The 72089-nt window shown below is 37.3% G+C and overlaps 2 protein-coding genes and 1 pseudogene across 4 annotated transcripts; all 3 read right to left on the bottom strand.

Moving 5' to 3' along the window:
* Positions 1 to 24324: 24324 nt before the first annotated feature.
* On the bottom strand, positions 24325 to 27285 carry LOC149004931 (uncharacterized). Of its 3 annotated transcripts, XM_089168876.1 has the most exons (3): positions 27049 to 27285; positions 26389 to 26501; positions 24325 to 26289 (listed from the first exon to the last, which is right to left on the bottom strand). In XM_089168876.1, exon 3 carries the CDS (start codon positions 26271 to 26273, stop codon positions 24399 to 24401), a length of 1875 nt encoding a protein of 624 aa, XP_089025002.1. In that variant the 5' UTR covers positions 26274 to 26289; positions 26389 to 26501; positions 27049 to 27285; the 3' UTR covers positions 24325 to 24398. The 3 variants fall into 3 exon arrangements, with proteins under 3 accessions (XP_089025002.1, XP_089025004.1, XP_089025003.1); XM_089168878.1 differs by lacking the exon at positions 26389 to 26501; XM_089168877.1 differs by lacking the exon at positions 27049 to 27285 and having other exon boundaries at positions 26389 to 26737.
* A 671-nt stretch (positions 27286 to 27956) lies between these two features.
* Positions 27957 to 28573, bottom strand: LOC149004930 (nuclear transcription factor Y subunit C-1 pseudogene; annotated as a pseudogene).
* An 18464-nt stretch (positions 28574 to 47037) lies between these two features.
* Positions 47038 to 48702, bottom strand: LOC149004929 (serine/threonine-protein kinase-like protein ACR4). The gene has a single exon (XM_089169570.1). It carries the CDS (start codon positions 48675 to 48677, stop codon positions 47676 to 47678), a length of 1002 nt encoding a protein of 333 aa, XP_089025696.1. The 5' UTR covers positions 48678 to 48702; the 3' UTR covers positions 47038 to 47675.
* Positions 48703 to 72089: the final 23387 nt, after the last annotated feature.

The following is a 72089-nucleotide window of genomic DNA, read 5'->3' as shown; positions in this document are numbered from 1 at the left end:
ATTCTTCTCTAAGGAAGAGAGACGAGAAAACTCTAGATTATTATCTCTGTTGAAACTAGGTGATGATTGATTTGTGCAATGTGAGGCATATGAGGCACAACAGGTGGATTGACAGGCCTAGTTAAATTGGCATTCTGGAAATTTGGGGCTTGAGGGAACTGGACATTTGGATTATGAGAAAATTGGGCACTTTGTTCTTAAGGGGCACCAAAGTGATTTTGTGTGGAATAATTGCTTAATCCATTTTGGTTTTGCCTTTGAGACCATGAAAAGTTAGGATGATTCTTCCACCCAGGATTGTACGTGTTATTGTACGGGTTTGAAAACATCGCACTGACATTTTCATGTTGGCCTCCAAATAGCTAGGGCATTCCTCAATTACATGTGTAGGAGACTGACACCATACACACATAGCAATAGATTTGTCAATAAAATGTGCTTGACTTGGTGGTGGTGGTGGTGCAGGTTTAACTACCAAAGTCTAACTTTTTCAAAAAATTATCTATTTGTGCTTCCTTATGAACTTGGCTATCAACAAAATATCCCCTACTAGTCCTTTCAGATTCTTCAGCTGACTCCCATTCTCTAGTTCTATTTGCTAGATCTAAAAGAAATTCCCAAGCTTCGGAATCATCAATGAATGATGTAAATCCTATGGGGCACATAGATTCCAAGAGTTGCTTTGTTTGATAATCGATACCCTCATAAATTATTTGGCATAAATGCCATAATTCTATACCATGGTGAGGGCATTCTTGGAGAAGGCTTTGAAGCTTCTCCATTACCTTAGTAAAGGACTCATTGGGTTTTTGACGAAATTGAAGAATATCATTTCTTATTTTATTCATCTTAGAGAAAGGAAAGAATTTCTTCAAGAATAAGACAATAAATTGTTCCCATGTGGTAATGCTATCCCTATGTAAGCTATAAAGCCACTTTTTGGCTTGGTCCTTTAATGCAAATGTAATAAACCATAGTTTTACGACATCATCAGTGAGTTGTTGTACCTTCATAAGGACACAAACCTCCTCAAACTCCCTAAGGAACAAATATGCATTTTGATCAGATAACTATGAAATTGGGGTAACATAGACAGGTAATGAGATTTAAGTTCGAAATTATTACCTCTCACATCAGGTAAACGTATACAAGAGGGTTGTGCAGATCTGGTTGGATAAAATCTATCTCTAAGACTCTTAGGTAGAGGTGGTGGAGGTAGGTCTTCCATGGTCAAGGTAGACACTCGAACAATTCTATTTGTAGAATCATGAGTCCAAACACACATGCACTAACCACCTAATGCAATTAATGGCTCTTATGAAATAATGAGTATATATATATATATATATATATATATATATATATATATATATATATATATATATATATATATATATATAATATAATAAAGTAACTAAAGAAGAAAAGAAAATAATAAAAACAAAAGGGAAAGTAGTGAATTTCTCCCCACAAAGATTAAAACAATGATTCCAAACCTGTAAGGTTGTCGTATAGCTGAGCGCTATATAGGTTTGACAACAAGGGAATCCGTATAGTCTTCGGAGCGACCTTCAATCGAATCCTGGGGATTTTGCAATAGAGTGGGGACTACTATACGTTTTTGTTTTAACTCAAGTTAAGAGTAATATCTTTGAATTTTTTTTTTTTTTTAAATCACTTCGATTTACCTAAGAATGAGAAAAATAAAGTGGACTAATACCTCCCTGGCAACGGCGCCAAAAACTTGTTTGTGAAATTAAAAGTAACTGCAAGCGCACGGTATCGTGTAGCTAACAAGTCGATCTCAAGGAGATATGCCACTTTAGAATTAACTTCTTAATGATAATGCGAGAGTGCAATGATTAAAATTTGTTAATTACTTAATTAAACTAAATGAACGGTCCTAATCCATACATCTAATGCGATTGAATTGAAACGATAATTAAAGCAAACATAATCAACACATAATTAATAAAGGCAGGAAAAAATGCGAATAATAAATAAAAATAATAGTGAAGTGATCCAAGTGTCAGCTCTGGATCTAGGAAAGGGGAGTATAATAATAATGACTTTGACCATGGACCCTTTGCCGTAGCTTACAGTCCACCGATCGGGGGAACGGATATTAAAAAAACAGAAATTACAGAAAAGAAATAATAAAATAATAAAGTGAAAGGGAAACCTTAATCAAAGAGAGGCACGACTGTAGGCATCTCTGATCAAGAACCCAAGGGAAGGGAGAACAATAAATAAATGCTGAAAATAAATTGCAGAAAGTATGTCATCCAGTAGTTATGATAGTGCTGGAGACATTAGCAAGCATGTGTCCAATACCACAGCCCTCTGATATCTCAAGCCACGATATCCCAATGGAATACCCTTTCCATTAGAACCACAAACCATCATCATCATCATACCACATTCATGATTGATAAAGCATATGTAAAGATAATACAAACAGCAAGCATATAATAAAACCAGCATGATATTCATGGTTACAGGCAGATATAAAATGAAAGAACATTATTGAAAGACACTGGCCTAGCATGTTCAAGTCATTTCATAAAGATGAGGTTGTATGTCCTTACATGTAAATAAGTAGAAATACTCTAGATTGCAAACCAGAAATAATTATAAGACTTTTATTGGAAACAGTGGACACCTATAAACAGGATTACAATAATATGTAAGTCAAATGAATCCAATCAGACAAAAGCCAGAAGTTAGTTGCTCTCTGGAAACCAGCCGGTCGCTTAGGTTGAGCGACCGCCACTAGTGACCGCCCCAAAAACAGAGAGTTTCAATCCGAAACTCATGCTTTTGATCATCCGATTTCGATCTGATTTTTGGATGATCACAGTCCGAATTTCAAACCTAACACTACCACAACCAAGGGGTAACACGAAACCTAACAATTGACACCAAATTGGTTACTCGAAATCCTCCCATTGATTGGATCAATCCTTTTCACGAAAGCAGGGTTTCGTTTTCGAACCTGATCTCATCAAAAGCATTAAAAAGGTAGGTACTGTAATGAGAGGATCATGATCAACCAAAGAGGGAAACAAATCTACTTTAATCATAGCCAAGGGTAAAGAATGAGTGAACAAGGAGTCACTTACCTCAACCAAATCAGCTAGAAAAGATAGGAGAAGTTTCCAGATCACTAACAGCACTTCAAATCACCTTCCAACATGTCTCCACTACCGCCTAACCACCAAAAACATCAATCCCGAACAAAATATTCGTAAAATAAACGAGGGTTGCTATTTATAGAAGTCTGGGGGCAAAACCCCGCAACCAGGACCAGGCGGTCGCTTGGTCCAATCAACCACCACTAGCAACTGCCCCCTAGTATATTGCTATACAAGGGTGCTTTGCTTTGGGGGTTGAAGTCCAAGTACAACCTAACCCTAATCAACACATGGGGGAGGTCTTACCTTCATTCCGAACATCTCCAGACACCACTTGCCTTCCAGAGGTCCAACTTCCAAGCAAGGCAGCCTCTTCAATAAGAGAATCCAAATCCATGGGTTCAGGGTATAGATCATGGACTTCTATCCGGACACTCCACAAATTTACTCGGCTAGACCTTCGGGTTCTCGGACCTGCAATACAGATCCCGGATTAGAAATACGGGGGTTGTTACAGATATTCTTCCTACTTTGATGCTTTTAAATCTTTGGTTGAGAATTTCCTCAACTGTAAAATTACTTCTCTTCAAACAGATAGAGGTACTGAAATTTTGGCTTTAGGTCCTTTCTTAACTCAGCATGGTATTTTTTGTTGTGTTTCTTGTCCCCAAACTCGGTCTCAAAATGGTGTTGAAGAAAGGAAGCACAAACATGTTATTGAAGCTACTCTTTCTCTTCTAATCCATGTTAGATTATCTTCTGAATTTTGTCATATGGTGTCCTCACTGCTGTTTATCTTATCAATCGTATGCCTACTCCTCTTTTTTGAGCATTCTTGGTACTCTTCTTCCCCTCCATTATTACCACTAGTCATGTTAAGAAAATTATACCAATCGCAGTGGAATAGTAGCAGAAATGAAAACAAACAACAATACATAGAGATTTACTTGGTTCGGTCTCAAGGACCTACTTCCAAGGATGAGTTAGTGAACTCATCAAGTCATGCACTAATCAAATAGCAAGAACAGGTTACAACCCTAATGCTTCACAAGAAATAGACTTTATACATGGACCAAGAGAATAACTACAGCATAGAACAACTACACCTGTAACCAAGAACCATATCAGTTCCTCTCTTCATGCACAGACCAAGAACACCAACAGCAGCAGTGTCTTCAACACATCCAAGCCAAGACTTCTAATCCTCCATGTAAGATCAAACCAAGAAGAAGCAAGAGAAACAAGGCACACCAGAACCACAACACACCACCACGCTCCAGAAGCAAAAAATGAGAATGAGAGAGATGAATGAGAGTGTAAATCATGTGTTAACCCTAAGCCCCAAATTGTAGATATATATAAAACTTGAATGGACCTAAATGCCCCCTCAAACAAATCAATACGACAACCCTGTCCTAACACTATAGAAAAGACAAATATGCCCCTTTGTATATTTACAACATTCTCCACCTTAACTCTGCTATTTTGACAATGCATGAATCTGAGAGTCAACACAAAACTCATCAAATAACTACAAAACTAAAAAAACAGATTGTAGAGATAATAATTTCAACATGTTCAAAGAAGATTTGAACTTTCCAATAAGAACAATCTTGGTCATAATATCAGCAGGATTGATAGAAGTATCTATCTTACATACATTAATAAGACCTTTAGCAATTATACCTTTAATAAAATGCAGTTTTACATCAACATGCTTTGTTATTTATGATACACATTATTCCTAGAAAGACACAAAACACTTCGGGAATCACAATATACAAGAGAATGTAAATCATTAAACTCAAGCTCCCCAAGAAGCCCCTTAAGCAACATACATTCCTTAACAGCTTCAGATAAAGCAATGTATTCAGCTTCAGTGGTTGAAAGTGTCACCACATGTTGAAAGGTGGACTTCCAACTCACAAGATTCCCACCAATTGTAAACAAGTATTAAAGATCTTTTTTTATCCAAATCAGCAGCAAAATCAGAGTCATAAAACCCAACAATGCTAAGATTATTAAGACATGAATTATCATGAACAATTATATAAGAAGCAGAATTTTTCAGATATCTTAATAATTACATATCAGTATCCCAATGTGCATCACAAGGCTTACTCATGAACCTACAAACTCGTCCAACAGAATATGCAATATCAGGCCTACAACACACCATAGAATACATAAGGCTGTCAACACATTCTTGGTAAGGCTTATCAGTTACAGCAGCATTAGAATCAGTTATAAGCTTAAAATGAACACCAAGTGGAGTATCAACAGTTCTAATGTTATCATTTCCAAACTTACTTATAAGTTTATGAATATAACCAACTTGAGACAAAGTCAAAACACCATTAGGCCTATCCCTATGAATATCAATGCCAAGAATCATTTTAGCAGCCCCTAAATCTTTCATTTCAAACTCAGATTTTAACATAGACTTAAGTTTACAAATCTGAAATTTATCCTTAGATGCAATAAGCATGTCATCAACATAAAGCAAAAGATAAATGAGAGAATTAGGACTAAACTCATAATAATAAACACAATTATCATAGTAGATTCTCTTATATTTATTCTTGAACATAAATCCAAATCTTTTATATCATTACCTAGGTGATTGTTTTAAGCCATACAAAGACCTTAACAACAAGTAAACTTTAGAATCACTCCCTTTAACAACAAATCCCTCAAGCTGAATCATATAAATCTGCTCATCCAACTTGCCATTCAAGAAAGTAGTTTTAACATCCAATTGTTCAAGTTCAAGATCAAAGATAGCAGCAATGGCCAGAAACACTCTAATAGAAGTGTGTTTCACAATAGGTGAAAACACTTCATTATAATATATTCTACACCTGGAATCCTAGCCTTATACTTGTAAACCCATTTACATCCAATTAGCTTCTTTCCTTTGGGTCTATCTACAAGAGTCCAAGTCTGATTTTTTATCAAAGATTCTATTTCATCATTCATGACAGCAAGCCAATACTTGTTGTCCACACAATCAAGAGACTCTTTATAGGTTCTAGACTCACATCATTCAAGCTAATCAACAACATTAAGAGCATAAGAAATCAGATTTGGACCAGAATTAGACACTTCACACATATTAACATATCTAGCAAGTCTTTTAATCTCTCTTTTAGACCTATCTTTAGCCAATAAATAATTATCTAAAGCATCCTCATCTTCAAGCTCTTCTTTAACTTCTAAAGAACCACTACTAGCCCCTAGATCATCATCTTTAACCATAGGATCAGATGTATCTAGATCAATTTCAGACTTATCATCTAACTCCACCTCAAATATAGTCTTATCTAGGTCATGGGAGTTAGAGATAACACTAAAAGAACCAATTTTCAGGAACTCAAGTTCATTGAACTTCACATCCCTATTAATTACAATTTTCTCCTTCTCTAAACACCAAAGTCTATATCTCTTAACTCCTAAAGGATACCCTAGGAATACACAATTCCTACCTCTAGGCTCAAGCTTACCCTTACTTTGGTGAACAAAGCACACACAACCAAAGGGTTTTAAAATGTTATAATCAGCATTAACTTTACTCTACCTAAAATCAGGTGTTTCAAAGTTAATAGAGGAACAAGGAAACTTATTAATAACAAAACAAGTTATACTTGCAGCTTCAACTCAGAATTTCTTACTTAGGCCAGATTCAATCAACATGCACCTAACTCTATCCAAGATAGTCCTATTCATCCTCTCAGCCACTCCATTCTGCTGAGGAGTATAGATGCATGTCCTATGTCTAGTTATTCCATGTTCCTTACAAAAAATCAGAATCTTTTCATTCACAAATTCAAGACCATTATCAGTCCTAAGTTTCTTAATCTTCCTCTTAGTTTGGTTTTCAACTTAGACTTTCCACTCTAGAAATTTATCAAGACACTAGATTTATCTCTAAGGAAATACAACCAAGTCTTTCTAAAGTAATCATCTATAATAGACAAAAAATATTGGGCACCCGAAAGAGATAAAGGCACATTTGGACTTCCCCATAAATTAGAATGTATATATTCAAGGATTTCAGAGGTCTTATATGAAGAATGAGTAAATTTAGTCTTAGGGAGCTTACCCATAGCACACACATCACAAAAAGTCAGAGGACTGAACTTCTTAAGGCTTATTTGGTCACTTTTGTACAAGTGTCCAAGACCCTTACTATTAATGTGGCTCAATCTTCTATGCCAAAGCTTCACCTCACTTATAACACTACTAAATACTGATGCAGACCCTACAACCACACTTCCATTCAAGAAGTATAACCCATTCTTCAAATCAACAGTTAGAATTACACTACTACCCCTCATAACCCTAAGAGAACCATCCCTAGAGGTGTAATGAAAACCCCTAGCATCTAGCTGACTCAAGGACAATAGGTTCCTCCTAAGTCGAGGCACATGTCTTACCTTTTCAAGATCTCTAACAGTCCCATCATTCATTCTAAGTCTAATAGATCCAATCCCCACAACATCACAAGCATGATCATTTCCAATCAATATCTTACCACCTCTAATGGACCTAAAAAGTGATAAACCACTCCCTTCTAGGAGTCATATGGAAAGTACAACCTAGATCTAAAATCCAAGTATCAAGATCACTACTAGGGGAACTACAAGTGCATCACTTGTAACATCAGCTACATGTGTAGCCTCTATTCTCTCAGTTCTATTTTCATTTTGTTTCTTTTGTAATCTTTATCTACAATATTTCCTTACGTGTCCTTCCTTTTTACAATAATAACAGATTCTCTTATTATTATAAAACTTTCCATTATAATTCTGATTATTACTTGCATTACTATTCTTTCCAACAAACTTCTTCTTTTTCTTATTATTATTGAACTTTCTTTTAGTTTCATAAACGCTTCTATTTTCAGAATTAACAAACAAACCCTCACTCACATGCTTTCCCTTCTCAATTTGTAGTTCTATATCCCTAATTTTCAATGCTTCCATTACATCATCTAGGGTTATAGACTTCTTACCATACTTAATAGCATTCTTAACACCAACATAAGAATCAGGCAAAGAATTCAATAATAGAACAACAAGAATATTATTAGTTAATTCTTCATCTAAATCAGCCAAGTCACATGACAATTTATAGAATACTTCTACATTATCAGTAAGAGACTTAGAAGCATCCATTTTGAAACTAAATAGTTGTTCTTTTAATAAAGTAATATTAGGAACAGATGTAATCAAATAAAGTTGTTCAAGTTTAAGTCAAACCTAAGCTATAGTCTTACAATCCCTTACCCTTCTCATAATTGTGTTACTTAAGTGCAAGATGATAGTACTATAATAAAGATGTTGCATATCTTCCCTTTCTTCTTCAGTCATAGATTAAGAGACCTCTTTGTCCTCTTTAGAGACTTTAGAGACCTCCTTATCTTTCCTTAAGGCCTTATGACACCGATTCTGAACAAAAAAGGAATGCATTATGTTCTTCCATACCATACAATCACCCTTACCATCGAATTTCTCTAATTCATATCAAGTTGGAGCTATGACAGAAAAATAAAGAATATTCAATTAGAAAATGTCTAACTAATTAAACCAGCAACACACTAGGATATTATTTAACCAAACAATCTAAGAATTTAAACAAATTTCTGAAATAAACAGTATAATAATATCAGTATTAAATCAAGAAGTCAAGTAACAATTTCAAATGAACAACAGACTACAAGAGATCAATAATACCAAACAATAATAGTTAATAGTAAACAAGAATCAATTTACAAATTACAAACAATATGTATTTTGTAAATAGAAATTAAAAACATAATCAATTTCAAATTATAATCATAAACCAAACATCAATTTCATATATCTAACATGTTTAAGACAAAAGCCCCAAATCAATTTCAAGAAACCCTAACAGCCGAACCACCTATTGACTCAGACAGAGAAATTGGGTCTCAATTTCAAGCAATAAATAGGGGATTTCAAATGAAAACAACTTCAATTAGATATAGATATCTCAAAGCCCTAAGTTAATTTGATTAAACCCTAAGTTAGGATTTCGGTCAGAATTAGGGTTTAGAGTGTAACAGCAACCAAAACGCAAGATGTTTGTAAATGACAGCAAGAACAGCATGTAACAATCAGAAATCAATAGAAAAGCCTTCAATCGAAGTGAACAAAAACATACAAGAAAGAATCAGTCAAGGTATGAACTATATAGGAAGCTCTGATACCAAAATTGTTAAGAAAATTATACCAATCACAGTGGAATAGTAGCGAAATGAAAACAAACAACAATACACAGAGATTTACTTGGTTCGGTCTCAAGGACCTACATCGAAGGATGAGTTAGTGAACTCATCAAGTCATGCACTAATCAAATAGCAAGAATAGGTTACAACCCTAATGCTTCACAAGAAATAGACTCTATACATGGACCAAGAGAATAACTACAGCATAGAACAACTACACCTGTAACCAAGAACCATATCAGCTCCTCTCTTCATGCACAGACCAAGAACACCATCAGCAACAATGTCTTCAACGCATCCAAGCCAAGACTTCTAATCCTCCATGTAAGATCAAACCAAGAAGAAGCAAGAGAAACAAGGGCACACCAGAACCACAGCACACCACCACACTTCAGAAGCAAAAAATGAAAATGAGAGAGATGAATGAGAGTGTAAATCGTGTGTTAAACCTATGCCCCACATTGTATATATATATAACCCTGAATGGACCTAAATGCCCCCTCAAACAAATCAATAAGACAACCCTGTCCTAACATTATAGAAAAGACAGATATGCCCCTGTGTATATTTACAAGTCCCAAATTTTGTTTCTAGATCTATTGGTTTGATTGGGCCCACACCTGTTGATGGTTCGAATTCTAATGTTGTTAATGGTACTACTTCTTCAAGTAATTGGGCGGAAAGGCTCTGTTTCCAATGGTTTTAATGCATGGTATCGAATTGGTAAAAAGGACGACTTCAATGTTTGAGGCTTTTGTAAGCATAGTCGAATGGGTAATTTTCTTAGGGCTGTTTGGTTACTTGAGTCCTGTAGATTTCAAAAATTTAGAGATTTCAAATCTACAGACTTCAAATCTCTAGAGTCATGGTTCGTAAAATTAACTGTTTGGTTAGTTTGAATTTTTGGAATGAAATTTCTAGATTTATCCTAAAAAATATTGATTGAATTATGGTTCAAATCTTTAACGCTTTGATAGTATGGGTGAAATCTCTGGATTTCACCTCATACCCATAAATCTACAGATTCACGTTTTTAGTGTAAAAATGTGAATCTCTAGATTTCATGAATCTAGGGATTCACACAACCAAACAGGTAAAAATCTCCCATTTGTGAATCCAGAGATTTGAAATCTCTGGATTCGCTTAACCAAACAGGCCCTTACACAGTCTTAACCCAATTTTTATTAAAATGCAGCTTTTGATACCTTAATCTCTTAAAATATATGGTTGTGCTAAATTAGTACGTTATTTGCAGGGTTGGAAAGGGGTTGTAGTATTTTTGGTGCATCAACACAAAATTTTGCACTACGACATGGCATTTCTGAGTCCATGTTACGGTTATATACAATCAATCCTACTCATAAACGTTAGTGATCCTACACAACAAAGCCATGGAAATAGTAAAAATATACGTTCATGACAAGATTTATGTGGATTATCTAGAAGCTATGTCTACAATTAGCAGAGATGGTCTTACTATGAGATGAAGAATCAGACTATAACCCTAACAAACTGTTCATTGATGGAATAAAATTGGGTGGTCAAAAAAGGATGAGGAAAGCATATTAGCTCCAATTAAATTCCAAAAGTTTAATTTATTTGTTTCATTGTGATGGGAGAATGATCAGTCAAGCTTTCTTTAAACTAAGAAGCTAATTGTCTTCCACTTTTTTTGACCTCATGTGTGAAAAAATCCACCAATTTGAGTGAGGCTTCGTGGAAAATTTAAACTATGTTTGTTGAACCCACAAATTCTATTTTTTTCCTCAGTTTTTCTATATCCTTAATTCACCTCACATGGGTTCTATACTTTTTAACTATTCCACCTTTTTCTCTTACAAACAAACAGTCTCCAAATTGTTTTTCTAGCATTTTGAGAGACTATTTATTAAATACAAGTGAAAACCCTACTTTAGGGAAAGTACCAAAATGCCCCTATACCTTAAAACATCTCTTACCCCTCTCTCTCTCTCTCTCTCTCCCCCCCCCCACAAAAAAACAAAAATGATATATAATTTTGGACATAACATATGCCTATTTGATAGTGGCTGATATTGAAAAACCATAAAACTTTTTTGGACTTTAAAATAGACCTTAGACACTAGAATAGACCTAGAAACGTTTTACATGGAGAAAATTTGTCAACATCATCATCATAATATTTTACTTTTGTACCTTTGAAGATTAAAAAGAGATAGCTTAAAGTTTTCAATATAAAAAACAAACTAAAAGACTAGTTTTACAAAAGTGCACCAAAATGAAATGGTCTAAACTCCTTCATATGGGTGAAATCATCTTTCAATTTTCTGTTTTCCTCAGCATGCAGGGCTTAGGAGTGACTGTCAACACTTCTTTTTTTTTTTTTTTTTTTTTGGGGGGGGGTGGGGGGTTGATGCATCCAAAAATGGTTCAGCCCTCAGATTCTTGCACGACAAGTGTCAAATGTGGCCCAACCGCACAGTCGGGCACCCAACTCGAAAGGCTAAGTTAGTAATGGATCACCATAGAGTTCTGACTAGTTGCAGAGCTTCAATTGAAAACTATAATGGAGGGAATATCATTCAGTTACCTCAATTGTGCGTGAACCTTTAGTTTCTATAGGGTTTACCTCTTATTCTTGACCATTATATTTGTTCTAGATCCTTTCTTCGTAGCCATTCGATCCTAGGGTTTTTACCCTTTTTTCGGAGTGGTTGGTAGTTTCCTTTCGTGGCCTAATCGTGAATCCCGAATTTCATGGGATCATGTTTCATATAACTGTTAAGGTTCCTTTGCCCTCATGTTACTTACTGATCTGAGCTCTAGACCGGTCCCATCCGTGGTTTGGACCCAGTTCGATGTTATTTCATCCTCATCATGAGCCCTCGAGGCCAAGTGATTGGGATTGCATGACCTAGGGCTTTGTTTGATTCTAACCTATCTCGATCATTGAAAATGGTAGATGAAAAGTCAAACATCTTCTCGACCTCCAAACGTCGCATTTATTGCTTTTGTCTGCTCAACGGTACCTTCCTCGAGCCACAAATTCCTCTCACAATCTATGGTCATACATGCCATGTGGATCTAAGCAGCCGTAGTCATCATTGATTTCACACTTGAACCGTCAGTCCGTCGTAGCCATTGGATAGGATTAATCTCATCCAATATATCAAATCACGAAACTACACTCGGTCTCCACCATTGATCTAAATGCATCTTTTTCGTACACAATATAGCATTTTTGCCTATTTGAACCCTCTCATTCACATTTATGAACTTTACTTACTCATTTCATGAATTTGTGCCCAAGCTCTTCGTGTTTTCTTTGCAATTCCTAGCTTCTTCAACTTCAAAGTTACTTCATCACCAAGCCTGAACAAGTAAGTTTCCTTAATCTTTCTACATTATTCTTCGCAGTGTTTCTCTTTCTTTTCTTTTTATGGGTTCGGGTTCTCCACTCTTAGAGTTTTAATCTCTTCTTTCAATAGAAATCCCTAGAAAATCCACTTTTTTCTTCTCCATGGGTAGCGGAAGAACATCTGATGATGAGTCTGCTGACCATGTCGCTAAAAGAGAACACTCTAGTGACCAGCCTTCCCCTTCTGCTTCAATAGAGTTGCCAGGCGACAGAGGTCAAAAGATTACTGACCGCTAGCTAGCCTCTATAAGCCCAAACTGAAACCCTAGGGAACAACCTGGGAACGTCCCCCTTCCACTTCCCAAAAACAAAAATCTTCCAAAGTTGTTGCCAGGGCTCCCGACCATTTGGGAGACTAGCCGAAGGCCCCAGTTTCTTTGTCTCTCATCTTAATAATGATGAGATAGAATCGCCTCTTGACTACTTAAGCCATGAATTTGCATCACTAAGCTTAGTGATGGAGTATGATGCTATCCTCCAAATGTGGGGTCTAGCCCCTAGTGAGCTCTCGAAACCACATATAATTTTTGCATGATTCAATTTCACTTCAAGTTATACGCTGTATATGTTTTACTAACTCCATTTTCTTCATCGTGCAGTGCCTCCAAGATATAACCCGAAGGCGGTGAAAGTGATGGTTGCCAAAGGAATGGAGGCGATGGAAGACAGAACCCCTCGGGCGAAGAGGAAAGAGCCCGAGGGTGCCATCGCCCCCTCACCGAAGCCTCCCACACTAGCCCCCAAGGGGGTTCTGAAAATGCTTACCGAGGCAACAGGATAGGGCAAGACGCCTGTTGAGGTGGAGGAATCCACCCATGATGATGTCATCCTCACTAAGAGGAGACAAGACTTAGATGATGACGCTACATCCAAGAAACGTTGAACTGGAACCGAAGGTGGGGAGATCTATGTTCCCCAATGGAAGTTAAAGGTGACCGATCATGTCACCAAGGACTATGAAAAGGCTCTGCAGTGGGGCACTTTTGCACAGATGCCTGCTGACAGCAAGAGCCTTGAGTCTATCGGTGATGAGGAATTTGTAAATTCCTCGGTCAGGTAAATTCTCTTCTCCGAACTTTGCCAAATTCATAAGTGGACGTTCCTTGATTCTCGATCTCGATCACTAAATTCGGTCTTTTTTTGTAGGGTCATTGCAGTTAACTTCCATTGGCATATGGAGGCTATCCTTCAAGTCGAATGTCTGAGCATTTGGTTGAAGCGTCAAGAAGAAGAGGTGAGGTTAAGGGAGGCCGAGGTTACTCAGTTGAAGGAGGAGGGCTTAAAGCTCAAGGAAGAAAACATGAGGCTGGGGAGATCCAGCAAAGACTTGGTGGTGGCCGTCAGGAGGATTGGCGACCTTGATCAGGAGGTAAAGAGCCTCCGAGGGACGCTAAAGGAATCAGAAGCAAAGATCGAAAGTCTAGTGAAGGAGAGGGAGGAACTCCAGGCTTGGGCCACACCTTCTAAGCCTGAGGATATCTCTGTGGAAGCCAAAAAGGCTTGTGTTTGGAAGTATTTGAACAGTAAGCCTTTCAATGAGTTGTGGTTCCTTTCAACACTCAGGCTTACCGAGATGAGCAAATTGAGGTTTGGAAGTCAATCTTGAAGGTGGACCCGACCTTCTTCACCAGCCTTCACCAAGATGTCTGCCATCCTGAAGTGTTTGAGTCTATGAAGCTGCCACTTCCCAAATGGGCCCAAACGAAGGAAGACCCCCTTGTTGCTGACCCGAACGTTGAATTCTACCTTAGGGATTCTCCTCCTCTCTCCCCTGACGCTAAAGTAGTCCAAGAGAATCAGGCCCCTCCTCTAGAGCAAGTCCCGACCATGGAACCTCAAGGAATTCTCAATCCCATTCAATAATGATAACAATTTCTCCTTTTCTACCTATTGTGTTTATCTATTCTTCTCTTTTTTCTGTAAGGGTTGGCCCCTCTGGCCTTTTATATTGTAATGAAAATTTTTTCTTTCCATTGTCTGTAGTATTGTACCTAGTATACTTCTCTAGTAATTATTTTTTGAATACTTCAATAATCTCATAAATAATATTCGGGTGTATTAGAGACTATACTTAGAAAACTTCTAGGAATTTTTCTAAGTGTTAGGAGGTCTCATTCGGGTTAAACCAAGGCCTTTATTTAAAAAATTCCTGAGAATTCTTCTAAGTGTTAGGAGGTCTCATTTGGGTTAAACCAATGCCTCTAAGCCTCTACTTAGAAAATTCCTGAGAATTTTTCTAAGTGTTAGGATGTCGGGTTAAACTGATGCCTCTAAGCCTCTACTTAAAAATTCCGAGAAATTTTCTAAGTGTTAAGAGGTCTCATTCAGATTAAACCAAGGCCTCTACTTAGAAAATTACTGAGAATTTTTCTAAGTGTTAGGAGATCTCATTCGGGTTAAACCAAGGCATCTGCTTAAAAAATTCTTGAGAATTTTTAAGTGTTAGGAGGTCTCATTCGAGTTAAACCGATGCCTCTGCTTAAAAAATTCTTGAGAATTTTTCAAAGTGTTAGGAGATCTCATTCAGGTTAAACCAAGACCTTTGCTTAGAAAAATCTTGAAAATTTTTCTAAGTGTTAGGAGGTCTCATTTGAGTTAAACCTAGACCTCTACTTAAAAAATTCCTGAAAATTCTTATTTGGATTTTTAAGTATAAAAATTATTTTAATAATATTATTATTTGAATTTTTTTCATTTTTCCCACTTAAGTTGGGCCCAAAATCTTGTTTGCCCACTTAAGTGAATTTTTTTTTCAGTTAGCTCAATTTTATGAACTTGAGATATTACAAACATTAAGTTTTTAACCTTTATTGTTAGAGCAAATTGCACTGACACCCCAAAATGGAGGCCTTAAAACACTGACACCCCACTTTATGTTTAAAAAACACATAGGTCCTATTCTGTTAAAATGGTTATTAATAGGTTAATCATATTTTTGCAAGGACTATTATACCCTTGACTTAATTCTCCAAAATATCTATTCTTATTTACCAAAAAAAAAAAAAAAAAAAAACTAACCCTGCGTCCGTTTCGCCCATCTTCATCTTCATCTTAAGCTGATTTGAAAAACACAAAAACCGCTCTACCCATGTTCATCTTCATCTCTGCAGCCATGAGAAATCGCTCTTACTCTTTAGTCCGATCTTTTCCTTTTCTGGTCCTCCTTCTGTCCAATGATTCAAGTGCTGGTCCCTTATCTCTCTTTACAGCTCAAGCACATAGATTTGGGGTTTTGGTTTTGCAAAAAGCACACAGATTTGGGGTTTTGGTTTTGCGAAAAATGAGTGGTTCTTCTCTCGCCGGGCTCAACAGAATTGCTTTTCTTCTTTTCGGAGACGAGTTCAATGTCTCACAGAGAAGATTTGCTTGATTTTGTTTATCAACGCAACTGCTCTTCTATGAGGAAATTGGACGATTATGGAGCCTTTGACGACGATTTCTCCAAACTTATTGAGAAGAATGAAGAGAAATGAAGCTGATGTTGTCAGTTCGTTAGATGGAGTAGGCGCTTGGTTAGGGCACAACATTATGAATTTCTCTGCATTCATGTTGCCTTTGAGGAGAGCAATTGAAGACCAGTTGATCGGGCATGGTCTATGGCGTATTGCTTTGCTCAAGGGTAATAATAAAAGTTTATTTTGAGGGGTGAGGTTGAAGTTCTTCACAGCATTTTCGTAGTTGCTGGAAAAAATTGATCAACGCTTAATTAAAATGAAGGGTTTTCTGGCGGTGAAAGTAGGATATGAAAGTGATGATCGTTGAAAACTCTGGTCCCAATATCTTGCGATTTTGAAGGTACTTAATAGCATTTCTAAAATTTATCATGGCGCTAGAAAAAAACTTCTTTATGTCATGGTGTTGAGGCGAAGTTCACTTCATTCTGTTATGGTGTTGAGGCAAAGCGATCTAATGAGCACCGCGGGTTTCTTCCGCCTAAGAAGCGACGAAGGTTATCGAATGAATTTTTTTTTTCTCTCAGATTTTAGAAGGGTATTTTTGGAATTAAAAAAAATTAACTGTGGGTTAACAGTTTCACTAACAGAGTGGACTAGTGTGTTTATTGAATTGGGGTGTCTGTGTTTTTTAAACATAAAGTGGGGTGTCAGTGCTTTAAGGCCTCCATTTTGGGGTGCCAGTGCAATTTGCTCTTATTGTTAAGTTTTCATGTGTTAAGACATCAATACCTATCACCCATGAGAACGACCAAAATAACCCTCTCACTCAATGTGTATACAACCCCTAGGTGGGTGAAGGGACCCACCTTCTTATGCTTGGCCGAAAATCTCACCACCCCCGGCGACCCCTATCCCTTCTTCTGCCAACGACCACCATCCCTACCGTCCCTTAACCCTCACCGTCACTGTTTTGATTTTAGTTCACACAGACACTATCATCATCAATTATTATTATTATTGGGGGCTGGGGAGAAGAATAAAGCTCATTTGAAAGACCGAGAACTGTCCAAGGATTCGAAACAGACCTCAGAAAGCCAAAGAAGGGAGGGCTTCATACCAAGCTACCTAGCTTGAGGATTGGAAACTAACGCTCACGCTTGAGCTACTAACAATGCGACATCCAAGCAAAGGGAAGTTGCAGGTTTTGATCAAAGGGAAGCATTTGCTGCATTGTAAAAACACTTGCGAAGATTTTATTGGCATGCACCAACAGTTTCCATATTTTCACCTCGAAGACAACGTAAAACTCAAGTGGGGTGATGTTGATTAAGTCCTTGGTTTTACGAGTTTACACTTGAAAGGCTAAGCAAGCTTCTGGGTAATTACACCAGCAGCCACTAGTAAGGAGAATAAAGAGGCCATGTGGACGCCAGGGCAGTTATACAGTTCAGTTATGAGGAACGCAATGGCTGGTTGGGCTGGGAGAAGCTTGAGGCCTGTGGGCAAGCAAGAGAGAATTGGTGAATTATTGGTAGCAGATCACTGCTGGGAGCACTGGATTCTAGGAAATCCAGATTAATTTTCTTTGTTGTTCTTTTTTCTTGATTACTCTGCTGTGCTGGGTTCAAGGTTTATGATGGTTATAAAGGGCTTGAATTAACTGGAAATTATCAGCAGCAACACCCCCTAAATGTTAATGCAACCCAAGTAAGCATCCAAATGCCAAAAGGTCGCCATTTTGAGTAACATTGTTTTACTCAGAACTCCTATCGTTAGTTAATGACTACTTTCAGCAGGCAAATTTTTTTATAAAGACAAAATTGCACCTCTGGTAATGTGCAGTACCTGTTATACCTCCATTCAAGTAAAAGAACCCTGAATCACCTCCTCCTACTTCCCAGTTGGACATCTGGGACTCAACTAGTTTCTTAATCAGAGCTTCCAACATAAATCTTTGTAACTTAAAGGACTTCACAGCAGCAGCTATTAAATGTTTTGGATGGAAGTCAGTTTTATTTCCCTTGGAACTGCGAGCTAATGCCAAGTACTTGCATGCATCAGTAGCAGCCTTTCATTCCCATGTTTTCCAAAAACCCTGTTGATCTTCTGGAGAAGCTTCAAATTCCAGTGACGCCATATTCTTTCCCTTGTTCTCTTCCTTCTCTTCTCGTCGTCTTGGACCTGCAAACTACTAGTCTGCACTGGAGACTCATTTAGTTCCTGATCGGTGGACTTGCAAGCTGCAATGAATGGGAAAAAACAAACAAATCCATTGGCTGATTTCTCAAATTAAAGCATGGCATAGAACTTGAGGAACAGTTACATAAAAGATGGTAATGAGTGAAAATCTGATTTCCATACTTCAGATTAGATGTTATGCACCGGAGGAGGAGAGAACATTAGAATATTTGAAGATGGAGGAAGCAAATAGAAAAGAAAAAGCCATTGGGAAGGCATCTAGTTTTTATTGAATCTCTCGCTGTTAGCATGTTGCAGAAGGCTAATTCTCCACCCATTCAAAACCCAGATTTTTTAAAAATTCACTAAAAAACTTCAACAATTCTGATTCTTGTTCAACCAAAAGTGACAATCCCAAAAAACTAAATACTAAGTTTAGGAAACCACAGAAGAAAGGTGCAAGAGATGCAGAGAAGCCAATACAATACTTCCAAATTTTGAGCAAACTTAAAAAAATAGTTGGGTGGAACACAACAGGTGGTACCACTCATTTGGTAACCAACAAATTTTCTTTTGGGGTACACAAACGGGGTCAACGACCCAACAACAACAACAGTTACACAGAAACAGAAACAGAAGGCAGCCTGAAGGATCTCCTTAAGATCTGGAGACGGATCCTGAACAAATGTCAAGACTTTATCCACCAACCTATAATAAATTAATAAAAATACAGATCTATGAATGGGTTATAGTTCATTTAAAATTCATCAACGGCTTAGAACTGAAATGACTTAATTGTCGCTAACTTACTTAAATTAGAAAAAAATATTACAATAAAAAGAAACAAATTGAACCGAACGCACCATGGACAAACAAAGCTAAATAAGCTGGAGAAGAAAAACTTAGGAAAGAGTCCAAAGACTACTGCTTGGACAGCTTCTTTTGGAGCTTTTCTTGAGTCTGGATCCTCTATCCTGATGGGTAGAGTTCTATCCTCCCCTCACATTTTTTTCACCACGCGTTAGAAAGGAGCCGGAGGCACTTCTGATTTTTCTTTTCAGAATTCAAAGGTGAGCTCCCTCCTAATGTGTAGTGAAAATTTTGGAGCATAAACCTTCACTTTGACGGATGGATTGATCCCAACTCATACTCAGATACTCATGCACACAATCATACAAGTGGTCATACAACTACTCACTTGAACATACCTTGACATTAGTTAGTTAAAAAAAAAATACATTGACATTAGCACGGTCCGACATGTTGCTCCATGTCGCCGTGTCGGACCGTGGCGACACGACGACTCAGGCAACATGGAGCGACATGTCGCCCGACATTTTTGCTGGGTTCGATGTTTCATCGAACATCGAACCCCTGTTTCGAACAAAATTAAATTTGGTTTGGTAGTGGATGGGAGATCGTGAATCTGTCTAATTCTTCACAGAAGTTTTCGACAAGTTTTTTGAATAGGAAGAAAATGAGGGAAGATGGTGCTTTTGTTGCAGAATGATCCTCATCATGCTTTCTGATGTGTATTTGGAAATCTAGGTTTTTTGTTTTTTGGTAGAAATTTGGAATTCTTGGTTGGTTTGAGATTTTTGAGAGAGTCGATTGTCTTGATCGATTGAAGGAAAAATCACCGAAAAAAAGAAAAGAAAATGAAGATAAAGTTGAAGAGGAGAGGAAGAAGATGAGGGAAGTTGAAGTTGCAGACTTGCAGACTGCAGTTCGTATAACCCAGTTCGCATGGTCCCCCTCCATATCCCTCTCGGGACCGGTGGGTGGCAGGGTTCAGGACTTCTGGTTCGGATGGAGGTGGTTATGGGCCTTCTGGCTTAGGTGCCGGAGGTGGAGGTGGCTCTGGCTTGGGTGCCGGAGGTGGGGGTGGAGGTGGTTCTCGCTTGGGTGCCGGAGGTGGGGGTGGAGGTGGTTCTCGCTTGGGTTCCAGAGGTGGGGGTGGACTGTCGGCGATATATCGCCGATTTCTAGTAAAGTCGGTGTCGCTGGGGGTTTTCGTGTCGCCCCCGCCCCGTGTCGGCGATAAATCACCGACGCAAGGTACCGTGGACATTACTATGAGAATGTGGGCTGAAGATGAGCACATCTACATATAGACTCACATCATAATCACACAATCGTAAATACAAAAATCCAAACTTGAACTCCATTTTACATACGCACTTCATTTGTTTTGAAATTCCATCAATCTCTACTCACAATATCTCAAAATCAAAACCTAAATCCAAATGTTCTCTTTCTATTCCTTTGCTAGAATGTCCATGAACCAAAATCAAACTCTCTTTGTTTCTCTCCCTCTTTTTCCCTTCTTTGTAATCAATCACCTTCTATTTTTTGTGTTTCTCTACTGCTTCCCCCTAAATACGAATTTGAATATGTTTTCACTTTTTAAAGTTTTAACCTTTGTCTTTTATTGACATCCCCAAATTAGACTGGTGCTCTTAAAAATAAAACCATGGTCCACCCCTTAATCCTAGGATCGCTTCATTCCTTTAAACTGAACCAAACTTTATCTTTCTCTAATCATACTACTATTATAAAAGCACGAACTGAGGGAGGATGACTACATTTCACTTTCCAAAACACCCCTACCTTCTAAAACTACTAAACCTTTAAGTCATCAAAAAAGAATATCCAAAAATGTAATTTGCCAAATAACTAAACGAAATTTAAATTTCCAAACAGTTAACTAAATCGTGTGTTGACAAAACCCCAAATCGTGATTTATCATAAATTAATTTAAAAAGAAAATCAATGATCATGATTAGAAATAATAATATTAATGGCAGGAATTTTAAACATATTTAAACATCCAACTAATAAAACTTAAAATTAAAATTGCTATTAATAGGAATGAATACTTTAGGGATTCAAAAATAAAATTAAATGATTATGATTAGAAATTGACAGTTGAAATTCTAAACGAGATTTAAATTTCCATTGATAGTTGAAATTCTATAATCGTAAATTAACATATATCTACGGTTACACTACTCCACTAAAAGTGGTTAAAACACTCCACTAAAAGCAGTATACATTTCACTTCCCAAAACACCCCTAGCTTCTAAAACTACTAAACCTTTAAGTCATCTAAAAAGAATATCAAAAAATGTAATTTTCCAAATAACTAAACGATATTTAAATTTTCCAAACAGTTAACTAAATCGTATGCTGATAAAACCCCAAATTGTGATTTATCATAAATTAATTTTAAAAAAATCAATGATCATGATTAGAATAATTTAAACATCCAACTAATAAAACTTAAAATTAAAATTGCTATTAATAAGAATGGAAACTTTATAAGAAAGTTTAGGTATTCAAAAATAAAATTAAATGATTATGATTAGATATAATAAAATTAATAGTTGAAATTCTAAACAAGATTTAAAATCCATCGATAGTTGAATTCTATAATCGTAAATTAACATATATATACAATTACGCTACTCCACAAAAAGTAGTTAAAATACTCCACTAAAAGCAATATACATTTCACTTCCCACACCTCTACTTTCTAAAACTACTAAACCTTTAAGTCATCAAAAAAGAATATCCAAAAATGTAATTTGCCAAATAACTAAACGAGATTTAAATTTCCAAACAATTAACTAAATCGTGTGCTGACAAAACCTCAAATCGTGATTTATCATAAATTAGGCATCAGACAATTTTCCTCTTCTTCCTCCTGCTGCTCCATTGTCCGCTCAAATTCTTCCTCCTGAGTTTTTATCTGGAGCACAAGGATAAGGAGAAAATATATTGTCCGCTCAAAATCTTCCTCCTGAATTTTTCTGTGGAGCATGAGTTTTTTTGTGGAGCACAAGGATAAGGAGAAAATACATTTGCAGCTCTTGGAAGATATTGCAAAACATCTTCAAGAGATTACACAGTGAACTGAGTCTGGAAAACCTGTTTGGCAGGCTTGTTTACCCCATTATCTTCAAAGGTATGTGGTTAAAATTTAAATTTGCACATTTTCTAAAACTTAGGTTTGTAGATAGATATTGAACCTTCCATTTTTTTAGAACTCTTAAAACTGTTATGAACATTGTCAAGCTTAATTACTTCTCATTTGTATTTATTAATGCTATCTGAAAACTCAATATTTGGTCAAGTTCAAATTTTATAATACTACAAACCAACTCCCTTCAGCTATTTTTCTTCTATATTTTCTTCATTGCACACTACTTTCTCTTTACCTAGCAGCCTCCAGCTGGGTTTTCCTTCCTGTTTCTAATTTCAATATTGGAAACTTCACATTTCACTAAGGAAAATTTAACAGTGTCCTAGTGAATTCCAAGTTTTACACAGAGGACGCCTCTATATTCTCTTCTGGCTCAAATAAATGTTACATCATTGCTGCTTCTTTGGCATATTTTTCCATGTTGTTTGGATCTACACCATAAACATGGACATCACCATTGCTAGCATAATATTTGAAATTCGGACCAGCGCCAATACGCAGTCAGAAAGACAAAGTAGAACCACGACATGCAAAAGTTCCTCAATAACCAAAACTCAAAATCTAACATTGAACGAACACACGAGAAAATATGCTTGATCCTCTTAAGGATTTCTCCTTTGCCATTTTTGCTCCATAAGCGCTGCAGGTATTTCACCAAATAGTGATATTTCACACGTAACGTGAAAAAAAAAATTAGGCAAATATATAGGGAGTTTTAAAATTCCAAAAATCCGGGGATAAACACTCAATTTATCATAAATTAATTAAAAAAAATCGATGATTATGATTACAAATAATAATATAAATGGCAGAAATTTAAACATCTAACTAATAAAACTTAAAATTGCTATTAATAGGATTGGAAACTTTATGAGAAAATTTAGGGATTCAAAAATAAAATAAAATGATTATGATTAGATATAATAAAATTGATAGCTGAAATTCTAAACGAGATTTTAATTTCCATTAATAGGAATGAAATTGTAGGAAAAAAGTTGAAGGACTAAAAAAAACTATGACTATGATTAGATCTGATAAAATCAATAGCTAAAATCTAACGAGATTTAAATTGCTATTAGTAGAGTCAAATTTTAGGAGAAAGAAAGAACAACTAAATAAAAAAAATTATGCTTTATGAAAATAATACTAGAAAACTCGTGAGTGAGAGAGAGAGAGAGAGAGAGAGAGAGAGAGAGAGAGGAATAATTTGAGAAAGAGAGTGAATACTGATAAGTGTGGGGAAGATTTCGGAAATTTCCAATGTCTGCTAAGTACTCCAATATTTTGTGAGACGCGTGAGAAAAAAAAAAGGAATAAAAGAGGAGATTAATGAGAGAGTAAATTGGAATGAAAATATGAGAGAGAATATAGAGAGAAATTCAGGGATCGTGAGTTAGTTTTTAATATTTTATATAAAAACTACATTATTTCAAACAACATTTCATCATTGTCCCTGTTTTTCAAATTTAAACAAATTCACTACAAATCACTTATTCTCATTGTCCCTATTTTTCAAATTTAAACAAATTCACTACAAATCACTTATTCTCAGCATAAATCCAAGCTCAAACAAACAAACAAAATCAAGAGTATTACTTTAAAAAAAATACCTTACTAAATTATTCCTCAAATACATAAATTCATTAGCAAACAAATGAACAATACCGACCTAACAAAAATATAATAAAACCAAAAATAAAAAATACTACTATGTTTATGAACGAATGCTAAATCAACGTGAACAAACTACACATGCATATGCACGTGCATCATTGCTAGTAAATTAAAAAATAAATAAAATCCTTCAATTCCAATTAACTTAAAATGGTGTATATGAACAAAACTTAATCATAAATTCCAAAAATTAAATTTTTTAACGGATGACCTCCATGCTATTTTAGATATATAAAGGACCAAAATGCTAGAATCTTACCTTTCAATTACGCAAACCCATCTACAGGTATGCATCAATGGTTGAACCCACTCATAGCTTGGCTGTCGTATGATAAAAAAAAAATTTATTGGACCGGGATTTACACCTTGTATCTTAACCAAGAAATCACCAGTAGTTGTTGTCATTCCTTTTACAATAAAGCAAGTTGTAATCAATCTGGCGAATATTCATAGAACTCTTCCCAAAATTTTTCACTTCAATATCTAAATCTATCAAAGATTCGTCTTTCAGATCAGGCAGCAAGAATTCCATCAACTCCTCTGATTTTTCCTCTTTCTCCAACTTCACTGTTGCATTTAGTTTAAGTAAGTCATCAGTGAGAAAATCAGGGCAATTCTTCTTACACCATTCTTCAGTTGGCTGGAATTGCTCAACCTCACTTTCTCCGATTTGATCCTCTGAAGTCACTTCTGAATCAACACTGCACCCAGCAAAACTAATGCAATCATAACTTTCTTTTGGTGATGACAACTTCAATGACAGTTGTCTCTGACACTCTAACAATGTTCTTCCATCTTCTAAAACAATACTAGCAGCAGGCCCACCATAAGTTTTGCCAGCATGAGCTTCAAAACCACTTAGAGTTAAAACCTGCTGACAACAAGTGCAAATGATCCCATCACGAGATAACTTCCCTAATTTCAATTGTCGCTGGTCTTTTTCTCTAATGCAGAGCACCATTGCATTTGGCAGCACTACTTTCTTGTCTATGAGCAAAGACGGAATAGATTGAGGGTTTTGGAGAGAATGGACTATCACATTGTGACCATACTCTGCTGCAACTGTAACCTTTCCTTTCTCAGGTTTCCAAGTATTTACATCTTGATCTTTCTTGTCTAACAGAATAGATTGAGGGTTTTGGAGAGAAGGGACTATCAAATTGTGACCATACTCTGCTGCAACTGTAAACTTACCTTTCTCAGGTTTCCAAGTATTTACATCTTGATCTTTCTTGTCTATGAGCAAACACGGAATAGATTGAGGGTTTTGGAGAGAATGGACTATCACATTGTGACCATACTCTGCTGCAACTGTAACTTTAGCTTTCTCAGGTTTCCAAGTATTTACATCTTGATCTTTCTTGTCTATGAGCAAACACGGAATAGATTGAGGGTTTTGGAGAGAAGGGACTATCACATTGTGACCAGACTCTGCTGCAACTGTAACTTTACCTTTCTCAGGTTTCCCAGTATTAACATCTTGATCTTTCTTGTCTATGAGCAAACACGGAATAGATTGAGGGTTTTGGAGAGAAGGGACTATCACATTGTGACCAGACTCTGCTGCAACTGTAACCTTTCCTTTCTCAGGTTTCCAAGTATTTACATCTTGATCTTTCTTGTCTATGAGCAAAGACGGAATAGATTGAGGGTTTTGGTGAGAAGGGACTACCACATTGTGACAATACTCCGCTGCAACTGTAACCTTTCCTTTCTCAGGTTTCCAAGTATTTACATCTTGATCTGATGGGTTTCTTCGCTTTCTACTACCTAAAAATGCACCATCCAATCCATCTTGTTTAACAATGCCTTGCATTCCTTTCTCAGGTTTCCAAGTATTTACATCTTGATCTGATGGGTTTCTTCGCTTTCTACTACCTAAAAATGCACCATCCAATCCATCTTGTTTAACAATGCCTTGCATTAGATTTTGATCAATTTTTGCAGTCATATCTTTAGAATGAAGTCCAAGGTCTTGGATGCACTCCAGACAAGCCATTCTGAGAGAATGGTAAGACCTCCCTTTTGGTGACTTATACCGCAATTCAGGAACCTTTCCTCTCTTTTCAACATATGCAATTTCCCATCCAGCCGCTGACAGGTGCTGTTTTGCTTGTAAGCTTATCTCACTGCTCTTGACATTCCGGTTTGCCATGATTTCTTTCTTCTTCTCCCTAGATCCACTTGCATACCAATCTAAAACAGCCTGAGGGCAATATACTGGTTCAACATAAACTACCTCGATAGGAACAGGTGCCATGATGCATATAATCGACCTGTTTGTCATCAACCAATGTGAGTAAAACTGCAAATAATAAGTTGTCATATAAGAGACCAAAAATTAAAAGAAGACATCAAACTAGATGAGGCATTACCCTGATTATATTGATTTCTTATCAGGTTGCTGATGTGGACATTTCTACAACGTCTATGTCCTTGCTTTTAAGGCATTGAATACATTATAAGGAAAATAAAATTTATGGAGTCCCTGTTTCAGAAGCAGGTAGGGCATGTTATAAGGGCTTATGTAATAAAAAGGAACCAACAATTATTTAGATTCTAATGAATAAATAGTGATGTAGTTCTAGATTGGTCAGTAACTAATTAGAAGCCAAATTCCAGGATTTGCTATGAAGAGTTAGGTCTTCTGATGACTGGGTTATGTCAAGTGGACGTAACTAATCTATCAATGAAGACTTAGTGAGGTTTTAGTATCAGGAAAGAGAATGACTGGGAAGCAGGATTATGGTTGTCGGATGGGGCAGACTTGGATTGAAAGTCGACGGGGCTTGAGGGAAATACAGAGCAAGTTTGGTGAGTATGATTTTGTTTGGGCAGAAATTTTAGGTGATGGATTCTGCTAGCTCTCTGTTTGTAATTCATTCAAGACGAAGGATTCAATCTACTGAAAGAAAAAAAATATATATATATATATACGAGAATATAGAGTTACAGAAGAATCACTAGCAAGTACAGAAAAGCATTTGATAAATTTCAGGTTAAAAAACGAAAAGAAGGAGAAGAGTTTCGCTGACCTAAAGTTAAGATGGAGAACAGATAAAGAAGAGGATCATGAGACCCCAAGACTTAATAGCTTTGCTTCTCGCAATCCAATCCCCTGAGGCGCCTAGACAATAAAGATGGACAAGCGATTGAACCACTGCAACTAACGGATCTTGATGGAATGTGTTCACGGGAGACTGTCAACATGCAGAAGAGGTATGAATCCCGCGAGGACCACGCTAGGGTTTTTCGTCCAGGAGGCTAGGGTTTAAAACAATAAAACGTCGTTTGAAAAGAAGAGGGAAATCATTTTCTGTTTCAATCGATTTTTATTTACAGCAGGCGACTGCTGGCTGGATGCTGCCAACGGTATTGATCGCACTACATAAACAATATAAGATCGAACGATTGAGAATTAAATCAAGGAGATTTACTTATAATTATTATTTTTATTTTTAATTTGAGGATTTAAAGTTTACTAATTTACAAAATCAGACCCTCTTTTACAAACTCCTAAATTCCTCTTTTACTAACTCTAATTTTCATCTGGACCCCTTGAGGTTTGGTCCATGTCATTTTTAGTCCAAATAAATTGACACTTTGCATCTGCCTCCCTAAAGTATCCAATACGATCAATTAAGAACAAATTATAATTTTTATGACCAAAATACCCTTTTATATATATATATATATTCAATCGCACGATTTGTATCATGTCTTCACAATTAAATCTAACCGTAAAAATCAAAAGAATGGGGGTAGTTGCATCGGATTTATATAAGCTTATGTTCTGATACAGCTTCATTAAAAAGAAAAACCAAATTTCGATAAGTCTATTTTCATCATTAATTCGTACCGTGCAAATTCTTCCTCTTCAACGGTCACGATCTTCAAGTCTTCTCATCATACGAATAAGGCTATCTTGTCTCTTCTTCATCTTCTATCCACTACTATCACCGCTCCCATACGATCCCTCTTCAGCTGACTACCATACTGATTGCCACGCCTGAGACGGTGGCTGAGCATACACACGGAATCCCTTCCGGGCAATGTAGGACGGCCAATCATTACTCCCAGTGCCGGCTGACCCATCGGAGGATAATATTAAGACATTCCACTAGTGGTACTCCCAGGAATTCCAAGCCCTGCTTCATCCTTAATCTCATCCCTCGGGACAATATCAACCAAAAAATCAAAGATATCGGTACGGGTAATTGTTGCAACGATATCATTCTTCTACAATGTCCTACGCTTGTTCTCCTTTGCGTGAAGCCATGAACGGATTGTAAGCTCGAGAATAAAAAGCTCACAAGCCTTTGTAAAGAGAATTGGTGCTTCAGCAGAGATCATGCGAACATCCTCATCAGCTTTCATGATCTTCTTGATTCGGGCTAAAGGAAGCTGATGATGCTTGAAATCATTCACTTGTTCGATCTCTTGACGTTGGTATGTCCAAAACATCGGCAGTTGATGCTATAGCTGTTGTAGAAGATGATGAAACGGTGGTTGCATTGTTGGAAACGAAGATGACTGAGCTTGCTTGTGGTTGTTCTCCATGTTTCACTCTCTTGTAAGCTTTTCGCTCTTGTGAATTTTGGAATAAACTCCAGATGCTTGGCCTGCAACCAAGCATTCTTATTACATCAAGTTCAAGCAAGAAGAATGTATCAGATGAAAGAGAAGGTTTGATTCTCAGGCATACCCGTCTGTGCAGATCTCTCAACCTGGGAGGACAGCTCCTGGACTCTCGCCTCAAGCTCAGCAACAATAGGCCTAGACCTGGGTCTATATCAATCCAATCACCCAAAACTAGGTGACTCTCGAGTTGGCGATATCATTGCGTGTGCGAAACCTTAACTGCTCTCTTAGACTCTTTTGATTTTCACTTAATTATGAATACATGATGCAAATCGTACGGTAGAATAAATATAAGGGTATTTTAGTCATAAAAATTACAATTTGTCCTTAATTGATCTCATTGGATGCCTCAGGGGAGGCAGATGCAAAGTGTCCATTTAGTTGGACTAAAAATGACATGGACTAAACCTCAAGGGGTCCAGATGAAAATTACCCTTTCTTTTTTACAGGGAGAAATGAAGACTTTAAATTATATTAATAGAAAAAAAAGAAAAAGAAATTTACAAGCAATGGAACTGCTGGCCCAATTGTTTCTCTTGAATAAGCTTAAAGGGGCAATCTTGTAGTCCATATGGATCCAACGAAATTTATCTTCACCCAATCCTCAGGGGGAGGTACTCAGTAATGAATAGACTCTCTTTGATAAAAAAAAGAGACATCGTTGCACCATCTATGAAAGAAATTTTGGTGAACTGTGGTGTCTATATTGGAGACAACTGTTATGTTTCTCTATTGGATTACACTTGTTGCAAAATCATGTTCAATTGCTCGATCAAGAGTACTTGCAACAACGTGCTTGACCGGGTTGGTCGAGTAATGTTTCAGACGCCCAAGTTAGTCGGATACCCAATCTCAGAACAAGGAAAGCAGGTCGTAACAAGCAAGTAACTAGTTCGAGTGACTCTCAGAAAAAGCATACCTTATTGTGGGTGGGGGGTATGGGTATTTATAGTTAGAGTTACCTGGACGCTAGAGTCATTGAGTTCAACTTAGACTCCTTCCTTGAGTCTAGTCTGTAGAGATAGAGTTTAGCTAACATTGCAACTGTTGAATTCGATTAGGATTATAATTTGATCATCTTGGCTTGATAAAGGTTTCTTATCCCTAAATACAAGGAAAAATGGGAGTTTACTCAAAAGGTCTACAAGTTTGATCAAACATTAGTTCATTTGAGGTCCGACCAAAGTATAGTCGAACCATGTTTAATCTTGGTCGATTTAGGGTAACATGGTTTGACAGAACTTACCCGTGTCATATGCCCCCTAGTGACCTAGTTGAGATTTTTTTATGCTCAGATTTGTTAACTTGTTTTGCGAATCTTTGTATGCTCGGAAAGGTGATTTTATACCTATGGAATGGTAATGTCTCAATCACTATCCTCTCTTCGTCTTCTCATATTGTTGATTTACTAATTAAAGTTCCCTCTTCTGATGCAGAGCTTAGAGCAACCTTAGTGTATGGACATCCCCAAGTTGAGCAAAGGGCTCGGATCTGGTATGAATTGGCTCATTTGAGTTTATCTGTAAGTACCCCTTGTATTGTCTTTGGTGATTTTAATGAAATCTTGTGTAATGATGATAAGTTTGGTGGACCCCCAAAACCTCAACTTCAAATGGATGCCTTTAGGGAGGCTATTGAGTCTTGCAATCTCTTTGAGGTGAAGTGTAATGGGCCCAAATTCTCTTGGTCCAATAAAAGACATGGTAGTGACCTAGTCAAGGAGTGTCTGGATAGAGCTTTTGTAAATGTTGAATTTCTTGACTTATTTGGGAATGTACAAGGTCATAGATGGGCTATGGTGGGTTCTGATCACACCCCCCTTGAAATCTCTCTCCATCCTACCAATAAAAGGCCAATGAGGTTTCACTATGAGACCAAATGGGAAGACCATCCAGACCTATCTCATCAAATCAACATTGGTTGGATTGCCTCTAGATTTGGTTCTTTTTCTTATCAACTTCATCAGAAAATAAAAAAACTGTACCAAATCCCTTAGATCTTGGAGTAAGGCAACTTTTCATAATGCTTCTATGGAAATTGCAAAGCTAACCCAATTATTGGAAGCTTGCCAATAGCAGCCCCCATCTGATTCCTCTGCCAAGGAAGAATTGGAACTTAAGAAAGAAATTGAAAAACAACTTTTGGCAGAGGAAAAGTTTTGGTGTCAAAGATCCAGGTTGCTTTGGCTTTCAGAGGGGATAGAAATACCAAGTTCTTCCATGCTTCCACTACTCAAAGAAGACAAGAAAATTCAATCACCAAAATAAAAGATAATTTTGGGAGATGGTTGACTGAGGAGTCCCAAATCCACTCTGAAATCTATTCACACTTTACATCCACCTTCTCTTCCTCATCCCCCATCTCTCCTCAGGAGTTTTTATCTAGCACCCCATCTTGCATTACAACTTCAGACAATTCTTCTATCTGCTCTCTTTTTTCTGTTGAGGAAATCAAAAAAGCCCTCTTCCAAATGAAAGGCACCAAGGCCCCTAGTTTTGATGGTCTCCCTGCTCAATTCTATCAAAAACATTGGGGCATAATTGGCCCTGATCTAGTCCATGGTGTGCAACACTTTTTCAATGGGGGACATATGCTTAAGAGTCTCAACAAAACAATCATCTCTCTCATCCCCAAAAGAGCTCATCCTCAGGAGGTTTCTCATTTTCGTCCTATTAGTCTTTGCACCACTCCTTATAAAGTCATAGCAAAATGTTTGGCTAATCGTCTCAAACCCATTTTGGGGTCCATTATTAGCCAAATGCAAAGTGTTTTTGTACCAGGCAGAGCTATTTTTGATAATATTTATCTAGCCCATGAATACCATCACTTTATGAAGAAATCTAAATCAATTATGGGTTTATGGCTCTCAAACTTGATCTGTGCAAAGCCTATGACAAATTAGAGTGGTAATATATTGAGCATACTTTGAAGCACCTGGGATTTGCTGACCAATGGACCCAGTGGGTCATGCAATGTATCACCACAGTGAGTTATCAGATTAAGATCAATGGGGTCCTCTTTAGGAAGTTGGTGCCACATAGAAGTATTCGGCAAGGTTGTCCCTTGAGTCCCTATATCATTATTCTTTGTTTAGAAACCTTCTCCCAGCGCATCACATCCAATAGAGGTATTCCCAGATTACCTACTGTTAAAATTTCCCAAAGGGGTCCTGAGATTAATCATCTTCTCTTTGTTGATGATTGCATATTATTTTCCCCAACCACTATTTTGATCAACGGCAGATCTAGGGCGATGGAAGTAGATCCATAAATATCCTTTTTGATGGTTCAATATGGACCGTTAGATCGTGCGGCCAAACGATCCGAAGGCTCATATTTGAACGTCAGCATTCGTAGCCCTACAGAGAGGTGCACTCATACAAATAGAGTCATGAACTGTTCAGAAGAGGCTCAATGCCTATAAATACGTTCTAGCTTCACAACAGCAGATATACGAAAATTTCTCTGTTATTGAGTTTTGTTTGTGCTTAGCAAAACTTGGGAGATTCAACTCAAGTTATGCTTCTTTGTATCCTGGGAGACAGTTCGCAGTACCTCATAGCACCTTGATGTGAGGGCGAATTACATCTTAAGGAAAGCGACGTTGTAACGTGCCTAGAAGTTCCAACTTCCATACTGTGATCTTTTGTTCATTTCTTTTACAGTTAATACTTTTCTTCAAGATTTTGAGCTTGTTTCGGGATTGCATATCAATCCAGATAAATCATCTATCTTATTTAGTGTCGGGACCCCTATCCAGGTTAGGAGTGATATTATTTCCACTTTTAACATTAAAGAGGCTCAGTCACATGGGGTTTACCTTGGTCTTCCCTCTTCCATTGGAAGGTCTAAGGTCCAAACTTTCTCCTTTGTTCTTGAGAGGCTGACTTCTAAGTTATTTGGTTGGAAGGGGAAATTGTTAACTCCAGTTAGTAAGGAAATTTTGATTAAAGCTGTGGCTTTTACACTTCCCGTTTATGCTATGTCTTGTTTCCTCATTCTAAAAGAATTATGCCAAGCCATGAACCAGAAAATTCGCCAGTTCTGGTGGAAGGATGACGAAGGGAAAGGTGTTTATTGGGTTAAATGGGAGACTTTGTGTAGGGGTAAGAGGGAGGGCGGATTGGGCTTCCGTGATGTCCATTGTTTTAATAAAGCTCTATGGGCCAAGCAAAGCTAGAGACTGTTGACCAATCCTAATTCCTTATGGGCCCAAGTTATGTATGCAAAATACATCAAAGATACACCTTTCCTAGATTGTAAAGCTCCATCTTACAGCTCTTGGGGTTGGAAGAGTATACTTATTGGTAGGGATATACTCAATCAGGGTTTGATTAGACAAATTGGGAATGGGACATCAGTTAATATTTATAAAGACCCTTGGCTTCCTTCTTTACCTTTCAAAGGTATTTGTAGCCCTCCTCTTAATATTTGCCCAAGGGTGATGTCATCTAAGTAACATTGATATATGCACTCAAGTGAGAATGAATAATAATTTAAGGAATTTCATTTACCCAAAAGTAATGAGATTTTCGAGGATTATTGTTGCATTCAATTTTTAAATGTGGATTAATACATTATGATATTTTGGGAAGCATAATTTAGAAGTTCTTATCACCCAAAGGTGAAAGAAATTTTCGAAAGTTATTGTTGTCTCGCAGTATTTGCAAGTTACATGTGAAACCTTGTAAATTTAATCCAAAGGTTGAAATATTACTTGGTCGGCTCATGTTGGCTAAGGTTTCTGCCTTTAGCATGTTTGGTATGATGTGATTTTCATAAGTTTCTTATCACCCAAAGGTGAAGGTGTGAAACCCAGCCCTAACCTTGACCCGGAAACCTTGTTGTTTGTAGGTCCGACAACCCGAAGTAAAGCAAGAAGTCAACTATGGGCCATCCAGTGGAAGACTTGGTGTTTGGCTTAGAATCCATGAGTGTTGATGACAATGTTCCATTTATGGAAACTGCTCCCTGATGAAGGTGGATTTAGTTGATGGACTTGGAGTACTCTCTGACTTGGTTCGAAGGCATTTCTACATACTAGGTAAGCCACTTGGTGTGTGTGCAAAACCCCTTCATGTTTGGATTTGATCTGAGCCTTCATTTCCCTGTTTTGGACTTGCTGTCCTGATTGGTCGACTGGCCATCAATCGACCAATGAGATCTGATTTTGCTAATTAGGTCTTTGCTTGCTCTATTATAGTCCAATCTCAAGTATACTTCGTATTTTCTGCCTCCAAACTCTTTGGAATGAACCAGAGCCCTCTGCAAGTCATCTCCCTTGCATCCTTGGTGATTCTCTTGACGGATCTTCGTCAAATCTTGTGCATTTACACAAAAAGGTATGTGATCATCCTCTTCTATGTTTCATCTTTGACTCTCCATTACTTTTCTTTCCTTTTCTGATTGAGGACAGTAGAGATGATGTTGTATCTCTGTTGCAACTATCTCTTTACTCATTCCCTCTCTTTTCCTAAGGATCTAAAGCTTGATGGATGATCTTCATCAAGATCATCACTCACTTTTGAAGGAAAACATGCATCTATTCTCTTTTCTATTTAGATTGATGTTCTTCAGCCTTAGCTCTATTTCTCTTGAGAATCTATGCATGTTGTTCCTGAATCCTTTGTAATATTAGTAATCCATCATCCTATTGTTCTTGTCCATGATTTTTACTAAGAATTCTTCAAGAACTATGATTGATCTAATTATGGTAACTTTTTGTTTCCTAATTTGTAACTTGAAGACTTGATATGATTAGTGTTTTGAAGTCCTCTATATACTAGCATACTTCCCTTGTAGTTTATCCCTTGTTTGGTACCCTTTTGAACCACCAAATTCGGTTTTATATTCTAAAATTTTTGATTTTGAAGGCCACTATCTCTGTTGGTCGACTCATTGGTCGACTGAGGTAGTAGACCAATCAATTGACCAATGAGGACAGCAACCTCATGTTTGGTCTATTTTGGATGATTTGATTTCTTTCCTTCTAGGTATCTTTCCTAATATATTATATATACTTGTTTAGGACTTTCTTTCCAAGTTTAGACAAGGTTTTACTTGATTCCCCAAGATCATTTGCGAGTTATATAAGGTAAGGATGATTATTTCCTTAACTACATAGATTGCATGAATCTAGTTTCTATATTTGAATCTTTGGTTTATTTCCTTAATTAGACTCTTACAATGATATACTACTGATGCAACTACCTTGATTACAGTAGCATTACTTGTTTATGCTAAATTGATTCATGTATGATTTACTTACCAAATATATGCAAGTTGGATGTTATTATTGATTTTTTTCCATATAAGAAGTTACCATATATGTGATGTTATAGATTTATGTTTGTGAATGATTAAGTATGGTTTGGAAAGGAGAGGTGTCCTTTTGACACTTCTGTCCTTGGACAATTACGGGAATATTATGGGATGTTTCTGGAGATGCCCTTTGGACACCTTCCTAAACTGTTAGATGACATATTTAGGGTTGTCTAGTAGTGTTTGGCTAGGGTGTCCTGTTATGTCAGACCCTAATCGGAGGGGTATTGAGACCGAACAACCCGTGGTAGCAATGGGGATTCATGGGCGCTCAAGACCGGTAACCAACTCGTGAGAGGACAGGAATCACATTGTGGGGGCTATTTATTGGTAGGGTTACATATGGATAAACTTGGGCTCACAGGCGCTCAAGACCGGTAACCAACCTGTGAGGGGACGTGAGAACTTCCCGTTTACCATATGTGGATGACCTATAGGGTTGATGAGTCCATAATCAGGGACTATGAGGACTCTAGTGTGAAGGATACCGGAAAGGATCGCCAGGGGCGAGGAATGGACGTATCTGGATCTGACTCGATGTAACTAAGTAAGAGACTTGCATTTGGCTAGGTTTTGACCTTGACATGCGCCGGTACTTAAACCAATGGTGATGTGAGAGAGCGGTGACTTAAACCTCAGCCATGGAATGTCCCGAGGGATACTGGACCCATTACCAACTGATGATGAGTGATTAAGACCTTCCTAAAGAAGTACAATGCTATGACTTAAAGCATGTCTGCCAATAGAGACCAGCATAAATAGAGTTAGAATCATATTGCATCATGTGTTTCATATCATATAGCATCTTACTCTGCTTTGAAATCCTGCTATTTATATTGTTATGGATTAACTGCCTTACTGGGTTTCTTTGAAACTCACTCCTTTTTGTACAATATCTTTTGTTAGATTACTCTATAGGTACTGATGACTATGAAGGTCAATATGAGGAAGCACAAACTGAAGAGGTGTACTTCACGCAAAGTGCTGACAGCCATGAAGATTACATTGATGATTCCTCAAGTGGTCTTACTTGTTACCAGGATTAGCCCTACTGTGGAGTGGGAACGTCTAAGCGTTATTGATGAAGTCTATGTTTATGAAGACGTTCTCTATAAAGTAGAATAGACTTTAGTTTAATTTGTTATATCTTTCTTTCTTATCTTATAACCAGATGTAATCTTTCTTTTGACTTGCGATCTACTTTCCGCTGTTTGTGGAGTGAGATTCCGCCTCACTTTACTTATTGATCTAGACATTTAGATTGTCTTTCATACTCTGATGATATGTGATTTATTCTTTCCTTATTTGGATCTTTTGTTTATCTTTTGCACATTGATTATTTATGTTCATGATTATGTTATTGTCTATGTGGGAGGTTGATTACCTTGATACTTGATCTTCGGGCTATGGATCACACACTCGGGTATGCCAGGTAGGGTACCGGCTGGGTGGATGTGACAGAAGGAATTTTAGAAAGTCATTGCTATTCCGCGGTATTTGCAAGATTACATATGAGGCCTTGTATATTTTAACCCAAAGGTAGAAATATTATTTGGTCGGCTCATGTTGGCTAAAGTTTTTGTATTTAGCAAGTTTGGTATGGTATGATTCTCATGTATATTTGAGAGTGACGTGTGATTCTCATAATATGATCATGATATAATTGTTTGAATGTCTGCTCCCACTTATGTTGTTATTTTGAATTTTTGTTCTCCTCTTAAGATGTCTGCTCAAGCTAATGCTTTGGCTTCCATCCCTGCTCTCTTCGGGGAAAACTATAAAAGATGGGTAGATGAAATAAATGCTACACTTGGATTGCTTGATTATGATGTGGCTCTTAAAGAGCCAAAGCCCGTTGATCTTTCCGTTGCAAGTACACACAAGGAGAAGCTAAAGCATAAAGTATAGGTGACAGCCAACAAGGAAAGTTTAATTATAATGAAAAAGTCCATCCCTGAGTCCATGTGTGATAGTGTAGAGATGAAGGACACTGCAGTAGAATATCTTGTAGAGATAAAAACAGTGTTTGAGTTATCACAAAAGGAGGAGAAAGGAGAATTGATGTCTAAGCTGACTTCATCTACATTTGATGGTATGGGAAGTGTTAGAGAATATCTTCTGGAGATGTCTTCTATTGCAAATAAATTAAAAGATCTTGGGACAACGATTGATGATGAATTTCTGGTCATCTTGCTATCAAATCTCTTCCAGAGTCTTACACTACCCTTAGAACTTCACTCAATCCGCAGACAAAGGAAAAGACCATGAAAGACCTTATTTCCATATGTGCTCAAGAAGAAAGCGACAAAAAAAGAACAAGAATCGAGGCTATATATCTGATTAAAGACAACAAAGCATCTGCTAGTGGGTTTCATAAGAACAAACAATTTTCTTCCAAGAAAGACAAGTATCATCCTTATAACAAGGAAAAGAAGAACCTTGATGATATTACGTGTTACTGGTGTGATCAAAAGGGATATTTTAGAGAGACTGTAATGCACGTAAATCTTGGCTTGAGAAGAAAGACTCCAAGGATGGGAAGAAAGAATAATACAGGGGATGAAGCCCTTATCGCTTAGTAGTTCTTATTTTTTTTGATAATTGAACTTTTACACTCACATCATTGTTATTTGGTAGTTTGATTGATCTTATGATATGTTCTTGATTAAACTTATGCGTGTTTAGTGAGAGAACTCAGTGGGAGTTAATGAATTGATATTGATATATATATATATATATATATATATATATATATATATATATATATATATATATATATATATATATATATATATATATATATATATATATATATATATATATATATATAGAAGGAATTATTTTCTTATGGATGTTTTGATGCATGCATGAATTTAATTGTGCTTTATTGTTGTGATGTTTTGGAAATGGTAATTTTACTATTGTCCAAATGTGGCTTTAGTCATAATTGATGGATTGACTATTGACCATGGCCTTGGGCCTAAATGTGTATTGGCCTTGAATGTGATGGTGTTCAAGGCAACCCATGAATGTGACGATATTCAGGGGTATGACGAAGGATCAACAAGGAATAATGTCGTTTATGTGATCACAATTGTTGAATATTCCTTGTTTATCTCATTTCGATTTAGTTAGTAAGTAAACTTCTATTGTGACTGATAGAAAGAAATATGTCATATGATGAGATATATATTCTACTATTGTCCGACATTAGTAAACTTGTTAACTTGATCAAGGATTAATGGCAGATTTTTGTGATTGAGATTCCATGGCCACATCAATCATAATAGAGTAATTAATCTAGCCCAAGTGGGAGATTGTTAGGTTTATCCTAGGCAATATATGGGCTTGGAGTAATCATTGGGGTTAATAATTGATTGGAGTCTCAACATATCGGGTCGATGCACTGCCATTAGGTTTGAGATGGGCCAAACCGGTCCATTGTGGAAGTAGACTAGGGTTTGGGATTGCTATTATAAATAGCTATGATGGGGTCCCTCCAATTTCAAAAGTTCTTTTGTTCTCTTCTCTCTCCACAAGAAAGAGGTACGGTAGAAAGACGAGGAGACTGAGAAGACTTCGTCACTCTGCAGATTTGGCATTCAAGATTTGCATCGATCTTCTTCAATATACGTCTGGTGTAAGGTATGCCCAATACTTTCTAAATATAATATCATATTCTAGTTCTTGCATGGTTTTATTATTGATTAGGGTTTCGAGGAAAACCCTAGAAGGTCTAACAGTTTCTACAACTCTGATCAACCAATTCCAAAATGATGAGAAATCAAACCTCAATTTAGAAACCGGTTTTAAAAAAATTCAAATTGATACCAAGATACGAAATTTTGGTAGATTTCGCCGGTTCACTACCTGGCGAATCAGGCAAACTGGCAAAATTTAGTTTGCCCTAGTTTTGGCAGATTTCGACCCCCCATTTCGGGGGTATTTTTGGTCATTTTAAGCCAAAAGTTGGTGTCTATTCTAACTTGATGCAAACATTTGGTAAATTTAAATTATTCCCTATACAATTTTTCATGTAAATATTTCTTCTTAGTTGCATTTAACATATTACCTTCTAAGGCCTAAATCATTCAGACACAATTGGAAAGATGACTCGTTGACCTTGAATATTCCATAACAGAATCCCTTCATAATTTAAATTGTTTTCATAAATTCTTTCATGCATATACTCTTTCCTAACCACATTTGGTACATTGCCTTTTGAGGCCTAAATCACAAGAATATAATTGACAAGATTGCTAATTAATCTTGAAGATTTTGCTACAAATTGTCTTCCTAGTTTGAATTGTTTCAAGAAATTATTATATGTAGATTCTCTTCCTTAACGACATTTGGCACATACCTTTGAATTTTGAATCATTGGGACAAAATTGGTAAGATTGTCTATTGATCTGAAGATTCTGTTATAGAATCACGAGAAAAATCACCTAAAAATCACAAAAGCTGACCAAAATATCACAAAAAATCGAGATTGATAAAACATCAAAACACTACAGAAAAAACATCAATAATTTTTAAAGATGAAAATTTCATTTTAGGCTAGTAGTTTTGAATGGTTGTCAAAAATAGCTTTCTATATTGATATCAAACCGAAGCTGATGCCATTGTTTTTTTTTTTTAATAGAAAAGAGAACACTAAAATCAAACAAAAGTACAACTTAGACTAACGTAGCTTGAGGCCATCAAACAATCAAGGTGAACAAAAAAAGCTCCAAATGTCTAGACACGGATAACAAAGACAAATGCCTAGCTGCAACTTGCAAAATTGGAACAAATGTATATGGCTAAACTTGTCCGTCGGAGATGGACACCAAGTTATGGTAGTTACTACAACTAATCCAAAAAACTTCTAAATTCCAGTTCCTATTAAGACCTAACTCCCAGCCTCTTATTAACTAACCCATCAAATGCTGCTTCTAACATTAACCAAAAAGCTGTCCATCCTTCTCCACGTGATAGCATCATCCATTATGAACCATTAACATCAACCACTTCCATCCTTCTCCTTGGTCTCTAAAGCCTACAACAACAAGAGTGTTTTCCATAATTAGTTTCCAACCAAACTGAATACCAAGGTCTATAAGATGCATTTTGTTCCACAGTTTTCTCACTAGACTTATCCTTGGGGTTTTTATTTGCAATTCCTTCAGCCAAAGAGAATTTGGGACAAACGTTAATAAATAAATCAATAAGTCAGCATTCCTTGAAAAAAAAAAAGAAAAAAAAGAAAAAAGAGCACTCAAGAATTTAGTTCTAAGTCCCAAAGAACCAGTAGTAAGAATATGTTTAGCATGGTTACAAGAAAAGAAAATATGGCAACTAGTCTCTTGATCATTACAGCAAATTCGGCACGTGCCATATGAATTTGACCACTTGGCCTCTTTGCTAAGCACCGGAATCCATTATGGGTCATTTAATTTGCCTAAACTTAACATGCCAAAAAAAAAAATAAAAAAATTCCAAAGGAAATATTTTTTTACTTAGGATGACTTCTAAATTTCTTAAAAAAATCTCTAGAATTTTACTTTCCTAACCTCAACATCAAAATTATTAAGAGACTAACTAAAAGCAATCGATCTAGTTGAGACTATAACGCTTTTCAGGTAATCTACAAGACCACATATTCTTCTCTATTGACAACTATATGGATTATAATTTTTTATATGGCACCTACTATTATTGGTATGAAACTAGTGTCCATCCATTATTATGGCCTAAATTACATGACACCTATTTTCAAAATTACAAGTTACTCATAGTTATCCTTTTATGTTAAGTGGAGTGTAAAATGACCTAAATGCCTTTTAGGCAATAAAATGACTTAAGTACCCTCATCTAATACTCCATTTATCCATCTTCTTCCTATTCCTCACCAGAAACTGCCACTACTGTCGAAAACCACCACACCCTCTTCCCATTGGCGATCATTGCTCACTCCCATTTAATTACCTCCATCACTCTCTCTCTTTGAAATCGTTGAAAAATGGGATGACAAGGGAGAGGGAAATGATGTCACAAAGCAGTGGGAGATGACTATGATGTCTACCACGACTTCTCTTTGCAGCTGAGGAGAGAGCTGGAGAACAACACTCCGAAGGAGTAAGTGCATTAGTTGTCTGTTGCATTTGTTGTTTCTGCATTTCATCTTTCTAAGTGATGAATGTGAAATAAATATCAACATATGGTAGAAAACCTACGGTAGCTTGAAACCTACGGTAGTTTCTTTGACTTTTTCTGTGCTTCTTAAAATCAATTGATTATTGATCTTAAAAAAAAAAAAAGACAAAAGAAAGAAGTAATAATAACTATTTCGAGTTGAAATGGCAATAACTTTGGGATCAAAATCGAGTTCAAATTTGATTCTAAGATTGCCTATCTACTTCAGGTTCTTGTTTCATTTTTCTCTTACTAAATAGACAGAAATATTCCTTTGTCGATCTCTACCTGCAACAAAGATAATGACTTAACTTCAGGCAACTTTAAATATTTATTTATTTATTCTGGAAAACTTGTGAGTTTTCCCAATGGCTACCAAAGCTTTGGCTAGGTCAAAGAGAGCTCGCTCTCAACATCATCGTAAAACTATGAGACCTTATTTGAAAGCATCGAGAGCCACTTTGTGTGTGCAATTAATAGAATTAGGGAAAGTCAAATTCCATGCAGATGCACTTGTATATGCTTTGCTACCTCTTTAATCAATCAAACAGAAGAATTGAAACATCAAAATATTTCACAATGGTTTCTCAATCTTGATGAGAAACGTAAATGGGGATGCGGATCCCAGTGTAGAAAAATATTTCAAAAAAACTCTAAGTCAAAATCATTGAGATTTTGCTCTCATTGCCTGAAGACATTTACTTGAGAGGTAAGCCACAAAGGCATTCTCATGCTCCCTCTGCTCGGTTCTTGTTGAGAGAGAGAGAAAGATAAAGGTGGCCGGTTTCTGCTAAGGCATAGTAATAAGATGGGTGAAGAGAGAATTTCTTCATCCACCTAAGGGTTGGGTATGAAAGGATATTAAATGGTAATTAAGTTATTTTTTTTGGGTACAGAATAGGGCCAAGTGCCTAAGAAAAGAAAACTTAACTCAAAGAAATCTTTAAATCTGCCTTAAGCAGATCTTCCAATTTTGGTGGGGAAACTTGATAAAATGACCATAGTTGAGATGAAGACATCTTGATCTTAGCTATAGAATGAACGATTCTATTGGCTTCCCTTCCAACATATTGGAACCGAACCTGACTATTTCCACCTACGAGAGCCCGGATCTCTTCGACATATTGAATGAAACGACCCACCTCTATGCAGCAAGGACTCAAAAGGTCAATGGCTTTTTTTGAGTCTGGTTCTATGAGCACCTGCTAGTATCCCAAGTTTGCGGCCAGCTTGACATCTTCAAAAATTGCTGCAAGTTCCGCTTCCATCACCTGGCAGACGTGAATGCGACACACAAAACCTCCCTTATATTTCCCCTCACCATCTCTGAAGACACCGCCCACCTGTACCAAATCCCCTCCTTTACGCACCATTGCATCAACATTGCATTTCATGTAGTTCCTTGTGGGAGGACTCCAAAAAGCTTTAAACCTTCTACCGCAGCCTCCAACCATAGCAACACGACATTTCGACCAAGCCTCAGTCACTGTCTTATAATAATCACTGACTTGCATAAAACTATCATTTTATTGTCCAAAGGACATTTAAGTTATTTTACACCCCATTTAACAGAAATTGGTAATTATGAGTAACTTGTAATTTTGAAAATGGGTGTCATGTAATTTAGACCATATTTGTGAGTGGATACTAGTTTCACTTTATTAATAATAGTGGGTGCCTTGTAAAAAAATCTATGGATTATTATTATTATTATTATTATTATTATTATTATTATTATTATTATTATTATTATTATTATTATTATTATTATTATTATTATTATTTTTGTTTTTTGGAGCTAGCAAGTTGATATTAATGGGGGATATTACTAATATAAATATCGCCGAATGGATGCGAATCCAAGACCTCCTCATGGGAGTGGATTATTTCATAATCAAAATAGGAAGGATGACAGATTGCAATTTATCAACATTCCAACCATCGTGATCTTTAAAATAAAAACCCAGCTCAAAGAACTATTCATATACAAAGGGTTAGGAAGAGAAAAGGTGGGTATGGATGGAATCTATAGATTGTGCTAAAATGAAATAGAATCGGCTCTACCAACTTTACACATAGTAACAGACTTAAGCCTCTGTAAAATATTAGCTAAGCTATTCCAAATTCTTGATCCCTTTATTCCCCAAACCCTAGGATCAAAAGGGGACGGATTGGAAAAAATACTTACTTTAGTGATCCGAGCCCAAATAGAAGATGTATCATTTAATAGCTGCCAAGCTAGCTAGTTTATGAAGTGTTGCTGCTGAATTTTGTCCGTCCTCTTGATTAGATGTACCTGCAAGAATGTGCTTGTCCGGGTTGGTCGAGTAGCACCTCCTACCTAATATCAAGTTAGACGGATCTAAACGAGAACAAGAATAACATGTTGTAACAAGTAGTAAATCAGCGAGAGTGATTACTCTTCTGAACGTACTTCCTCCTTCCTTGTGCTTGTCCTTTTATAAAGGATTTTACTTGAGCCGTGTAGTCTATGAATTCCTCTTGAGCTCTACTATTGTGTAGATAGTTGTTTACTTGGATGCTCATTGTTGAGTATGTTTCAAACCCTATGAGTTGAATCCGAACTTCCGTACTTGATTAGAATTCTAGTTCTTTACTTAAAATAACCACTCCTCTAAAGTTCGTCCAAGATTATACCAGTGAGTCAACCAATGGTTTGATCGAATCACGTCAAATGTGGTAGAACCAACCGGTGTGGTTCGTTTTATTATTCCCGTATCATGAAGCAAAGCTAAATTGTGAGCCCTGGCTTCTCTTAACCCTCCTCCCCCCACCCATTTCATCTGGCTTAGACAAGTTTTTTTTTATTGATTAATGGACAAGTACCTATTTTCCTATGCATTTAGCCATGACATGACACTGACATTCTATAGGCAAAATCATTGCATTCTCCTTTTTTTTTTTCTACATTTGTACAAGATGTCCTCTTATTAGTCTTCACAATGCATAACTAGGCATCACATCAAGTAGATGGCTACCCATAGATTAGATGAAATTTCATTTACCTTGCTTATCTTTTTGGAAGCAACCCTTTCAATCACCGTGACTTGATCCTTCTAGCAATCATATAGTTCAATAATTGTAAATTCAATTCATTAGCCACATTAATTACCAAATAATGTAACAACTTTACAACCCTTTCTTTTTACCTTACAAAACCCCTATGAAAGCCTCTCTTTACAACCTCTTTGGACCTCCATTTTGGCAGAAAATCAAAGTTCTTAAGACCTTAATAAGCCCAACAAGTTAGAGGATATAGTGGATGTCATATTTGAGCTGTGGCACTAGGCAAAGCATGAGCGGCACACCACTTGTTGCTCCCCTACAGTTTTTTCCAGCTAGATTTGGTTTTTTTTTAAGAAATTCCTGATTTTACATTCTGAGGCTTATATATGTCTTATTCAGGTTCAAAATCGACCCCTAGGGTCTCCTAAAGAGGGATTCAAGCATCATTTTCACCCTAAATATCATTCAACAAATATAGGCCTAGTTTTCCCTTTTTACTTTGCAAGAACAACTCTATAATGGAGTCTTAGAAAGTCCATTCATATAAATTCTGTGAACACATGTTGGGTTCAAATTTACCTCACATTTAGATCTAGATCTAGGCGGACCTCTCTACTATTGTTTCAATTGTTGAGTTCCTTATGTTCATCTCAAAATCATCGAAGGGAACCCCCCTTGAAGTCACACTTCCTTTTGCTCCAGCAACGATCCACTCAACCTTGCTTTGAAACCACTTGTTTTGGGACAGATGCACAACCACGAAGATGAACGCCAGCAAACACACTTTAAGGAAAGAGATTTCACCAAAGTGAAAGGGAATTTACTATTTCCTCAAACCTCACCACTCTTATACTTTACAAAGTACAATCCTTTGCATGCCTTTCTTAATTCCTAGGTTATCCTATAGAGACTATTTATAGCGAAACAAAAAAATCCTAATTCTCATATAATTACAATTTTACTCGTGTGCAAGTAATTGACCAAAAATCGTGTTTCAATTACAAATAAAACCGAACTATAATTATATAGACATAAAATACAAAATATACCTAAATCCAACAAGTCTAAATAAAAAACTGTGCATGCTTAAGGGTCTATGGGCTTTGATGGCTTTTAAATCCGTAATTATACATTTGATCAAATCACAGCTCTCATCATCCATAATCAGCATCCCCTAAATATGGATCTATCATTACGTGTTACTCAATCAGAACATTGTTCATCTCAGAATGCAACTTGTTTCACCAAAGACCCTAGGAGAGTTGGACAAGCCAAGGGCGGTGGATTGACCGGTTGACAATTAGGGCTGCAGAAAAGGGTGTTAATTGAACATGTGTTACAGGTAATGGACGCTGAAAAGGAGGCCAAAACTTCTAGCCTTCTGAAGCAATTGGAACACAAATTGGGGTAAACCCCATTATGAAGGGGAATAGCAGAGTGAAAATGACACTAATATCACCTAGAAGTACTTGATCAGGTTTTATTAACTAGAAGCAATCATAGCTCTCCCTCTTCCTTTGCTATCCTTTTCATGTTGTCTCAGACATGTTATACCCATTCTCCGATGGGCAGCTATAGTATGACATTGTAACTATGAAAGGTCCATGGATCAATAGTGGAAACTGTAATTACTATTATTTTCCTAATATTTTTTAATGCTAAAACAATCAACTCACAAGAATATAGAAATTGTCATACAAAAATTACAAATTATATAACCATGATAAACATAAAATATTAACAAAGTGAGCAATTCAAAGTGACATTTGAGTGTCTATATCAATTAGATAAACTTATGATTATGTTGTGTCTATGCTTTTTGACAATTATCGATCCTCCATTCACATGAAAATGAGAAATTCTAACCCATATAATTGGATGTTTGACAAGTGTCTAATCTAAAAACAAAATTCAAATTTTTAGGGAATTAATTAAAATAAAGTGTAATCCCACTACCATTGTTAAAATTGGTCTAGATCCTACCCTTACATGAAAAGGAAATATCATGTATATAAGTTGTATGATAAATGTTAGAAAGAGACTTAACAAATACCATAATCTCATATAACCCCACTATACCGTTAACACATGCTTTAACCCCACTATACCGTTACCACATGCTTTTAGTTTTTTAGATGGAAATATCGATGTCTTATGTGAATCCCAACATTATTGTGTTACTAGAAGCTTAGGAAACACATACCTCTCCTCTGGCCAAACCCTCTCGATTAATGAGGAGGTGATCCAGAATTTCAGTTCTACGTCCACGTAAGTTAATAAATGAAAATTATCTTTTTTGAGACTTTAGCCCCATTATTATAAAGTGATAAATTGGTTTTTACAAATACAAAAAATAATAATAAATAAATAATTGGTCGGGAAAAATTTATTTTGAAGAGCCCTAAATTAAGCTGGGCAGTCAACAACCGAAGCATTTGTGTTTTGATTTAATAATGGTGAGTAGGCGAAGCCTTTTGTTATTTGGCATTGTAATATTTATTGTTTTGTCGATTAATGTTGAAAGCTATGCCCAAACAACCACATCTTCATGGCTTTTCCTTCAAGTGCGGGAATTCTGCCATGTATACATTTTCGGTGCATGCACAAAACTATCAAATGTCTAATAATGCCAAAGATGGATGTGAAGCTCGCAGAACCTTGAAATCCTTAAACATACATTTTCAATTATTTTTTACCTGATTCTTCAATTATGCGAAAGATCAATCATGCCATCTCAATAAATAAAAAAATAATCTTCGTAGATTTTGAATACAAAAATTGTACATTATTTAAGAGAGAAGTCTACTTTAAACACTGACACGTGGATATATATGATGGCAAAAGATTAGGATACGGTTGATTACTTCCTTGAATACTAACTTTAGAAAAGAGATTCCTATCCGACAGTCACACTACACAACCAAAATTTTCCTCAAACTAAGATCAACATTGAGAACGACCAAAGGGTTGATTCATGTCGTAACATTCAACTCTCTCTGGTGGTGTATGTAATAACACTCTCTGTCTCTTACGAAAAAAACATAAAATTAACACTCACAGTAAATATATAAAATCACCCATTTTAAAAATAAAAAATTAAAATACAATAGTTTTTTTCAAAAAGAAAGTCTTTACGTATTTGTAGAATGTACAAACCATCTAGCTACACTAACAGGTTCATTACCAAGAAACCAAAATGAGATGGGTTCTGTACAAATACGAGAAATGTCACAACAATAAAAATTGGGAAAACAAAAGAGCACTGAAAGCATTGAAGTTTAAATGATTGGTTGCTCCACTATACACTCCAAAAGTTAACCCCTCTAGCCCTTTTCTGCATTAAAACATATTTAAGACACCGACCAAATGATAAGGCACCGGCCAAGCTTTGCAGTCCACCGATCTCAAATATTAATTCTTCCCAACAAGTGGACTTTAAAGCTTTCTATCTCAAGGATTACACCCTTGTTCCATGGCTTTTGATCCTAATTTAAAACTTAACTAGACAACTCCACCTCCAAGCTATTCAAAATAGTGGCCACTTGAACAATGGTGGGCCTGTTCTTTCTACTGTTACCAACACAAGCTGATGCAACCTTGGCTAATCTAATAAGAGGTTTCATGTCAGAAGGAATTACAAGTCTCGGGTCTAAGACCTCAACAAGTCTCATAGACCTAATCAACGGCAATGCCCAATCAACCAGTGACCCTTCTTCACACCTTCTTCCACTTAAAAGCTCTAACAAAACTACTCCAAGCCCATATACATCACTTGCCTTGCAAACTCCTCCACCCTCCTTCCAATACTCCTCATCTACATATCCTACAAGACTTCCCCTCTCTTTGGATCCTAAGAAAGATAATCCATAATCACAAACTCTAGGGCAAAAATTCATATCAAACAAGATGTTTGAAGGTTTAACTCTTCCATGTACTACATGTGGCGCCATTCCTTCATGCAAATACTCAATTCCTCTTGCAACTCCAGCTGCAATCCTGAAGCGGCGCCACCAGTCTAAGAGCTGTGCTCCACCACAATTTTCATGTAGGTAGAAGTCCAAGCTTTTCATACCCATAAACTCCATGATCATAATTCTCTCTCCTGGAGCTTCTGAGAATCCAATAATTGACACCACATGAGGATGCTGAGCTAATGAAAGAGACTTCACTACTAATGAGAACCCAAAACCAGGATTGCTCAGTACAAGCCCCGGATTGACCCTTTTAACAGCAATTACATCTCCACTGGTTGTCACAGCTACATATACCGTTCCAAGACCGCCTTTTCCAATAATCCGACGATCGTTGAAGCCGTCGGTGGCGGCATCGACTTCAATTAAGGGGTAAGCAGCAGCACATCGCTTGACTGGTAGATTTTCTTCTGAATCCACTGGTCTTCTCCTGCAAAACAAGATGAAGAAGAAGAAACCAAGAATGAACAGAACCATTGAAACAAGAACCAAAACCACGTCATATGCAATTATTCGAGCGTGGCTCATCTTTCTAATTTATCTCTGGTAGGTCTTTGAGTTGGACTGTATAAATATAAAGAGAGAGAGAGCCGGCCTATAAATTCTTGGGGAGTGAAATGGGCTTGTACTTGAATGTGGAAAAGGTTGCGAAAAAGAATGGTGGTTAGAAAAAGAGGAAATCCCGTAATGTGTACGTTTCTACTTTGAAATTGATTTGTGTAGACTGGTGAGAGATGGTTGGAATTCTTCTACGTTGGTGGTGACATTGGTTGGGACTCTCTCTCTCTAACACTTAGTTGTAAGTTGGAAAATCCACTCAGGGTTCTATTAATATATTTTATATGATTTGGTGAACTCAACGTTGTCTAGTTGTAACCAGATAAGATCACAGTTCCGCCTACCACATATGTTAATTTTGGATGAAAATCTTCTTTTCAAAGGTTGGTGAAAGATGAAGTAATCATGGTTAGAAGGTATCCATTGTAACTGTATCAATCAACACTAATATCAATATATTTGTTTTTTGGTAGACACTAATATCAATATTTAGCTGATATGAAATCAGGGAATGGCACAATATTGTAAGGACAAATCGAATTCAGTGCTGCAACAAGTTGAGGTTTGGTTGGGCTCTTTAGAACTCAGACCATAACCTTGGATTTCCTGAGTTGGGCCAGTAACACACGCCAGTCTATGTCTGGTTGATAGACTGGCCAAATACTCGATCTTGACCTTAATCTTGATCATAAATGATAAAAAAAAATCATGATTTTATATATTTTTCGTACATCTGGTCGAAACTATCTTACTAGGTGGTAGGATAGGGTTAGGTTGGACCAACCCTAAACTGACCCTCGGCCTCTCCCAGACCCAAACTTAGGGCAACCCAGAGTTTCTTGACATTGACCTTTTTGGGTTGTAAATTTCGAGCTAAAACCTTATTTAAGTTCAGGGTAGACAACCTTAACCCAACATAGGGCCGGCTAGAATGTCTTGACATTGACCTATCCTATTCAGGTTGAGGTTGGACACTAGTTGTTTTAAGCTATACTCTCTTGACCCCAAGGAGATTTGAACTCTTGACCTCATACTATGAGGTGTTGGTTTTTGGCGATTGAGTCAACCCCTTGATATTAACGATTTAAAATATTAGAATATAACCTGAAACTAAAGCTTTTATTTGGAAAAGCCTTAATGCCTTGCTATACAAATTGGATAATAATTGATTAAAGAGCAAATAGCTCTAACACCTTAAAACAAAGGGCTTAATGCATTGACGCCCTTTTTTACGTTTCATAAGTATGGACACCCCATAATTGGACTTACATTGGATGGATTGGTCTAGTCCGTTAGTACTTTCCGTTAAATCACTGTTTGAATTATTTTAAATTTGAAACTATCCCTAATTGCATAAGAGATTACAATATTACTCCTACCCTGCCTGCAATGTCTTCTTCCTGTTCATTCATTTTCTAGAAACCTGAATTGTGATTCAAAACCCTAGCTCTTTGAAATCCAAATCAAGTTGTAAGAACAAAACGTTGCGTTATAAATCCAATTGGTATGAATCAACAAGACCAAATTTGCTGAACTTCCGACTTGACCCTTCTTGTTGCCCTCCTCTATTTCTTCTTTTTTCTCCCTTTCATTTCAGGTACTTCTTTTGTGTGAGAGAGATTGTTAGTTAAAAGTTCTTCTTTGTGTGTGATGGACACAGATGCTCTCGTCTCTCTCTTTTTCTTCTTCTAGTATTAGGTTAGGTTATTTTTGTCAATGAAGGAGAGGAGGATTTCCATAACAGTGAAGAAGATCGCTAATGTGATTGTTGAATCCTACTGGCCGAGTTTGTTTGCTAAGCTTGTGGAGAAGAGGAACATTGAAGATCTCATTATGAATGCGGGATCCGGCAGTCATGGTTCTGCCGTTGTTACATCTGCGCTTCTGAATGTGGTGGTGGTGGTGCCCCCATTGCCACCCCTGTAGGTGAGGAGATGGAAGAATCCAAGGAAGAGAGGGATGATGACATAGGATTTAGCTTGTTTGATTAGGAGCTCTTTTTAGTACAACCTTTTGTAAATTCAGTTATACCATATATATATGCAAGTTTGTGTTGTGGTTATTTTTTTGGATTTATTTTCACTATACCTCCACCACGTTGGACTGCGGCAATTCCGGAGAGATAAGAGGAATCATAAATTGTTGGGGTCATAGTACAATGTTGGAAGAAATTGAGGGCTTCTTTGGTAAGAACAAGTCCTGAAGTATGATATAGGAGAAAATTAAGTCATAATAACATGTTAACAGTGGGAGGTAAATCATGTTTAATATATACAATATCAAGAGGAAAATGAGGTTTATATTGTTTACAATGGTTTGAAAATCTAAAGTGATTGGTTTTAATTGATGAGTATAATAATGAGGAATTTGGTCAATCTCATAACTAAACATAGTTTCAGGATTTTGTATGAGTTCTTGGTCATTGTCAATAATAAATTGTGGGGATAGTAAGTTCTTAGTACATCTTGTATCAACATGGGCTATAAGGAAAATATGTTTATTAGAATGTAAAAGAGTAATTTGGATTTTTACTAAGAGATTTCGGGTGATAAGTTTGGAAGAACATTGAAAGTCTTCTTGGTTTTCAGTTTTATATTCTATCTCAAGTGAAATTTGATTTTGTATTGATGGTGAGTGTGAAGTAGTTGGTATATGTTCTTGCTTGTCCAGGAGCCTTTGAAGTAAATCATGGATTTGGTCTTGTTTGACCAAGAGTTGTTGGTGGTATGTTGTACTCTGTCTTCTAATCTTTAAAAATGTTGATTGTCTTGAGTAGCCTTAATATCTATATATATGCTGTTTTAAATTTGCAACATTATTTTTATTTTGGAGGACTTTAGACTCTAATGTGATAAATCGAATGTCAAAAAGTGTTGATGGTGGGATTATGATTGGTGTAGGGAGTATGTTCTTTTTTTGTGAACAATGTTTACAAACTATTGTATTAAGAGCATTGGCTATAGCAGGCTGAAGCTTTTTGTTTCCAACACTTACATTGATAGATTGCCAGAGATTATCAAGGGAAATTTTTTCTTCATCATTGATCATATATTTATTGTGATTGGCAAACTTCATATTGGGTATTCTGGTGATTGGGATCTTGGAGATCCTGCAAATAAACTTGTGTTATGATTATGAGTCCCGGTGACGGGAGATCCTAATATTTTTCCTAAATTAGGAACAAAGGGTCTGCTTGATTTGCTAACCCTAAAAATGACCTTATTTGAGTAATACTAGTTAATTTATCTGGAAATTCTAAAATATTTGTAGCTATATGAAGTTGTAATTTTATTGTTCCTTCTCCTAACTCAATTCCTAAAAATTTTATATATGTTTTCCCTATTTTCATTTTCTTTTTGGAAATTACTATCCCATGATTCATAATTTCTGAAAATGTAATTTGTAGATGGCTAATGTGTTCTTAAGGTGTTTTATTATAACTAATATGTCATCAATGTAAACTATAGCAAAACTTTTATGTTTAAGGAATATTTCATCCATGCGTTTTTAGAAAACAGAAGGAACATTCTTAAGGCCAAATGATATCATATATATATATTTTTCTTGGTACTTGATATTATAACATGATTACGAAAATCTTTCCCAGCTAAACAAGGAAGAGGATTTCATATGGTGGATCAGATGCAATTTATTGGAGCATAATGCCGATCAGTTTTCTTAGAAGGGAAGATATGAGTGGGTGTAATGATCTTTTTCTTTTAGTTGTGAAAGGGTATAATGGTATTTTGGTCTCTAATACTAACTGTTTCCTTTTTTCTTCTTTTCTTTGGTCAAGAAAAGAACTATAGTATGCTCTCTAAGGAAAGATTCCTAGAGGCTGAAAAAGTTTTGCCTACAAGGAAAGGAGGTGGAGGTAACCACCAAGTTATTTTGTTTGGGTAGAATTGCAATTTACTTGAATTTAAACCATGGGAAAAAGTACAACCTAAATTATCTATAAGAAAAGGCCATAAAAGGGGGGGGGGGGGATCTAAGATAATTAGATTATGTTGTGTCCTTATTGCTTGAGAAGCTAACTAGTTTGCCACATTAGCTCTATAGATGTGTTTTGATGCTATTAAATCCAATTGCTAGGAATTTTATATCTATCACAAAAGTTTTGATTTTCCATTTTAATGGTTTTGGTAATTTTGGTCACCAAATCCATAACATAAGAGTCGAGTTATGGGTGAACCAATGATTACCGGTCGCACCTAGTCAACCGGTGGTCAAAGTGTGATGCCAAGTCGAACCATGAGTTATGTGGAGAATTAATTGTGATCATCGATCTAGAGATAAGAATCTGACGGTCCATATGAGATTTGAATAGTAAGAAAAACCTATAAATACAAGAAGGACGAGGGCAAGAGGTGAGACAATTCATTTTATGGAAACCCGCCTGCAACTTTCCCATTCTTTAGTCTTTTGGACCTAGGGTTTCTAGGAACTTTGGTTCTCTATCATTCAAAACTCGACTAACTTGATCGTCGGAGACGGATCGCTGGTCAAGTAGACTAGCCTTGTTTCTAAGTTTGTTTTTCAGATTACTTGCAGGACAACGAAGACCCAATCAATTTGGATTAGAACAATCTCATTCGGTGTGATCGACTATCTTGGAAGAGTCGACACCAACATTTAGCGTCGTTATGGGAAAAGAGCAAAAAGTGATGGTTTAGTTACCAGAAGAACATGATGATGTACCTTTGATTGAGGCTATGGAGGCGAGTCAAAGAGATCCTCGAGGGAAGAACAATAAAAGGAAAACGAAAGAGGTAACATTACCACCGCCAACACCTGCGATGCTGACTCGTCAGAAGCAAAAACTCTTAAAGGGCAATCTCCTAATCTCCTGGAGCTTCAAAAAACCAGCAAGGAACACATCCATTGGAGGTGCCAACAGGAACTTCGCAAATTTTTTTCGATCTACAGCTAATTCTGCTTCAAATGGAAAGTATGCAACATCAAATCCTCGAAACTAAGAATCTCATGATAACATACATTTGTCAGGATGAAATGCCAAAACTGGTAGGAATGATAGCACGAACATTACCTGTTGAGCATCGTACTCCTCTTTCTCGAGTGGAAGCAGTTTTGAACCAAACTCCTTGGAGGCAAGAGTCGAGGCAATATTGTAGAGAGCCATATTTGAGTAGTGAGGATTATGGAGAAAGCTTTGATCAAAGTCAACATACTATTCCACTAATTGAGGTAGAAGACCAACATTTTGCTCAGGCATATAGGAAAACTCTCATAAGCAAGAGCAGACAAAGTAGAACTCCTGGAAGTAGAAGAGATCGAAAGGAAAAAAGACAAAACTCAGTCTGCTATAATTCTAACATGCATGGATTTGAAGTTGGTAAGAAATTCCGGATCCTCAAAAATCAAATCTAGAGGTTAGTAAAGAAAGAGAACAAAGAAAACATTTAAGAGTTTATGAGCTAGAATCCTTTTTCCAGAGAGATTTTGGTGACTTCACTTCCTCACAATTTCAAATTCCTAGTGTTCACTATGTATGTTGGAAGTACTGATTTGCTAGAGCATCTTAGTCAATTCAATTCTATCATGTTGCTAGTAGGAGAGTCAGAGGCCTTGTAGTGCAGATCATTTCCTTCATTGTCACATCCTCCCAGCCGATACCCTAACTGGCATACCCGAGAGTGTGATCCACAGCCCCAAAGATCAAGTATCGAGGAAATCATCCTCCCACATATACAATAACATAATCATAAACAGGAATTAATCAAGGTTTAATATTATAAACAAGGTTCAAAACAAAAATGAATAATCAGTATAATCAGAGTGCGGAAAAGATACCGAATATCCAATGATATCAAAAAGGAGTAAAGTGAGGCGGAAACTCACTTCACCAAAATAGCAGAACGTAGTATGAAAGTCAAAAGGAAGTACAACTGAAACAAATGTACTAAGAAATAAACTAAGATCAAGCGTCTTCTAGTTTATAGATAATGTCTTCATAAGTATGGACTTCGTCAATCCAATGAATCCATTCTAACTCTATGCTGTTTTCAAAAGTAGTACGCTTTGATCCGTCAGGGGGATCATCGAGTAATCTTGATCGTCGCCAACACCTTGCGTGTAATACGCTTCGATGGCTTGCGCTTCACCGTATTGCTCGTCATAATAATCTGACCTGCAGGATAATCTAAACAAAGAATATACAAAAAGGAATGAGTTTCGAAGAAACTCAGTAAGGTAGTTAATCCATAACATCATAGATAACATGTGGCAAAACATAACATGATGCAATGCAGTATGAAACAGATAAAGTGTGAATGCATCTAACTCTATGTACTGGTCTCTATGGTAGACATGCATTAAGTCATAGCACCGTACTTCTTAGGGAAAGTCCGCTCACACCCTCAACCATATAAGATATCTTGGGTTCCCTTAACCATTTAAGGTATCTTGGGCAGCCGGTTGGTAATGGGTCCTGCATCCCTCTCGGACAACCCATGGTAGGGGGTTAAGTCAACACACTCTCTCACAACCATTTGGCATAAGTACTAGCGCATGTCAGGGAAAAAGCCTAGCCCAATGCAAGTCATCTAGTTAGTTACATCAACTCAGGTCCAGATACTTCCATTCCTCGTCCCTGACGATCCTTTCCGGTATCCTTTCCACTAGAGTCCTAATAGTCCCTGACTACGGACTCATCAACCCTATTGGTTATCCACATATGGTAAACGGGAAGCTCTCATGTCCCCTCACGGATCATTTCACCGGTCTTGAGCGCCCATGAGCCCAAGTCTAGCCATATGCAACCCTCCAATAAATGGCCCCCACAATGTGATTCCCATCCTCTCACGGGTTGGTTACCGGTCCTGAGCGCCCGTGAATCCCTATTGCTACCACGGGTCGTTCGGTCTCAATACCCTTCCGAATCGGGTCTGATATAATAGGGGTATATCCTAGCCAAACACTGGTAGACATCCCTAGGTATGACAACCATTGATTCGGGAAAGTGTCGATGGGCAACCCCGGAAACATTCCATACTATTTCCGATAATGTCCAAGGACAGAAGTGTCAAAAGGACACCTCCCAATCCCAAACCAAACTTAATCAAACACATTCTTAGATCAATCATGACATACACAACCAGTAGTTCATCATATAAAAGAGAATGCAAAAGCAAAATCAGATTAAACAGTAATAAGTAATTCATATAACATGAATAATGAAAAAGATGATATAAACAAGTGCTACTATTCCCATAGTAGGAGATCAGAATTAAAATACAACAACAGTAGGTAATCTCATAGTTTCATGAAGTAGAAACCAGAGAACAAGCAATCTATGTAGTTAAGGAATTAACTGTCCTTACCTTCTAACTTGGATGGAATCTTAAAGAATCAAGTATGATCTTGACTAAACCTGAGAAGACAGTCCTAAACAAGTGCACACACGTTAGGAAAGATGCATAAAGGAAAAGATCATAAATCAATCGAAACAGACCAAGATTGAGGTTGCTATACTCATTGGTCGATTGATTGGTCTGTTGGACCAGTCGACCAATGAGTCGACCAATGCAGACAGTGGCCTGCAAGAATCCGAATTTTGAGAATCCAGAACCGAATTCGATGGTTCAAAAGGGTACAAATCAGAGGGGAATTATTATGGTAGTATTCTAGGGTATAGAGGATATCAAATCATAAATCAAATCAAGTTCCCAAATTATATCCTAGGAACACAAAGGTTAACCTACTAGGTTAAACATAGATTATAAGAGAAAAATATTATAATCAAAGATTCAAGAATTAGGATATGAGGATTACAGATATAGTAAAGAAAACACGTTGATTGGGTTACCATGATCAAACTAGAGGTTCTTGATCTCACCCAAGAATTAGGGTTTTACCCTTTTTGGTTCCCTCGGAAAATAATTGAGAGCTCTGGATGAAGGGAGATAAATTGTTAGCCAAAAATAACAAGAAGGGTCATTCAATGATGAAGTTTAGGTTAACACAATATTACCCAAGAAGATTTTCCTTCACAAGGGAGGTTACCAAAAGCTCTCCAGACGATCTCACAGGTTAGGGTTTCAAAGGATTAGGGTTAGGGTTTCGAAGATTCCACTGGCTGAGGTTAAGATCATGATGATGATCATGGATCTTAAAGATCATGATGAAATCATGGAATAGATAGTTGCAAGAGTGCATCATCTTTTTCCTGATCTCAACGAAGAACAGAATTAAAGAAAGAAAATCAGAGGTAGAAGAGAGAGTGAGTGAAATCATACCTTTGCTGTAGGAGGATGAAGAATTCTTCAAGTCTTTGCGAGAGATCACCAAAGAATGCAAGGGAATGGGTTAGATTAGGGTTCTAACTCGTTCCAGAGGCTTAAGAGGCAGAGGAGGCGGAGTATTCCCTAGATTAGACTTAAATAGAAGAGACAGGATTCAAATTTAAAAAACAGAATCAATTGGTCGATTGATTGGTCGATTGGTCCAATCGACCAATGAGTCGACCAATCAAGACAGCAACTTCAAAACAGGGAATTGAAGGCTCAGATCAAGTCCAAACATCAAGGGGTTTTGCACACACCTAGAGTGACATACCTAGGAGTTAGAAATGCCTTTGAATCAATACAAAGACCACTCCAAGACCATCAACTAATCCAATCTTCATCCGGGTGCAGTTTCCACCATTTGGACACTGGCATCAACACTCATGGATTCCAATCCAGCCATCAAGTCTTCAATAGAAATGGCCCAAAGATGACTTCTTGCCTTACTTCGGGTCATTGGTCCTACAAATAACAAAGTTTCCGGATTAGGGTCAGGGCTGGGTTTCACATTCATCATTAAAAGGACCCGCAAGAACTTGGTTCTTCAGTCTTAAGCCAAATTCAATCCGAAATTTTAAAGAGTTAACAAGATTTTTGTCTCACAATTCCAAAGTAGCATGAAGAGTAACAAGATTGCACTAGCGCTAGAAACCAGGAGAGTCAGTTTGTAGTTACATGAAGCAGTAGCTTATGAACAATGTTTAGAGGATTGACAGATGAACGTTTGCTTCAATTTTTTATCATGAATAAACTAGCAAACATTATGGAACTAACAACTTATTGCAATCAGTATGAAAATATGAAAGAAATCTTACAGGCAAGGAAAGAGATTGATGAAGGGGGAGATAAAAGAAGCAAAGTAGAACACTATGCTCCGACCAGAAAGATCAAAGAACCGATAGGAATTTTGCAAAAAATGACAATAGAGGAGCAAAGAATGATCAACATCAAGATCCTGATCAGTATACACCACTAAACATTAAAAGGTCAGAAATACTGATGCAAATTCAACATCAGAGGTCCTTGAGGTGGCCAAATCCAACGATAGCCAGAGTGGAGGATCGAAATCCAAATAAATCCTATTCTTTCCATAGGGATCATGGACATGATATAGATGAATGTAGAGTTTCAAAGAATGAAATTGAACGACTGATCACTCAAGGACACTTGAATCATTGTGTCCAGTGAAGGAGAGATGACCAACAACGAAATAGAGACCAACCGTGGAGATGGAATAACCAAGAACTAGAGAAGGAAGGAGAAGTTAAAAGGGATTATCAATCAGATTCTCCATTGGAGGATCACCAAGATCCAAAATCTCAATAGAAACAGTCTCCAGATATGACCATTTTGGGGAGTATTAACTTCACTTCTGTGGCTAAGTCGAAGGCCCATGCGAGATTCATACATTCATTGGAATTGCAATCAGTCCCAAAGCGAATAAAAAAGACGAAAGAAATTATTTTCATAGAAGAAGAGATGACTGGAATCCAAGAGCCATTGATGATGTGATTGTTGTAGTTGCAGAAATTGCAAACCACAACATTCATATAGTTCTAATAGACATGGGCACTTTAGTAGATATCCTATCATATGAAGCTATTTTGAAACTAAAGCTTGACTCCGTGAAATTAAAACCTTGTGGGACTAGGTTGTTTGGTTTTTCTAGAGAGTCAAATCCTGTGGAAGGAACAGTTGAGTTGACCATCACACTAGGGACTCAATCGAAGACTATAACAACTATGACAACCTTCCTGGTGATTAGGAGTTTATCACATACAACATGGTCCTCGGCAGGCCAACTTTGAATGCAATAGGACCAATCGTATCCACAAGGCTTTTGAAGATGAAATTTCCTACTAAGCAAGGAGTCAGAGAATGTAGATCTGATTTGAGACTTTCTACGCAATGTTATACAACATTCCTTAGGGACTCAAAAGCTCTAGGTAAAGCTCTAGCCCTAACTATTGAGGTCATGGACAACAGGGATGAATATAAAATCCAAAGAGGAGAACCAGTGGAGAAGTTGGAGAAAATTTTCTCCAAACTTGATGACTTGGAAAAATGAATCATGATTGGAGTGGAGAAATCTGAAGAAGACAGGAAGTTGCTTACAAATTTTTTACAGCAAAATTCTAATATATTTGCTTGGTCAGCATAAGACGTGCCTGGTCTAAACAGAGAAGTTGCGGGGCATAGTCTTTGGATAAACAACACGGTAAAGCCAGTGAAACAGAAGAGGATAATCTTTTTTGCTAAAAAGCACGAAATTATAAAAGTAGAGGTGAAAAAGCTCAAGAAATAAAGTTTTATTGAGAAAATTGAGTGTCCAACTTGGTTAGAAAATGTTGTTATGGTAAAAAAACACAATGGGAAATGGAGGATGTATGTGGATTATACGGATTTGAACAAAGGCATGCCCAAAATATTGCTATCCACTACCTCAAATTGATTAGTTGATAGATGCAACCTCTGATAAGAAAATGTTAAGCTTCATGGACGCATATTCTAGTTATAATCAAATTCTCATGAAGAAGAAGGACCAACCTCATACACGTTTATGACCAATCGAGAAAGCTATTGTTATAGGGTAATGCCTTTTGGGTTAAAAATGTCGGAGCAACATATCAAAGAGCCATGAACAAATTATTTGCTGATCAGATTGGTCGAATATGGAGGTATACGTAGATGATATCCTTGTAAAAAGTGAACTGAAGGCTGATCATTTGGTAGATTAGAAGGAGCGTTTCAGTGTTTTGAGGAAGCATGGAATGAGGCTCAATCCTGATAAATGTGCATTTGGTGTGTCATTAGGAATTTTTTTGGGTTATATGGTCACGCAATGTGGAACTGAAGCAAATCCAAAGAAAATAAAGGTCATTATTGACATGGAACCACCGAACAACATGAAGGGGATTCAAAGTTTAACAAGAAAAGTGGCAGAACATGTTCATATCTAGATCTGGTGATAGATGCGCAACTTTCTTTAAGGTGAAGAATTTGAATACCCAAAACGAAATCGAGTGAACAGAAGAGGGCCAGAAATCATTTAAGGAATTAAAGCAGTGACTGACAAGTCCACAAATTTTGTCACCACCTATTCCCAGAGAAACGTTACAAATTTATTTGGCATCCTCTATCGCAGCAGTAAGTGCAGTGCTGATCAGAGAAGAGGGAACACATCAACATCCTATTTACTTTGTAAGTCACACGTTAATCGACGTTGAATCTAGATATCCTAAAATTGAAAAACAGTCTCTAGCCTCAGTAATAGCTGCAAGAAAGCTAAGACCATATTTTTTAACTCATTCTGTAGTTGTTTTGACCAATTGGCCCTTGAAGAAAATTCTTCACAAACCTGACCTTGCCGGCATGCTAGTCTCTTGGGCGATTGAACTAACTGAATATGATATAGATTATAAGCCAAGAAAAACTATTAATGCTCAAGTTCTAGCTGACTTTGTTGCTGAGTATATCACCACTTGTGGATGAAGAAAATCCCAACGTGAATCCTGGTAGATGGATTCTCCATGTTGACAGCTTGAGTCACTCTCAGTGGTCTGGAGTAGGACTAATTCTTCAAAGTCCAGCTGGTTTTATTGTTCAAAGTGCTCTTCATTTCGAATTCCTTGCTTCGAATAATGAAGCAGAATATGATACTCTGATTGTTGGACTCCATCTAGCCAAGTCATTATGTATTCTGAGCATTGAAGTTAGAAGTGATTCAAAGTTGGTGGTCAGTTAGATGACTGGGATTTACAAAGTGAAGGACAATCGCTCGGTCAAATATTTACAAAACACTTGAATGTAAGATGTGGTTTGATTAGTTCAATATATGAAGATTACCAAGAAACAAAATGCGATGGAAGATTCCCTAGCTTGATTGGCTTCAACAAAATTTGCTTCTCTACCTCCAACAATGTTTATTGAAGAGAAAAGAGCCAGAGACTATGGAAGTTCACATTGAACTTTCCTAGATGGATCCAATAGTGGCTTATCTCAAGGACAAGACCCTTCCCGAAGATAAAGAAAAAGTGAGGACCTTGAAAAGAACTATCACTAGTCCGCTCTTGAAATGCCTGGGGCCATCAAATGCTCAATACGCATTGGCGGAGGTTCACGAAGGCATTTGTGGAAGTCATATGGGTGGAAGAGCCTTAGCTTACAAAGTTCCAAGACAAGGATTCTATTGGCTTAGAATGCAACATGATGCCAAGGAGTATGTGAAGCAATGTCATTAATGCCAAATTCATGCTTCAATTCAAAGACAGCCAGCTGATCGGCTTATTTCAATATTAATCCCAGTTCCATTCGCCATGTGGGGAATGGATATTCTTGAACCATTCCCAGTTGCTTCAGGAGAAAGAAAGTTTGTGGTGGTAGTCATAGACTATTTTACTAAATGGGTAGAAGCAGAAGCTTTGGCAACCATAACAACCAATCAAATGGAGAAATTCCTTCGAAACAAGGTGATATACCAATTTAATCTACTGAAAGTTCTCCTCACTAATCATGCAAATAGTTTGACAATGAGAGATTCATGGAATTTTGTGTTCACTATCACATTGAATAGAAGAACTCTTCTGTTGCATACCCACAATGTAATAGACAATTTGAAGTAACCAATAGAACACTTCTCATTGGGATAAAAAGACGATTGGAGGAGGCACGTGCATAGTGGGTAGAAGAATTACTGCATGTGCTTTGTGCAGATAGAACCACAATGCAGATTCCAATAGGAGAAACTCCTTTCAAATTGACATATGAATCAGAGGCCTTAGTTTCGGTGGAAGTGACAGTGGGATTGGAAAGGTTAGAGGAGTTTAATCCAGGGATGAATAAGGAAGGATTAAAGACAAATTTGGAGTTTATCGATGAAGTAAGAGAAAAGCACTATACCACAATATAGAATACCAAAGGAGGACAACAACTTACTATAATGCTAGGGTTCAACCTAGATCCTTTAGAGTAGGAGATCTGGTTCTGCAGAAGAAATCTGTTTCATACCCAAGGAATTGTGGGAAACTTTCACCAAATTGGGAAGGACCATACATAGTTGCAAGGATGGTTAGCACAAATATTGATTGGCTGAAGGACTTAGAGGGAAACAATCTAAGAAGACCTTGGAATGTGATACACTTAAAGAAGTATTATCAATGATGTCTAGAAGGACCATTTAGGAATTAATGACAAATTTGTACTTGGTCACGAAAGCCAATTCCAATAATGAATAAAATATCTTCGGTCACTCTTATTTGAATTTGAATAAAGGCTATTCCTCATCCATTTTTCATAAAGGCTCTTGGTCAGCCATTTTTTTTTATAAAGGCTCTTAGTCAACCATTTTTCAACAAGGCTCTTAGTCAGCCATTTTTCAATAAGGTTCTTCTTCAACCATAGGTGCTCCTTGTCAGCCATTTTTCATAAAGGCTATTTGCCACTTAGACTTTTCATAAGCCATCAAGACTTTTCATAAGTCATTCAAGCTTCTAAACAACCATTTCTATCAAGGTTTTTGATCAGCCATTTCTACAAAGGCTACTAATCAACCATTTCTACAAAGGCTTCTAATCAGCCATCTTATGAGGTTTATTGATCAACTATCTTATCAAAATGCAATACACATGGACAATCACAAAACAAATGGCGAGAAGTTTCTGCAGGGCAGAAGTTGTATTCGATGCAACAAGTGGTCAAACACTCAGAAGTGATTAGAAGTGAAAAAAGGAGAAAGAGGACATGTTCAACAACATCATCCGTAAAATCTAGAATTTTAGAATTCAAGGTTGAGCATCATCTTCAACAGAATCCTCTCCCTTAAACTCATAACTCCTAGAACTAGAATCTCCATCGTCAAACCCTTTTCCTTCTTCAGGCTTATTGTTACTAGGCCCACCCTTGTTTTCCTCCTCAATTGTTTCCTCCTTTGAACCTGAAGAACTATCATGTCGGATTCCATGAAACTGAAGAAGGCCCTTGTAGGAAGGAATTGAGAACTAACGTTTAACTTACTTTCGTTTTCTCCCCTGAAATTGAAAATAGGATGAACTTTGCGACCTTACTCCAAATTTCATCACAACAAGATTTGAACATACTACGACAAAAACCCATGAAGGGAGTCCTTGGCCTGGTCAATGCCTCAAGAATGGCTCTGATAGAGGTGTTGTAGTCATTCTACAATTTTCTTTACTCTTCTTAAAGGGTAGTTTTCTATTGACTGAAGGATTCTAGGGTTCTTAATAGATTATCTCGATCGACTTCAAGCTCAGTTTTCTGTTGAGTAAAAGATTCTAGAGTCTTCTGCAATTCTTTTTTACCGTTTTCAAGATTAAAATTCTCAATCTCAGCTTCATGGAGTTTTCTCCATAATTCACTACTTTCGGCTTTGAAACCTATGAAATCCCGCAAAATCCTAACCCAAAAATCCATATTGTAGGTCTGAAAATCCGTAGTGCAGGTAGAAGGCAACTGTGAACCATCCAAGTTGAGACCATTGGATTGGTTTTTGAACCAATGGAGATAGATGGAGATGATATTGACTTGGGAGTTCTGTCAGAAATTGGAAGAAGATCTAACTCAAATGTTGATGAACTTGGTAGATGGATCAAGAGTACATTGATGATACGTGTAGAAAGTCCTGAAAAATTAGGTAAGATCCTTCTATAACATAGAAAGGACATAAGGAAGAGATAGGGCATTCAAGGCCTCAATTCACTCATGGAACAAAACTACTAGGGGTGGGTTGCTCGCTCTGGTCTCCCTAGGCGACCCATCCAGTTTCGGGGAAAAAAGGGTATTTTTGGAAAAGTAATTTTTGAAGCCCTATTTAATGATTTTTTTCATTCAAAAATGTGTCATTAGGTTCTAAAGCTATCAGCCAACGTCAGAGCTCCTCAAGAGAACCCTCTCCAAGGTAAAGGAAGCTGTGGAAAGAATCCGTCATGGTTTTCGATCACTATTTCACTTTCTAAAAGGTTAGTATTCATCTTCTTCATTCTAGTTCTCTTCTTTTGATTGATTCCTCCTATTTCCATGACCTAGATGAAGGTTTCTACTTGCTATAACAACCTCATTCACTCTAGAGTGAATCCCCATTCACTTTGGCTCATCCGTGAATCTTGCGGTTAGATTTCGGAGAAGACCTAATATAGGATTCGTTAGATTTTCATTCTTTTTTCTTTGTTTGATCTCTAAACTATCATAGATCATGTTCTAGTAAGATTTCAGAATTTTCTAAATAATTTCATGAGTAGTTTAGAATCCAAACGGGAAGTTTCCTGTCGATTTCAGCCTAATATGTCCATACATAGAGGTCTGGTTGATTGCTCAGGTTGCCTCGAACAACCCACCCATGGTTTAGCAGCTTTCATGGTTGGGTTGTTTGCTCTGGTTGCCCTAGGCAACCCACGTACCCACAACCAAGTTGGTTGGTTGTTCTCTTTTCAACTCCATACCTCTAGAATTGTTTCTTACTTTGAACAAACATGTTAATAGGACTTTATGGGAAGCGTGGACATACTCTTTTTTGGCCTAATTTACAAGGTTGCAAATCGATAGCAAGGTGAGGACGCTCACTTGCACATAACCATTGTTACATTCTTGATTGCTATGAAACTTGCTTACATGATTACATGTTGTTATTTTATGGTTTAGGGATGATTATTATGACTTCGAAATTTCAGGATACATGTGATTAATAATGTTTATGATATATGGATCAACATATGACTGTATAAACTTAGAATGAATTGTAAATGTGATTGAATCCATCTTGTAATGTGAATGTAAATCGTGGTTGCGAATTGGGGAACACCATTCGGGTTTTTTTTGTCTTGGGACATCAATGGAGGTGGTATGGGACACAATCCTATGATGCCCCTTGGCACTTTTCACAATTACTATATGTCATAACTAGGAAGTCTAGTTGAGTTTGGTTAGAAACCCCGTCATATCATCACCTTATCAGCGGGGTATTGATGTCGAGTGACCTATGGCAGCGGTATTTGGTTGGTGGGCACCCAAGAATGTGAGAAGCATAAGGGCACAACATTGACATTGTTACATCCACCCAGCCGGTACCCTATCTGGCATACCCGGGATGTGATCCACAGCCCCGAAGATCCATAGTTCAGAGACCACATCAGCCACATCGACAATAACACAATCATGAACAATCAATATTAAGCTATAATCAATAAAATAGAATTCAGGAATAAGATATCAAGGATAATCAGAGTCCAGAAGTAAATATCAAATCAGATAAATAAGAAGACAGTGGGCGGAATCCACTCCTTCACCAAGCGGAAGTGAGGTCAAAATTTAGTTAAGTACAAGTCTCAAGTTATGAAGGTAAGTTAAAGTTATTACAATTCTTCTAAGTTTAACTGTCACAAAAAGAAGTGGTAACTACTCATAAGTCTCCTCCACAATGGATATGTCCTCCTCAAAGGTGAGGACCATGGAGATCCAACATGACTGCTCCCATACAACTCCAGGGCTAACCCTGGTACGCCGGGTGATCTTCTTCGGTATGGTCACCGAAGTCTTCAGTGTAGCTAGCCTCCGGATAGTAGTATGAGGCATCTGGGTCCGCCTCAGGGAGGGTGCCATCAGAGTAATCACCTATAGAATAGCCTAACAAAATATTGCAACAGAAAAGGAATGAGTTCAAAAGAACTCAGCAAGGAAGTTATTCCATCACACATAAACCACAAGATAATCATAACATGATGTAGATGATATGAAGCATATAATGCAATATGATTTTATTCTAAGTATGCTGGTCATCTATGGTAGACATGCTTTAAGTCATAGCACCATACTTCTTTGGGTAGTCTCAGTCACTCATCACCGGGGGAAATTGGGTCCTGCATCCTTCTCGGACAAATCTATGGTTGGGGGTTTCGGTCACCACTCTCTCACATCACCGTTTGGTCTAAGTATTGGCACATGTCAAGGTATAGCCTAGCCCAATGCAAGTCATCTACTTAATCATATCATGTCAGTTCCAGATACGTCCATTCCTCCCCTCTCGGGATCTTTTTCGGTATCCTTCACACTAGAGTCACGGATATTACTCACCGGACTCATCAACCCTATTGGTCATCCACAAATGGTAAACGGGAAGCTCTCACGTCCCTCTCACGGATCATTTCATCGGTCTTGAGTGCCCGTGAGCCCAAGTCTAGCCATTTGCAACCCTACCAATACATGACCCCTTTCGGGTAACCGTAATGCAATTTATGTCCTCTCACGGAGTGGATACCGGTCTTGAGCGCCCACAAATCCACACTACTACCATGGGTTGTTCGGTCTCAATGCCCTTCCGAATCGGGTTTGATATGATAGGGACATCCTAGCCATAAATCTAGACAAGTCCTATGTATGTCATTCAATAACCCGGGAAGCGTCGATGGACACCTTCGGAGAACATCCCATACTATTCCCTCCGATGTCCAAGGACAGAAGCACCAGTAGGGTACCTCTCAATCCCAAGTTATACTTAAGCAATCACATGCCCAAGTTCATCATATCAATTCACAAGATACAACATCATAATAAACATTCAATTCATGACATTGACATAAGTCATCATATATTGAAATTGATAAACATGATAAGACATTGAAATAACATAATGTAAACACAAAGCTACCGTTGAAAGCCATATGTAGCAAGTCTAACATGGTAAGAATATGAAATAGAAACTATATTTACTAAGTTAGGGATACCAAGTCAAAATTCCATATCTTAGGTAATTATATCGATAACTATCCTTACCTTGAATCGGAGATGAGAATGGTCCAAGATCACAAGCAAGTGGCCCAAATAGCTTAAAGTCCTCAACAAGCATATATGAAAGGTTAGAGAAGAAATCAGAACAATTGGAGATCAAACGAATCAGAACTAGGCAAAAGTTGCTGACAGCAACTCTATTGGTCGATACATTTGGTCGATAGTATCGACCAATAGTATCGACCAAATCAATTCCAGGACAGCAAGCTAGCTTTTTGGATTCTTGCCCAGATTTGGTCTTCCGGGTCTCGGATTGACACGAAACTTGGAGGATAGTCTGAAACAACATGGGGACACTAATTATCAAGAAACTTTCATAATCCAATGGTCCATTTGGAAATCCCCAAATCGACATATTACGGTTAAGAGTTGTAGGTCATGGCATTGGCTACATCTCAATGCAAATTAGGGGAAAACATGGGGGATTAGATAGGGAATCGTTTAGAAGTAACATGGAACACATATGCAAGGTATAGATTAGGTTAATCATGAGCTTCATCTCAGTTTTGGTAAATAAAGCAAGTTGGTAAGCAATAAATCATGGAAATGTGTAGTTAATGATCATGAGGTGAATCAATCATAGTCATATCGGTGAAAACATCATTGTATGGGGTTTAGAAGGTTCATGGCAAGGTGTATGCAAGGTTGCAGTACCTTGGCCATGGTCCCAACAGTAAAATAGAGAAAAGATGAGTGAGAAAGTGATTAGGAGAGAGAGAGTCATACCTTTAAAGTGGAACAAGAAAGTAGGAAGGAGTGGTTGGCAATGATTGATGAAGAAGATGCTTCACCACTACCAAGGAGGAGTTCTTGGGAGGCTCTCCCACGTTCCCAGATGTTAAAAACACGAGAATAGGGCTTCAGTCTCGAGGAATAAATAATTAGAAAAGAATATTCCAAGAATCTTTAAATCTGGGTTCAGCAAACTTGTTGGTCGATACATTTGGTCGATAGTATCGACCAAAACATATTTCTGCAGAATTTTACAGAATAGTTCAGCAACTTTAGGTGCGAACTTGGAGGGCTATACAAGGTCAAATTGCATGGAGTTTTCTCCTACAGTTCACTCAAGAGGTCTAGTTTTAGGGAGTACCTTCGGATTTTGCACCGGAGTCCGTTTGATATCTCAACTGTCTCACTCTTCATCAGTGCGCAGATTCTAACTTAACATTGGTAATGTACTCAAGGAAGGAGCAGCATCATCAATGTCCATAAACTGGAGTTCCGACATTACGTCATCAACCAGTAGGGCCCATACCACCACTTCGGGTCTTCGGACCTACAAACACAACAATGACCGGGTCGGGTCAAGGTTAGGTAAAAGCTGGATTTTACAGACATGGGGGGCATTCATTGGTAGTGTGACATATAGTAGGCTTGGGTTTGTAGGTGCCCAAGAAGGCGAGAAGCATGAGGGGACACAAGAGTTTCCCGCACATTATATGTGGATGACCAATAGGGTTAAGAGAAGGCTTAGTCTGAGAAGGAAATGTTGACTCTAGATAGGAAAGGATACTGAACCAAGAAGGTGAGAAGCATGAGGAGAGGTACTGGACCTAGTATGATATGACTAAGTAGATGACTTGCATTGGGTTAGGATAAAAAATGCAAAAGTGGCCCAAAAATTGTTCTTTTATACAATAGTTCATCTTTTAGGGTAAACTTTGCAACTCTTCTTTTCAACGTTCTGGCCTTTTCTTTATCTTCAGGGAGAACATCCTCTTTGAGATATTATATAATAGGATCCATCCAAGACACTTCGATATCAATTTCCATTATTTCTGGCTCCGAATATGCTAGGATATCCAACTCTTCAATATACACAGCCTGTGGCAGAGAAGCAAATTTTGTTGATGCTAACTTCGCCAGAGAATCCGCCATTGTATTTTGATTTATGGGAATCCTCATAATTGAGAATTGTTGGAACCATCCTTTACATTCTAGTGCCTTCTTAAGATAACTGATCATCCTATCATCTTTTGCCCCGTATACTCCTGTAACTTGGCTGACCACCAGTTCAAAATCACTCTTGACTTCAATGTTTTGTACACATAGGGATTTGGCTAACCGTAATCCCGCAATAAGAGCCTCATATTCTGCCTCATTATTTGAAGCACGAAAATTAAATTGAAGAGCACTCTAAATTACAAATCCAGCTGGACTTTGTAAACTCATACTTGCTCCTGATCCCTGAGAATGACTTGATCCGTCCACATGAAGAATCCACCCAGCAAATACCTCACTAAAGTCTCCCTGATCTTCCGGTAGTGAAACACTTTCAGCAACAAAATCCGCCAGGACTTGGGCCTTTATTGTAGTTCTGGGTTTATAGTCTATATCATGTTCTATTAATTCTACTGCTCAGGACAACATTCTCCCTGCAAGGTCAGGTTTATGCAATATTTTCTTTAAAGGCTAGTTAGTAAGAACAATAATTGGATGAGTCTAAAAATAGGGCCTGAGCTTTCTGGCAGCTATTATCAAAGCCAAAGCTTGTTTCTCAAATTCTGGGTATTTAGATTCCGCATCTAACAATGTATGACTTACAAAGTAGATAGGATTTTGAATCGTACCTTCTTCCCGAATTAATACAGCACTCATTGCTGGCTTCGAAGAGGATAGGTATATCTGCAAGGCTTCTCCCCATATTAGCCGAGATAAGACTGGTGGACTAGTCAACCTTCTTTTTAATTCTTCAAATGAATTTTGAAAGTCCTTTGATCATTTGAATTCATTGAGTGCATTCAGGTTCTTCAACACCTTGAAAAAAGGTGCACACTTATCTCCAGATCTGGATATAGATATGCTCAATGCCGTAACTTTCCCTGTCAAACTTTGAATCTCCTTCATATTACTGGGTGGTGACATATCCATAATGGACTTAATTTTTTCTGGATTTGCCTCAATACCCCTCCGTGTGACCATATAACCCAAGAATTTCTCAGATGAAACTCCAAATGCGAACTTCTTAGGGTTAAGTCTCATTCCATTCCTTCTGAGTACGTCAAAGCATACTCTCAGATCAGTGAGATGATCAGATTTGAATTAACTCTTTACTAGAAGATCATCAACATAAACTTCCATATTCCTCCCAATCTGATCGACGAACAACTTATTCATTGCTCTTTGATATGTTGCCCCAGCATTCTTCAATCCAAAAGGCATAACCTTGTAATAGTAGCTTTCACAATTTGTCATAAATGCCATGTGAGGTTGGTCCTCCTTCTTCATAAGGATGTGATTATAGCCAGAATAGGCATCCATAAAACTTAACATTTGCTGACCTGATGTGGCGTCAATCAACTGATCAATCCGCGGCAAAGGATAACAATCCTTGGGACAGACCTTGTTCAAATCAGTATAATCCACACACATTCTCCATTTGCCATTATATTTTTTCACCATTACAACATTTGCCAACCACTTAGGACACTGAATATGCTCAATAAATTTTGATTTCTTGAGCTTTTCCACTTCAACCTTGATTGCATCATGCTTTTCTGATGAAAAATTTCTCCTTCTTTGCTTTACAGGTTTAACAGTACTGTCTATCCAGAGACAGTGCTCCGCAACCTCCCTGCTCAACCTTGGCATGTCTTGTGCTAACCAAGCAAAGACATCGGCGTTCATACGAAGAAATTCTTTCAACAAGACTTTATCCTGATTAGTCTGATCAACCCCAATCATGGTCCCCTTTTTTGGATTTTCAAGATCAAAAGAGAATTTTTCTAATTTCTCCACTAGTTCTCCTCTTTGAATTTTCTCCTCATCCCTATTATCCATAATTTCGACAGTAAGGGCAAGAGCCTTACCTTGTAACTTGGAATCTTTCAAGAAAGTTGTATGGCTCTTGCCTTGAAGTTTTCGATCAGATCTGCATTCTCCAATTGTGAAACCCAGCCCTAACCTTGACCCGGAAACCCTGTTGTTTGTAGGTCCGACAACCCAAAGTAAAGCAAGAAGTCAGTTATGGGCCATTCCAGTGGAAGACTTGGTGGCTGGCTTAGAATCCATGAGTGTTGATGTCAGTGTTCCATTTATGGAAACTACACCTTGATGAAGATGGAATTAGTTGATAGACTTGGAGTACTCTCTGACATGGTTTGAAAGCATTTCTACCTACTAGGTAAGTCACTTAATGTGTGTGCAAAACCCCTTTATGTTTGGATTTGATCTGAGCCTTCATTTCCTTGTTTTGGACTTGCTGTCTTGATTGGTCGACTCATTGGTCGACTGGGCTAGTTGACCAATCAATCGACCAATGAGATCTGATTTTGCTAATTAGGTCTTTTCTTGCTCTATTTAAGTCCAATCTCGAGTCTACTTCGTATTTTCTGCCTCCAAACTCTTTGGAACGAACTAGAGCCCTCTGCAAGTCATCTCCCTTGCATCCTTGGTGATTTTCTTGATGGATCTTCGTCAAATCTCGTGCTTTTACACAAAAAGGTATGTGATCATCCTCCTCTATGCTTTGTCTTTGATCTTCATTACTTTTCTTTCCTTTTCCGATTGAGGACAGTAGTAGTGATGTTGTATCTCTGTTGCAACCATCACTATACTCTTTTCCTCTCTTTTCCTAAGGATCTAAAGCTTGGTGGATGATCTTCATCAAGATCATCACTTGCTTTTGAAGGAAAGCTTGTATTCATTCTCTTTCCTTATTTAGATTGATGTTCTTCAGTCTTAGATCTATTTTTCTTGAAGATCTATGCATGCTTTTCATGATTTATTTATCACAATTAGTGATCCATCATCCTATTGTTCTTGTCCATGATTTTTACGATGAATTCTTCAAGAACCATGATTGATCTAATTATGGTAACTTTTTGTTTCCTAATCTGTGACTTGAAGACTTGATATGATTAGTGTTTTGAAGTCCTCTATATACTAGTATACTGCCATTGTAGTTTCCCCCTTGTTTAGTACCCTTTTGAACCACCAAATTCGGTTTCATATTCTAAAACTCTGATTTTTTAAGGCCACTGTCTCTGTTGGTCGACTGAGGCAGTAGACCAATCCAATCGACCAATGAGTACAACAACCTCTATTTGGTTTGTTTTGGATGTTTTGATATCTTTCCTTTTTAGTATCTTTCCTAATATTTTATAGACACTTGTTTAGGACTTTCTTGCCAAGTCTAGTCAAGGTCTTACTTGATTCCCTAAGATCCTTTGCGAGTTATATAAGGTAAGGATGGTTATTTCCTTAATTACATAGATTGCATGATCTAGTTTCTATATTTGAATATCATTGATTTGTTTCCTTAATTATATTTTTACAA

The sequence above is a fragment of the Hakea prostrata genome, chromosome 9 (assembly GCF_041222555.1).
Source record: "Hakea prostrata isolate BN-2017 chromosome 9, UWA_Hpros_2, whole genome shotgun sequence".
In the NCBI taxonomy this organism is placed as follows: Eukaryota; Viridiplantae; Streptophyta; class Magnoliopsida; order Proteales; family Proteaceae; genus Hakea; species Hakea prostrata.
The sequence above is the reverse complement of the archived record's forward strand: the minus strand, read 5'-3'. Positions and strand labels throughout refer to the sequence as shown.

Coding starts and splice junctions, on each gene's coding strand:
- LOC149004929 (XM_089169570.1), bottom strand. CDS start 48,677: ATGAGCCACGCTCGAATAATTGCATATGACGTGGTTTTGGTTCTTGTT.
- LOC149004931 (XM_089168876.1), bottom strand. CDS start 26,273: ATGGCACCTGTTCCTATCGAGGTAGTTTATGTTGAACCAGTATATTGC.